General features: G+C 39.6%; 8 protein-coding genes across 13 annotated transcripts; 7 read left to right on the top strand and 1 right to left on the bottom strand.

Moving 5' to 3' along the window:
• Nucleotides 1-781: 781 nt before the first annotated feature.
• On the top strand, nt 782-29,619 carry RB195_003542 (uncharacterized protein; the record flags this gene model as incomplete). 3 transcript variants are annotated; one of them, XM_064201239.1, is made up of 35 exons in its annotated part: nt 782-841; nt 5,497-5,664; nt 10,987-11,126; nt 12,017-12,172; nt 14,515-14,593; nt 15,138-15,209; nt 16,295-16,437; nt 16,576-16,708; nt 16,968-17,048; nt 17,231-17,385; nt 17,634-17,654; nt 18,034-18,069; nt 20,020-20,122; nt 20,185-20,303; nt 20,385-20,496; nt 21,107-21,313; nt 21,452-21,563; nt 21,989-22,092; nt 22,178-22,300; nt 22,357-22,449; nt 22,543-22,730; nt 22,814-22,915; nt 22,994-23,057; nt 23,115-23,238; nt 24,466-24,572; nt 25,365-25,521; nt 25,796-25,937; nt 27,074-27,229; nt 27,284-27,425; nt 27,570-27,722; nt 27,812-27,916; nt 27,974-28,102; nt 28,679-28,783; nt 28,930-29,050; nt 29,501-29,619. In XM_064201239.1, the coding sequence occupies 35 exons, from the start codon at nt 782-784 to the stop codon at nt 29,617-29,619; spliced, it is 4,131 nt and encodes a 1,376-aa protein (XP_064057120.1). The 3 variants fall into 3 exon arrangements, with proteins under 3 accessions (XP_064057120.1, XP_064057121.1, XP_064057122.1); XM_064201240.1 differs by lacking the exons at nt 17,634-17,654; nt 18,034-18,069 and having other exon boundaries at nt 27,564-27,722; XM_064201241.1 differs by lacking the exons at nt 17,634-17,654; nt 18,034-18,069.
• Nucleotides 29,620-32,318: 2,699 nt separating this feature from the next.
• RB195_003543 (uncharacterized protein) lies at nt 32,319-37,227 on the top strand (the record flags this gene model as incomplete). The annotated part of the gene is made up of 16 exons (XM_064201242.1): nt 32,319-32,384; nt 32,447-32,548; nt 32,691-32,819; nt 33,079-33,156; nt 34,297-34,388; nt 34,443-34,609; nt 34,734-34,804; nt 35,297-35,372; nt 35,425-35,526; nt 35,579-35,638; nt 35,710-35,864; nt 36,148-36,273; nt 36,520-36,576; nt 36,628-36,765; nt 36,895-37,038; nt 37,150-37,227. 16 exons carry the CDS (start codon nt 32,319-32,321, stop codon nt 37,225-37,227), a joined length of 1,641 nt encoding a protein of 546 aa, XP_064057123.1.
• Nucleotides 37,228-39,820: 2,593 nt separating this feature from the next.
• Nucleotides 39,821-41,079, top strand: RB195_003544 (uncharacterized protein; the record flags this gene model as incomplete). Its single annotated transcript, XM_064201243.1, has 3 exons — nt 39,821-39,936; nt 39,997-40,230; nt 40,596-41,079. 3 exons carry the CDS (start codon nt 39,821-39,823, stop codon nt 41,077-41,079), a joined length of 834 nt encoding a protein of 277 aa, XP_064057124.1.
• On the top strand, nt 40,654-41,079 carry RB195_003545 (uncharacterized protein; the record flags this gene model as incomplete). The annotated part of the gene is made up of 1 exon (XM_064201244.1): nt 40,654-41,079. The coding sequence occupies one exon, from the start codon at nt 40,654-40,656 to the stop codon at nt 41,077-41,079; it is 426 nt and encodes a 141-aa protein (XP_064057125.1).
• Nucleotides 41,080-41,135: 56 nt separating this feature from the next.
• Nucleotides 41,136-42,124, top strand: RB195_003546 (uncharacterized protein; the record flags this gene model as incomplete). Of its 3 annotated transcripts, XM_064201246.1 has the most annotated exons (3): nt 41,136-41,261; nt 41,304-41,627; nt 41,717-42,124. In XM_064201246.1, the coding sequence occupies 3 exons, from the start codon at nt 41,136-41,138 to the stop codon at nt 42,122-42,124; spliced, it is 858 nt and encodes a 285-aa protein (XP_064057126.1). The 3 variants fall into 3 exon arrangements, with proteins under 3 accessions (XP_064057126.1, XP_064057127.1, XP_064057128.1); XM_064201247.1 differs by having other exon boundaries at nt 41,304-41,798; XM_064201245.1 differs by lacking the exons at nt 41,136-41,261; nt 41,304-41,627 and having other exon boundaries at nt 41,765-42,124.
• Nucleotides 41,911-42,651, top strand: RB195_003547 (uncharacterized protein; the record flags this gene model as incomplete). Its single annotated transcript, XM_064201248.1, has 1 exon — nt 41,911-42,651. The coding sequence occupies one exon, from the start codon at nt 41,911-41,913 to the stop codon at nt 42,649-42,651; it is 741 nt and encodes a 246-aa protein (XP_064057129.1).
• Nucleotides 42,652-43,949: 1,298 nt separating this feature from the next.
• Nucleotides 43,950-46,544, bottom strand: RB195_003548 (uncharacterized protein; the record flags this gene model as incomplete). 2 transcript variants are annotated; one of them, XM_064201249.1, is made up of 4 exons in its annotated part: nt 43,950-43,962; nt 44,173-44,235; nt 44,847-44,921; nt 46,480-46,544. In XM_064201249.1, the coding sequence occupies 4 exons, from the start codon at nt 46,542-46,544 to the stop codon at nt 43,950-43,952; spliced, it is 216 nt and encodes a 71-aa protein (XP_064057130.1). The 2 variants fall into 2 exon arrangements, with proteins under 2 accessions (XP_064057130.1, XP_064057131.1); XM_064201250.1 differs by lacking the exon at nt 43,950-43,962 and having other exon boundaries at nt 44,169-44,235.
• A 15,126-nt stretch (nt 46,545-61,670) lies between these two features.
• RB195_003549 (uncharacterized protein) lies at nt 61,671-61,892 on the top strand (the record flags this gene model as incomplete). The annotated part of the gene is made up of 1 exon (XM_064201251.1): nt 61,671-61,892. One exon carries the CDS (start codon nt 61,671-61,673, stop codon nt 61,890-61,892), a length of 222 nt encoding a protein of 73 aa, XP_064057132.1.
• Between the last annotated feature and the right edge of the window lie 9,388 nt (nt 61,893-71,280).

Here is a 71,280-nt window from a genome sequence, read left to right on the forward strand (position 1 = left end):
AGTAGATCGAAGTTTATTATCATAATCCTATTTATTGCGCATATTTTCCAGATATCTTGAAAATCGTTGCTTTCCGATCACGGCCATTCGTTCCAACATTTTCGTTAATTTTTTCACCAAGGGGGTCGTTTTACTTTTTGTCTTTTCATCCAATTCTTTAGCTTTCAGAGAGCTTTTTTGAAAAATCTGAAAAATCCTATTTCTGGTCGCTTTCTTTTCTTCATAAATGCATCTGAAAACGCGCAACTTCGTTTCTTTTTCCTCTTAAATTTATTTCATTCCTTATTTTTTTCATTTTATTCATTTTCATTCTTCATTTCTCAAAATACTTATCTCGTTATTCCTCAAAGGTTACTTTGCTACGTACCGAATTATCCCTATCTCCTCATAGCTGAATATTTTGCAAACTTTTTTTTCCATCTGCGTTCAGTTTTTATTTTTAATTTACTAATTCTGATTTTTAACTTTTTTTTAAAAACCTCCTCATCGCTTGGAAACGTCAGAAAATTCTATTCAAACATTTTATTTTTATGCATTGCATTGTTTTATTCATAAATTCGCTTCCCATCAAGTCAATGAACACTCATTGTTTTTCGCTGGCATTTCCCGAGTCATTTCTGCAATTGCGTACGAATGCGATATTTCGAATTTAACCTCATTGTTTCAGTTAAATTAAAGTCTTCGAAAAATGTTTGATGTGTGCATTTCAAGAGGAAAAGTCATTTCGTCGCGAAACCTATGTGGAGTCGTTTCGATCACGAATAAAATATGTTCGTTTCAGATGCTAGGCGCCAGTAGTAGTGAGGACGATGACGACGATTTCGTAAATGAGGAACCAGAGGTAATTTTCTCGATCTCGTCCTTGAGTTTCATGCAATTTTTCCATGCAATACAGCTATTCCTATGTAATTGCTGTTGCTACATCGATGTTGGCATATTTTAAGCACTTTTTTCCCAAAGTTTCTTTTTTTCGACAAGAAAAACTCACATTTCTACTTGATTTGAGCGTTAATTCACCGCATTATCCGCCGCCGAGAATTCTCGAACTTTGAGATAATGAGGTATAGAGTGACGTATTTGACTGTCATTTCATTTTTTCTATGCGGACATTATCGGACAAAGGAAAATTTCACTTGTTTTTCACCCCAATTTTCTCATTTTTCCCCGCCCATTGCACAAAGTTATTCGGAGAAAAATAAATGGATTTGAGTAATTCTCCGAAACTCTTCACTCTTCTAGGCCATTTTTCATCCCACTTGGATAATAAGTAGGTCCCAATGCGAACGACTGCATGCGTATGGGGAAAAAAAATTCTCTCTGATTTATATACCTACCGTATACGGAAAATAAGAGACCACGCACAATCCCAGAGAATGAATAACGATAGAAGAAAGGAAAGTTTCGGGAAAAATCCCGCGAAAAAGTAAAATATTCTTGTGAAGTTTATGAATTTCAACTTATTTTCATTTCGTAACTCAATTAAATGAAAACTTACATAGTTTTTGAATCATTTCCGTGGACGACAAAATTTGGAACCGACTTGGTGCTGGATGTTTCGGATTCGTCAAGGAATTTATCAGCAGGGGATTTTTCTGCTTTACTGCAAGTAAAAATGAAATAGTTGAAAAAATGACCATTAGCAACAAAATTAACAATAATAAAAATAATTGATGGAAAATTTAATTTAGAATGTAAACAGGTGGAATATGGGGATTTTTTTACATTGATAAAATCACGGCTAGTGCTGACTACATATTTATTATTACGTATTAGTATTATTCTAGTACTCCTTCAAAAAAAATTATTCCACCTTATTACGGGCACTTTCCTCGTTTATTTTCTTCGATTTTTTTCTTTTTTCAAGATTTTTTTAGAGGGATATTTAGAAGGATTTTTCCTTTTCGCGGGGCGCTCATTGTCCGGAAGACGTCGTTCAGTTGAGTTCTTTGTCAAAAATGTCTCAATATGAGAGTTTTTCGGGGAGAACTTGGGAATTTTCGAGAAATTCTGTGACTGGGAAGTTTTTTCCGACAAAGAAAGGATAAAAATTCATAATTAATGTGGAGGAAATTTCTACACGTGGATCTTGTTTGAGTAGTAGAGGGAATTATGGGATTCATCAGCATTTCTGCCATTCTCACCCGTTCACACTTAATTAACGAATCGTTTTATACGAAGCGTTAGTGCATGGGGATAGGGAGCGTAGGCGGGCGATGACTACCTCGATCCTAATATATTCGGAAATACCTTTAGGATTGCTCGGGAAATTTCCTGAGAATTACTTCAACGATGATATCATAGGGGGGATTTGAGAGAGTGCGATGAGAACGTGCAATTTACTGCTCGAGAATAAATCGAATAGGTTTTTTTTTCTTGAATTTTGTTCTCCCGAATCATAAATATAGAATTTGAATAACGTTTCTCTAGAAACGTGTGAATCCAGTGACGCATTTGGAAAAAAAAGTTGCGCATAGCGATAATATTATCGTCGAAGTATCAGATATTGCTATGTTGTATGTAGGGAAAAAATTCGGTGATCCAGTAAAATTTGGAAAAAAATATATAAATAAAACAAAAAATAAAATTTGAACTCAGAGCTCGCTTTCCTCCGAACTACTCAATTCTTGTTGTGTAAACCTCTATGCGAAATTCTTATGGGCTTTGTTCCATCTCTTTTTTTTTGTTTTATGGAACACCTGTAGGTGTTATCAAATAAACAAACAAATGAATAAAGAAATAAATTTTATTATTGGATTAGAGTGTTGGTAGCTGAGCAAAATAAGGGGTTCTATTGCAGTTATGAAAAATCGTTGTTGCCCAGTATCAAGGAGTTCCCTATTCCTTGATTTTTGGGAAAGAAACTTCTAGATGTTACTCCTCACCCCCCCCACCAGAAAAAAAAGGAAAGAAAAGAAAAAGTCTGGTCTTTTTTCTGAGAGGTAAAAACAACGAGTTCATAGGAAAACAGCAGCGAAAAGGCTCTCTTGTTATAAATGGAAATATAGTCGTAGATATCAACCAAATCGTGCAATTGGTTTTCCGAGAAAGTGACGAAATATCCGGAAAAAAATAAAGGAATTTTGCTGCGTTTTTTCTACACAAATGAATATTCTTCCCTATCGATTCTTTCTTCCCTCTTGTTTGGGACATCTTAAAAAGCTAATGTTTAAGAACGTTCTTGCAAGCGGGGAGAAATAGAGGGATTTTCCAGGAAAATCTAATTTCTTCGAGCGTAAATAGAATTTCAATTAGTCTAATGTTCACTTCTAGATAAGAGAAAGACAATTTCCATCAAAATCATCCTATGTACGCTTTTGAATGTATAGATTTCTCCTTTTTTAAGCTTTACAAACTAATTTTACACTTCTCTCTGAATTTTATCCACATCATTTTCACATCACAGCACATACCTATCGATTCCACATCATTTGCTCTTATTTACTCTATTCATGACGTGGATAAAAGAGAGAGAAATCGTGAAAATTTCCTTTGAATTGAAAATGTTCATTCAAAGCGAATCCCATTCTTTTCGTTCTTTTTTTTTGCGTTGACGTTTTCACCGTTTTTTTCATCTCCACAGCAATTTTCTGCATTATTGAGTAGTGTATTCATGAATATTCGAGATCTCAGAGGTAATCGTGCATGCAAGCGAGGTACATCATCCATGATTGAGGTCGATGCATTCTAAGTAATGTTTCGCAATGCAATCCACCTTTCACTTCCGTTCCGGGAGTGGATTCGTAGCTAATTTTGGAAAATGTTTTTTTTTCTCGTAACTGGCACACAATAATCCAGTTGAATCATGGAAATTTTCTTTTCTGTTGATTCAGGTGGCGTACAGAATTTCAATGCGAAAATGACGAATTTGTGCTAGTTGAACGAATTTTTATCCACAATTGAAACGAATGTAAATAGACAGAATTCTTGTCATTTTTGTCCTCGAAAATTTTGCCAAAAAAAAAATCAAGTAATCCGGAATCAAGTAATCCGGAATGACTGTTTTGTTGGAGTTGTAGATTTGGATAGGAAGAAAAGGTTTTTTTTTCTTTAACAAAAAGTGTTAGTTTCCACGGTTCCAATAAATAAATAATAAATAATGCAAATAAATAACACAAGTGACAAGTATAAATAACAGATGAATCCAATGAATAACGGTTCTTTTTTCCTGGAAATAAAATGGGTTGCGATTTTTTAAGAACGTTCTGACTCAGATTAAATGTGCTTTTTTTCTCTTTTTTTTTCTCTTGCAATATTAGTGTATGTGAATAAATAAATAAAAATAAATAAACAAAAATTTTGATTAGGTTGCCACATATTTAGAAGAAAGGCGAAGCTTGCGCAACATAAGTGTTCTAACGAATTTTGGGCATATGACAAATTTCTTCTTAACAGTAATCAGGGAAATAGTTAAATGAAATTATAAATTATATTAATTAAATGTAATTAGAGAATGATGCGATTTCAAATTTTTTCTTCACAGGCTTGAAATTATGAGTTTCGCACCTCTGAGGCAAAGCACATCGCATTTGTTTAGAAAGCTGTTTAGAGAAAAGAAAACTGTGTTTGGAGCGCCGCACATCGCGAACATCACTTTCCTGGGTCGGACGTGTTCCAAGCTATTTTGCCGAGGTATCGGGGGCTGAAGGAGGGAGGGAGAGGTTGGGGGAAAGTAACATAAACAAACCCTGACCGCTTAGCTTAAGTGTTTCACCTCGTTCACTCTCAATTACCTCCATTTTTCAATGGCGGCGAGAAAACGATATTTTAGAAAAAGAAAACGACAAAATATACCTATTATAGAAGACTTCTGATAGATAATCCGTGGTTTTTATGTTGGATTTCCCAGAAGTTTTATTTACCGGAAAAAAAGAAGAAGAAATCTCCGAGGCAAAGCACATCCCAAGTGTTTAGAAGCAGCATCTTGTGAATTTTTATCGCGCCAAGTTGTAAAAAAAACATCTGAAATCTATATTTTTATAAATAAGAATATTAAAAAATAAACACTTGAAACAACCAATAAAATGAAATTTTAGAAATAATAAAAATAAATATTTAAGATTATATTATTATATAAAAAATTGTAATAAATTATAGGGAAGGTTCTCGCAAGAAAACCTACGTAAAAGGTTTTTTATGCGCTAAAAAAAGTGTACCACTGGTGGTATGCTCATATTTCCTCGGATTCTAACAAAACGAACTCTGCTTTCTCTTAATTCACTCATTCATACTATTTATTTTGCAAAATTTGTGTACGAAGGTGTATTTCTCTTTTTTTCGCCATGAGAACTTATTTAAATTTTATCCACGGCTTTCTGTGCGGAATTTGCAGCAGCAAAATTTCAGAGTTATGCCTATATGTCCTCTTATTCGATTCGTAAATGAAAAAAAAGTATGACGCAAATGGTGGAAGAAAAGAAATGAAAAAGTAAAATCTCATTATGCTCAGTATAAGCATTTTGATTATTGTTTCTATTGTTTCTCTTTTTTTTCTTGCAGCTGACATACTCGGTCAAGAAACGATCGTTACTCGGACAACTCTCACCGCGTTCCGCATCGCCTGCTCCGTCCGATTCCGTCAGTCAAACGAATTCGTTGAAACGTAACAATAGCAGTAGTACGTATCGACGTAAAGATTCATGTCATAGTCAAACCCCGGCCAGATCGGTGAGTTCTTTTTTTCTCGAAAATTTTGATCTATTCACATCCATCCTATTGTGCAATAAGCATAAAAAGTGCTTATTTTTTCCACTTTTTCCCTCTGCACGAAAAAAAAACCGTCGCTGAAAATCAGTAGCTATGTTTTCTGTCACTTCACCAGCGGTTTTCCGGTTTTTTATTTCGTATTTAAGCAAACATTTGTAAGAAAGCATTACGGTAGCTGCTGTTTTGCTCCCGTTGCAGATTCTGAAAAATAAGGAAAGAAACAGTGCCCTCCATACCCTATGGAAGTCCTTTACTAGGTTTTTTTTTTGGAATAGGTACAAAATATCTTGCTCATAGATGTGGTAAGTATAAGTATTGATCGCCGGAGAACTTCAATGACTGAAAAACGTTGGGTCAACTTGGCCTTGAGCAACTTTACATAGGATTCTATAGTAAAATGTTTTTTTTTTCTTTCGAGAAGAAAAATCGAATGGAAATAATAGTAGTGATAAAAATTACAATGATAAAAATATTAATAGCAATAAATTATATGATAAAACGAAAGAAGAGAAAGGAGGAGGAAATTCGTCTCAAGTTCTGCACTGAAAAAAATTAAATATTAGATTTTGTCTGAAGTTTTCCTCGACTCTTCGCCTTGTCGTTTCGTCCAATTTCGCTTATTCCCATCATTAAGCATTTTTAATTTTCCTTTGTCCTCCGGAAGAACAACTGTTATAGCTCCGGTGGGAATTTTTCGTTCTCGATGTGTTCTTGAATGTGAAAAGCCATTTATGTCATTTCATTTTTCTATTCCTACCATATCATCCTATAAAAATGTTTTTTTCCTCTCGAGAACATTTTTGTTTCCGTTCATTTTCGCTAAACGTGTAACAGTCAGTGGTTTGATTTTGTTCATTTTACCATTTTTTGCATCACTTTCTTTTTTCTCTCTTTTTTCTCTTCATCTTCAACAGCTTTCGATGTAGAACTCGATTACTGTCGCTTCTTTTCCTTAGTAATCTTTTTTTCTTACATAAGAACTTTAAAAAAAGGAAAGAAAGACTAAATTTTGGTTTTCTCTGTTTTCCCAGTGAATAACAGACCAATTGCAAGAAAATTTGAGGGAGCACGGAGCAGATGAGCACAAAATTATAGATTAAAGGGAGAGATGGAGGGGGCTGAGCTACTGCCTCACAATCCATCAGTTTTTTTTTTTCTTTGAAAAAAATAATTTCAAATATGCATTGGTAAGAGGAAATTATTGATAACACATAATTCTATCTAAGCTAGTATAATTTAAAAAAAAATGAAGAACTGGAAAAACTTTATATTTACAATGATTAAGGTTACTACTAATGCATAAGTTTATTTTTGGATAGCTCGTTAGCAGCAAGGTATGCTGTAGCAGTGAAATAGATAAAGTATAAACAATAAATAAATTATATACAATGAAGTATAAACTGTTTTTTTTTTGCAAATTTAGAAGGTGAATTCATCGCTAAGGAAATTTTCTGTTTTCTTCTGTCTCTGATGCTGTTTTATATAACTAATTCAAGTGTTTTCAAACATAGATGAAGATTCAAATCACAATGGAACGAAAACAGCACAAATTTGTGTTTTATTCATTCATTTATATTTGTGCTTATTTATATCATATTTATTTATATTACATTTATATAAGCATTGGCGGCGGGTGTGGCGCAGTCGGTTAGTGGTCCGTTGTAGCCACACGGTCGCGGGGTTCGAAACCGCCTTAGTGCAAATCAAGCCTTTCATCCTTTCGGGGTCGATAAATTGGTACCAGACTTGTCTGGGAGGATAAAAACACTGACTTGACACATCGGCTGGCCCCCGCAAGTCATTGTATAGGCCAGTTACGCGCTGGGAAACCTCAAACGATTCTGAATCGAAGTGAACGCGTTGCTGTATCCCAAGCGGATTGATTAACATCAGACACTGTATTTATTTATTCAAAATAATATGATATCAATGATAATATCAATACAATGATCCCCCGCAAGTCATTGTATAGGCGACAACACGCGTTCCAAAACCTCAATGATTACGAATTCTAGTAAAAAGCGTTGGCGCATCCCGAGTGGATTGATACGCCAGTGACTTTATCCTTTATCCTTTACATTTATATAATTTGCATTATATTCTTTACAGCGATTTCTTCTGGAGACTTTTATTTTCTATGGAAGTTGCTTGAGATGGCCAACATTACCCTTTAGAGGATTGTGATTTGGCTGATTAATTCCACGGATATCTTCACTCTTAGCGTCCATACATCCCTGGCACATCTTTTTTTTTTGGTTGTTTTGGTGTTCCTCTATTAAAGTTGATCATCGATGTATGTACATCTCCGAGCGGAAGACAAGCACAGATCCCAGGCTTTTCTAATCCAATAACGCCCATTAGCGGAGCGTACGATAAGGAAGACGACGGCGACGATGGCCACAAATCCCACGAAATTTGATCGAAGCTTATCTATGTATTAATTGATCGCACCCCATCTGGAAACATTTTGTAAGGATACAGGTCCAACAATGTGTACGCATTTCATGGTTCTTCTAAAAAGAACGTAATGACATTTTAAAGGAATATAAATGATAAAAGTAAAAGAATAAAGTTTCTGGCGTTAATCAATTCGCTTGGGATCCGCCACCACGTTCACTTCAATTCAGAATCGTTTGAGGTTTACGAGCGTGTAAATGTGAATTGTGGAGCTACCTGATGTATTAAGTCAGTGTTTTTATCCTCCCAGACAAGTCTAGTACCAATTTATCGACTCCGGATGGATGAAGGGCTTAGCAAGCGCTGGGACGGATTCAAACCTCTCATCGATCGTGCAGACAGCGGAACCTCTAACCGACTGCGCTACACTCGCCCCCATAAAAAGATTTAATATAAGAATGAAGCTGATGTTAACGGATGCCACTAATTTCTATAGCCTTCCTACACTTTCAAAATTCATTTCATAATCAGACGATCCAAAACTAGCAGGTTAGGTTATTGATCCTCCAATTTATGGTTGAATACCTAACTTACTAGTTTTGGATCGTTTGATTATTAAATTTATCCTTGTGCCGGAATTTATCCTCGCACACGGGCTAACCCCTCATTTTTCATTCTATTTTTTTGCTGTATTACTCGTATTTATTTGTATTCGTCCTTGCCACATCCTTTCGGCACCCCATTGGGCGTAAAAACAAACAAATGAATAAATGCATTTTTAATAAAACAAACAAAACCTTTTTTTAAACGAAAAATAACTTTTTTCAAAGTTCTATTCTTTTTTTATACGAAATTCAACAATTCTCACTGTTTGTTCAGTTCTAATCACTTGTATTGTCATACAGTACTGCTATAATCATTCAGCTCCCCCTTTGTGGGCTGCGTGTAATACGTAGACTCTCACCATACGGTCATATTTCCCTCATTTTCTTTAATCTATTTAATTTTGATATTATTTAATTAATTTAATTTTCTTTTTAATTTAAGTGATCAAAATCGGTAGTGGTTCTGCATCTGAATTTCTAAATTTTCCCGTGAAGCTTAATCTGTGTACATCTGAAAAAAAAAACGTTGGAGCTTAAAAAATGGTAGATGTAACTACCTAAAATAGTATGACCAAAGAAAAAAAAAACACGATTTCTACACATTTCCTCTATTTTTCGTTTAGTTCCATCTGCGTTTCCATAACATTTTACAGCAACGTCAAGCAAAATTCTTTGAGTAATAATTTATAGTTAAAGATCAAATACTATTATTCTGATTTCTCTGCACTCTTTTCTTTCTGAGATTTGAGAATATTTCGTCTATTCTCGTTTTTTTTTTAAAAGAAAAAGCCAGTTTTCATAGTGCAATTTTAAAGTTATTGATTAGCTTCTTCTACGTCACTAATATGAAATTCTCTGACAGAAGACAGCTTTTGGAAACGAATCGTGGATTTCCACATTAAATAGTCGTCGTTGATTCCTATTTATTATTATTATTATTGTTTGTTATTGTTATTATACTATTTATTTCTATATTATTGTGTTATTTATTTATTTATTTTCCATTCTTTTTCTAGCAAATTTTGTGAGGAAAATTGAGAAAAATCAACGCATTCATTTCTTGGACCAACAGCATCAAGGAGAACCTTTTTTTTTCTCAAAAAACGAAATTTTTTTCCCAATATAAGGTAGAGGATTTTTGTCTCCGAAATATGTGCATACATGAAAACAACAAAGATTCTGCCCAAAGCTCTGCTTTTTCCAGAATTCTGCAGAAAATCTGATCCTACTTCATTTTGCCTGGTTTTTATTTTCCTTTTGTTTTGTGAACTACGCAAATGTACGCAGAGACGAAAAAAAAACTACTTGGTTTTCAGTTACACATGTTCAGCTGTTTACTGTACAAATCTTTCGCCTGTATAATTTCTCCTTTTCCGTCTGTTAGTGTTTTTAAGATAAACTAAGAGCTTCCGTCTTGATTATCCAATAATATTTCTTTTAAGACTCCTCAAGTTTTACTCTTTTGAATTTTGTGAAAAAAAAATTCCCCCCACTTTGCTCAACTTTGGATTTTCCCTCAGCGCGAGATTTAAAAAAAAAACGAACTTCCCCGAATTAGGGAGTTAGAAGCACTATTTTCTGTCTAGACTAGAAATTTACTATTCATGTCTTCAACCTTTGTCAATTTCTCTTTCATCACGTCAGCAGCTGAGGATGAGGTGCATGTGCAGTACATATTATTATTATTAGGTTTATATTAGGTTGTCCCAGAAGTTTTTTTCCCTAATTTTTATTTTTCATTCCACAAAGATTGTGCATTCAACAATACAGCTAACAAAATAATCAATAGTTTTCGTCTATTGACGTGATTTTTTGTTTTAATTTTGATTTTTTTTTATTTTTTCAAAATGATTTTTTGTTGTCTAAGACTCATTATTATATACTATTGCTGAAAATGGGAAATGCTGAATATGGTGGAAAAAAGTCATGGGACCACGTAATTACGTTCAGCATCTAATCTTTTCTGTTTCCTCGATTCTCCTCCAGAAACTAAATTCTAAGTGGCCCATTTTCCTTCAATAACCATAAATGTTTGCTTTAAATGCTCAAATTCTAAACGGTTATCGAGTTTAAGAGGATTTGAGGCTCCAAAAAATCCCAAAGGTCTTCAGTTTTCTCATCAAGGAATTTTTCTCGTAACCCTAGAGTGGAAATATTTCTTATCGTAAACCATTGATTTATCATTAATTTACATACATTCATGCAACCCACCATCTTTCAACTCAACTTGGGCGTGGCTTATTATGATCACCGAAATGAAACTCGACTCGACTGTTTCTAGGCACGGACAGTATCCACCGTTTCGCGGCCGATGCTGCAATCATCGCAGGATATTTCGGATAATGACTATGAAGATGACGTGCCCACACAATTAGTGAACGATGAACCGAGTCTTAGCAAAGAGGAGCAAGAGCGAATACGGTACGGGATGATCCTTTTGTTTTTCTTTTTATTCTGGATTTTTCTTGACTGTTCGGTTCCTTGTATGTATGTCGAATGCTTTCTAAGCTAATTAGTTACTTACATATTTGTTATTTCAATGTACATACCACATTATTTTGTGGATCTGTGAAAGTCAGAAAAATCTTTTTTTTTTTCCTTTTTTCTAACATGGGATTTACTTGCTCCGAAGACGAATTCTATTCGGTTTTTGATATAGTACTGTCTTTTTTTTTCCAATGACATACACTGCAGTATATTTTTCGAGATAGTAACATTGTACCGTATTATTTTTGTCCTCTATTCTCTTTCTTTTAGCTGAAACTAAGAGGTCTGCCGAGAGTTATATTACATTTTATATTTATACCTATATATATATATATATATATATATATATTTGTTACATTTGTTTATATCACATATTATATTACATTTCTCTTGGAAATGTGAGAAACTATTCTTTTTGTAGATAAAATTTTTCATAGCACTGAATAGTACATTAGAACGGATCTAATCTTGAAAGAATGTTGTTCTTGAGAAAAAGTGGTTTTAAAATAAATATTGGATTTACTTATTTATTTATTTATTTAAATTACTATTTTATTTAAATCTATTCAAGTTATTTATTTAAAATAAATATTTGGAGCTTATAATAAAAATAGAGGAGGACTCAGCAAGATTTGAGGACTCTTAACCTTTACGGGTAATTTCGACACATAAATTATATTTTCGCTTTGTAGTGCAGTAATAGTAATTGCATCTACATTTTTGGATAAAATTACAAGTTGCTATTGTATGAAAAGAGCAAGTTTACTTACCCTTTTTACGTCGAAAGTAATTTCACTGCTACACCGAAGAATTTTTCAATTTAGAGCCGAACGCGAAGAGGAGGAACACAAGAAAAATCTGCAAATGTACGTCTTCGTTGCACGATGTATTGCATACCATTTCAACGCAAAACAACCGACAGACATGGCACGACGACAAGTGAAAGTCACTAAGCAGGATTTGTCAAGGATCAAGGAGAGGTGCGGAGATTCATTGCTCAGAAAATTTCATTTGAAAAAATTAAGCGAAACACGCGACAGAGATGTACACGCTCTCAAATGAGAAATGTAAAGAACCAAAACTGTGCAGTTCCTGAAACAACGAAAGTTCTTGACTGTTAAAAGCATCATCCCACGAATCTGAGGTGGTACGGATTTCAGGTGGAGTATTCGTATACGGGATGGGAGACTATGGAGAGGGAGTGATTTCATTTCTTCCTAATTGCCGTAAAAAAAACGGTCCGGAAGATACGGCTTCAAGCGTTCTGGCGCACTATTTTCTACAGGGAGTTCGACTGGAGCGCGCCAGCCTTGTGCGGCGCCGCATCTTCCGGGTCGTTTTTTACGGCAATTAGGAAGAAATGGACGGAATCACCCCCCTCTACATTGTCTCCCATCCCGTATACGAATACTCCACCTGGAATCCGTACCACCTCAGATTCGTGGGGTGATGCCTTTAATTTAGTTCTTTCAGAGATGAGCTTTTACATAGCTATCGACAAGCAGGAGGTAATCGATAATTGATCGAGCTCGCTTATGTACAGTAGAATCAAAACGACTCGAAGCCCGGTGCAGTTGTGTAAGCGGCTGCACTAGAAATGGGGTGAAATGCGATAGAAATGGAGCTCAGAAGAAGAATAACTTAAAGGAAACACCCCACGAATCTGAGGTGGTGCAGATTTCAGATGGAGTATTCTTATAAGGGTTAGTAGATTATGGAGAGGAGGGTGATTCCGTGCATTTCTTGCTAATTTGCGTAAGAAATGGCCCGGAAAACGAGGCGCTGCACAAGGCTGGCGCGGTCCAGTCGAACTCCTTGTAGAAAACGCCCGAAGCCGTATCTTCCGGACCGTTTTTACGGCAATTACAAAGAAATGGACGGAATCACTCTCCTCCTCATAACCTACTATGCCGTATACGAATACTCCACCTGAAATCCGTACCACCTAAGATTCGATTCGATTTCGAATTCGATTCCATACCAAACCATATTCGTTGAATGATGCGTTTAAAGGCATCACCCCATGAATCTGGTGTGGTATGGATTTTCGTTGAAGTATATCTATATCGAGTCGTAGATTGTGTGTACAGGGGTGGTTCCGTTCATCTGTCGAACGAAATAAATTGCCTATCGGGGGTCCGAACGATTTTGGACGAATCGCAGGCGGGGGCGGGGTGCATGGGTGACGTCGAGGACGTAGGGAACAGCATTTCGAAGCCATCTGTTTACAGTGATGCAGTGAGAGATGAGCGGAACCACCCCTGTATTTATCATCTACGACCCGACATAGCTGTGCTCCAACGAAAATTAATGCAATGCCAGATTCGTGGGATGATGCCGTCGTTGAACGGTTTACCTCTTTTCTTCTTTTTTTTTTTCTCGTTCTCCTCCTCTTTAATACACTGTGCATAGACGAGAACTCACTCGCATTCCTTTCCGATCGCATGCAAGAAAGTGGAGGTTTTTCCTGTTTTCCTTCCCGCTCACCTCGCGAAAGAGTGGTCGCTGGAAAGATTCACAGGAAGCGATCGGAAAGGCCAGAACGTGAGCTAGCCAGAGACGCGGACAACTAAAGAAACGCGAAAAAGTGCGCGTTTACGGAAACCATTAACCTAATTGACGAAAATGAGAGTTATCCAGAATTGAAAGGAATTTACGGAACTTTTTCGAAGTTTTCGTACAACATTTCCATCACATTACATCAATGCTGGTTAGGGGTGAAATAAATAATTAAATTACAATTAAATACAATAGATAGAAAAATAGTGGTAAAGGCTAGCGAAAACCATTCCCTTGGTGTGGCGTTCGCCCCGATCTTAGCATAAAACTGAATAAAAGCGTCAAAAAGTACTAATTAATTGTAAATTTATGGAAAACATGATCCAGACAGCAGAACTTACCTGATCCACTCTTAAACCACCACATTAATGATAAATAAAGTTTAACCAAATCAACAAAGGTCCTTTTCTTCAGTTTTCTTTCATTTCTACAATGTGTCTTGTATTCTACATTTTATTTTTAGTATTTTCAATTAGGTCTAAGTGATAAATAGTAAAAAAATACAAATTTTCGGAGGATTTTAAAAGGATACCTGGAACCTGATCATTTTCTGATATTTCATGGTTTTCCAAGGAACCAGAAAAAAGGAGAAGCATATGGCTATTCCAGAACTTATATAAAGTACAGAATCTAAAAGAATTTAATAATTAAAGGAACATAAAAATTGTCAAAAGTTTTTAGAAAAACTGCAAGATGATACTGACTGGATTGGAAAACATGTATTTATTGGGAAATACGCTTCTTGAAATCCGGTAATTTTCAGGTTTCAAGCGTTCCTGAAAGGAGAGACGAATATTCCAACGGATGAAGCGTTTGCGAAAGCTATGCACAGTTATTGTGAGGTTGGTGCGAATTCTTATGGGTGAAATTTTCCATTTTTTCAAAAACAAAGTTCGAAATTTCATTCAAATTCATTAAATTCCCAGCAATAATGAACCAAATTTAGCAAAGAGCTCCGTATAACGAATAGATTTCTTCTTCTACATATTAGCTACTTGAAGATTTACGTTTATCTTTTTTGTTTTTGTTTTTCTTTTCATTGATTTATCTTTATTCATAGTTTATCTTTTATTTTCAAACCTTCTTGTCTTACTCCAATTCCTTACTATTATTTTTTTCTGAATAATAGCAGTTTTCATCGATCACAAGCTAAAGTCAAAGTTTCTTTTACGATAGGTAGAGGACAAAATTGCCAAAAAAAAAACTTTTCTTCACCGTAGGTGACTTAACGACTTACTGATTAGAAATTGTTAGAGATCTTGGACAGTTTCTTTTAAGGTGGCCGCTTTTGTTCTTTCCTTATCTTACTTTTGTTCCAAACAATGCATTGAGGAAAATTTTCCCGACCTTTCCCCGGTTCCTCTATTTCTCATTTGATATTTTCAGGTTTTTCTCAAATCTGAACGGGTGCAAAAAGTTGTCGCAGCTGGCGGCTTTTCAATGCATGACTTCCGAGAGGTGAGTTGACGAAACAACGCTAATCGGTTCTGGCATTATTTTGGTAGTTTTTTTTCTTCAAAGTGAATGAACTCGGGAAAAACATGAGTTCCATTAGTTGGAGTTTGCTCTTTTACATATTCTACTTCGCTTGATTCCTTTTCTTTCCATTTTTAAGAATAATAATGGAAACTTCAATGTAAAAAACGTTTGTCATATAAAGTACAGTCCAAAATAGGATTACGGTGCAATATTGCGTGAAATGGCACGCACACGAAGCGGCACCGTTTTGATCGCTTGCAGATCCGTTTGAGTGTCATGGAAGGTATGTAGCTATAAATGGCTTGCTTTAGGCTGAGGGCGAGGTTAGGCGATTATTCCACAACTCAAGGGCTTACGGTAAAATAAATACACATGCAGTGGCGTAGTACAGTCGGGTGAAAATGACATGAAGCATGGTGCAGTTGCGTAAGCGGTTGCGCTCGAAGCGGTGCGATGGAGCGCAGCGGTTAGGATCGGCTGAGGACTTTTGCTACCATGGTTCATTGCTGCAGTTCGCGATGGTCCCATCTTCCCGCTGCTCTCTCCACAGCGCCGTATTGAACGCAATCGCTTACGCAACTGCACTGTGCTTCATGTCGTTTTGACTCTACTATAGTTGAGAGGAAGGGGGCAGGGGAAAGGGAGCGGGTAGGGGAACTCAACGGTGCGCTTGTTTCTGGAAATAAATAACTGGGTTAATCGCAGCCCTAAAACCTAAGCATTAATCTGAGAGGATCTATGGCATGTAGGCTAGAACTACCAAGGAAAAAAAGAAGATAGAACCTTCAGAAATAAGAACGCTTTTAAGTGCTCCTCCTCCCTCCAAGCCTAACTCATTTTCCTCGACGGACTCTGTGAGCACAGTATTTGTGTTCACTGCAGCTCAGACCTTTCCCAGTATTCTGTCTCACCCTGCCTGAGAAGTCAACTCGTCCGTGCCGCGAATCGGACGCTCGTCTCGACCTCGCTGTGCGCCCGGAATCTTCCTTCCTAATATTTGATTACTTCCTATTCCTTCACAATAAAATTTGAAACTTGTGTTTCCCCAGTAATGGTTTGTTCAGGTATTCCGATGTAATGTTGAGAAACGGATTCGATCGTTACCGGATATTGAAGGTCTCTCCAAAGACACCGTGCTTAACTCGTGGATGTCAAAATTTGATACGATCACGAAAGGAGACGAAGAAGCACAAAGTAGAACCGCTAGGTGAGAAAAGCTCGCATAAATACAATAAATATATCGGTAATATAATATAATAATAAATAGTAATAATATAATATTATTATAAATTACCAGTCACCACACACCGAAAATCTCCTAGTGTAATTTGACATCTATCTCCAGAGGTCGTTCTCGAAATGCTCCAAGTCAACCGAATGCGGACGTAATTCTTGGAAAGGAACAACTGTACGATATGTTTCAGCAAGTTTTAAGCGTCAAAAAATTTGAGCATCAAATTATCTTCAATGCTTTACAGGTAAATTTGCCAAATTTTCCAATGGGTTGAGCTTTTTTACACTTTGACTGAACGAGAACATTTCATATCTGGAGCTTTGTCCATTTTCAAGCTTCCTTCTGGACCTCTATTCTTATAAGATCGTTGTTTAGTACTATTTAATATATTCGCAAACACAGCTGTTACTATTCTACTTCATCGCCTACTGTTTAATTTTCAGCGAACGTTAATAAAGTCATTTGAACAAAAATCATAAATCTTGTAAATGAAATATTTTCAGCTGGACAACCCTGACGAACAAGCAGCTGCAATCAGGCGAGAGGTGGCTACGAGAGAAGACGCGTGTAAGGACATTCAAAAGGTTAGGTTATGGCTCATATTATACTTTTAAAATATTTTTTTTTGTAATATTCGAATGCTTCCTTTGAGTGATCAACCTTTTGTATCTCTCATTTATACTCGCGTTCCTTTGCGCCTATAAAAATTCTTTGTCGACAAGAAATTGTATTACGAAGCACTTCTATTTTCATAAGGCATTTCCAGATGCGGAAAATTATGCCAAAGTTCGTCGTAAAAGATATGGAAACTCTTTTCATGGATGAGGTTCGGCAGTCAATCAATTTGCTCATTTCCAATTTGGAGTCAGTCCCGGTGACACCAAGAGGCCAAGCAGTAGGAAAACGAAAAGACAAGTCTCGGTTAGTTATTTGACTTGACAATGGTGTCTATTTCTATTTATTTTCTAGAACTTCTACATGATTTCGTTGTTTTAGTTTTTGTTTTACTTTTCTTGAAAGCATTAGAATGTTCCAGATTTTTTTTTCGTTGAAATTGTTTCCATTCTCAGTAGCTTTGTCTCGTATTCCTTATTTCTTGCTTTTATACTATAAAATATGAGATTTTTGTTGCTTCTTTGTTGTTTATGCTCGAGCTCAACTTGTTTCAGCAGTACAGGCAAATCGAAACGGTAGGTGACAGCGCTGTCTCTGTCGCAAACCACTCAACTACTTAAGTTTACTGTGGCTTCCTCAGTTCAACTGTTCTTTCCTTTCGCTGTCATGTCATTACGCATTTTTGGCTTCTGCCCGAAACCGATCTTTTTCTACATCTGATCATGTATATAAAAGGGCTGAGGTTGAATGTGTGGATAACTTCTCGTATAACAACACATACTTTTCATCTTTATCACTCTTTTCTGTCCTGCACGTAATCATTTTTATGCACTTACGCACTTTTACACGCACACACTCATTCACACAACGCATCGCTTTCGACCTTGTACTCGAAAGCGTGCGAAGACGAAAAATCGTCAACTGAGAAATTAAAGAAATTTTTATGCATTTTAGATCGCGAAGCATTGAAGATCTGTCACTGTTCAACAGGTTTGCATAGTTTGCGTTTTGCTTATGTGTGGTTCCAAAAAGTATGGCTTATTCAAAACATTGCCTGGCTTTTCCGTTACAATTTGGCTGATATTTAAGCTTTTATCGTTGACAAAGTTCTACACAGTAGATTTCGATTGCAGCCTATAATACCAAGTCTGGAATTGATACAGCGGTTAGCATAAGTCATTATGATACGTAATTACGTGGTTATTACCCGCTCACTAACCTCTACGATTTTGAATTGAAGAAGAAATCGTTGGAGAAACTAATCAAAGGATCTGACTTCATTATTTTTATTTGTTAAAACAACTCTTTATCGTGAATAATGGAGGGATTTTCGTGGCGTAGGGGATTTCTGAAAACTGCTGAAAGATCTTTTAAGATGTGCCAAACTTTTTTTGTATATTTACAAATTCAGACATGTCTTAAGTGTTTCCGATCCGAAGCCATGTTTTATGTACATACACGGATCAAAGCGAATTAAAGCGTGATGCTGTCGCCTGAGCGGGCGCACTCGAAATGGCATGATGCAGCCAGCGGCTGGGATAGGTGTGAGGCCATTGTTAACCGCACTGGAACTGCAGGACTAGCTATTTTCACAGTTCGATTGCAACCTGTGGCTCCATCGCACCGCTTCGAGCGCTGCAGCGTACGCATTTGCACCAGATTTCAGGTCGTTTTCGCCTGGGTCAAGTACCGTCGGCTAAAGTGTAGTTGGATGCGCACTCAAACACGCTCCTTCTGGAATTGAATAACTAAGCCATTTAGGGGCCTATAACCTAAGCATTACTCTTAGAGAACTTATGAATGTAGAGGAATGTAGACCAGAGCTATGAATGTAGACCAGAGCTACTAAGAGAAAAAAAGGAAGATAGAGCTTCCAGAAATAGAGTGCGGTTGAGTGCCCTCTCTCCTTCTTCTCCCCTTCCTCCTGCTCTTACTGCTATAGTAGAGTCAAAACGACATAAAGCATGACGCAATTACAAAAGCGGTTGCCCTCGAAACGGTGCGGTGGAGCGCAACGGTTGCAATCGAGGTAGTACCCCTACTGCCACCGTTCATTGTTGCAGTTCGCGATGATCCCAACTTGATTTCAACCGCTGCGCTCCACCGCAGCGCTTCGAGCGCAACTGTTTACGCACCTGCACCATGCTTCAAGTCGTTTTGACCCGACTATACACTGTACGCAGTACCGTCTACACCTCTCTGTCAAAGTTGATTGTAGTTTCTTTTTTTTGGAAGATTTTATATATGCGCATAATATACTGGGGCTGTCGGAGACTACTGTGTCGAACGTGCAGGGAGAATGTTTATATGCTTGTGAAAATGTGTAATCTGCAGGATCATCATTCTAGTACAATCGCGTCAAAACGAAATGAAAGTCGGTGCCGTTGCGTGAACGGCTGCGCTCGAAGCGACACGGTGAAGTTAGCGGTTGGGATCAAGTTGGGACCATCGCGAAGTGCAGCGATGAATGGTGCCACCAATTGTCCCCACTCGATCCTACTCGCTACGCTCCACCGCATCGGTTTAAGCACAACCACTTTCTCAAGTGTGCCGACCTTCATGTCGTTTTGAAACGGCTATCTCTTACATTCAGCGCAGATTGGAAAGAAAATACAAAGATTGGAATGTATATGATTTTTGTATTTTTATTCAATCTATGTTATGTTTTTCTGAAAGCCTTGCGCTCGCTTTATTTTCGTACCAACATCTTCCTTATTTCTCGATGAAAAATCTATCCTTTGTGGTTAGATTATTCTGGAGTGCTTTTCTCCAAGAGTGATCCTCTATTATTTGGTCCATTTGCCCTATTGCATCTCTGTTTGGCGTGGCTTCCTATTTGCCGTGGGTTTGATTCCCTGGAATTTCAATCTCTCGTTTCAGTGAAGAAATTGCTTGCGTTATTTTTCTTTTTTTTTGTTGATGAAGGAGAACAAATTTCAGCTTGAAGAGGAGAACGAGCTCTGGTTCTCTGAACAAGAACGACAGCGACGATGGAGAGGTGACGTTAACTAAAAGCGATGTTGTGCTCACGTTCAACATGGAGGTTACCGGGTTTTTTTGTTTGGATCCACATCTTTTTGGTTCCTATCAGATCAATTTTTCAAGGTTGTTGTGATGGAGGTGCAAGGTCTCAAAGCTTTAGCTCCGAATCGAATAGTTTATTGTACCATGGAGGTGGATGGGCACAAATTGCAGACTGACCACGCTGAAGCTCAGCGACCTTCGTGAGTGTTATCCACCTGTAATTGATTTGAACGATTTTATTTTCAGTTTTTGTTAATGTCATCTGATCGGTTCCTGTTTAGATGGGACACGCAAGGTGACTTTTCGACAAAAAATCCTCTACCAGTTGTGAAGGTGAAGTTGTATTCGGAGGTGAAAAGCATCGTATCTTTCGAGGACAAGGAACTTGGAAAGGTGATTACAGGCTTTGTGGGTAGTTCGCAAGTTAGAATAATCGGAAGTGAGTTAACCATCAGAGAAACAGGGTGTGAGTAAAGAGTAATCCTGCTGCTGGAAGCAAAGAATGGATTTTTTGGATGTAATTGTGGCTTTCAAGTATACTTAAAACTGCGCCTTTGTCCCTTCAAACAGAATAAGACCACTAGGATTGTTTAAGAATCAAAACTAATGCATGATACAATGATGATATAATATGAGCTTGAACATATTTGTATAGTCGGGTCAAAACGAACTAAAGCACGGTAAGGCTGCGCAGGCAGTTGCGCTCGAAGCGGTGCAGTGAGGCGTAACGGTTAGTTAGGATTGAGGGGGACCTTCCCTAGCAGCACTCATCGCTGCATTTCGCCCAGCTCGATCCAGGCCGCTAGCTCCACCGCGCCGCTTCGACCGCAGCCGCTTATGCAACTGCACCGATCTTTACGTCGTTCTGACTCTACTATACTAATGGGGTGTAATCTCAAACAACTTAAAGGTATGGTTTGGTTGTGATCATATCAGTGCCCAGAAAATGTTGCAAGACGATTGCTATAACTTTATTCAAGTTTAAATGGCTCTTCTTTTGAAGGTGATTATTCAACCGACTCCTAACTGCTCACGATCACCTGAATGGTACACGATGACAGTTCCGAAGAACAGTGCCGACCAAAATCTGAAAATCAGGATAGCGATACGGGTTGAAAAGCCGCCGAATCTAAAATATTGTGGCTATTGCTACTGCTTGGGTCGGCAAGCTTGGAAGAAATGGAAGCGGCGGTTTTTTTGTCTGGTTCAGGTGAGACAAAAACACAAAAACGTTTTATTGACGCGTATTCCTTCATTTTGGTTATTCATATTTCATGCCACTACTAGGTCTGTCATAATGCAGGTGTTTTGTGAAGTACCTCATATAGATTTCAAAAAACCATCGCAGGTGTCGCAATACGCTTTTGCGGTCTGCAGTTTTCGACAGAAGAAATCAGATCCTACCGAATTTGTACAGCTGGATGGTTTTACGATCGATTACATGCCGGAACCGGACCAAGGTAAACTTTTATTCATTTGTGTGCTTAAGCTTAACGTATTGAAACCAAAACTCACTGGAGAACTCCTACATCATTTTATTTATATTTCATTTCATTTATTTCATCGTTTACTATTAACCAACTACAATTCATAATTTTGGAGGTTTTCTATTTTAGAATGTTTCAAATCATTTGAAGAACTTTCTTCGTCATTTTGGAGACCATTTTAGAGGTTTTCTGCTGCATTGTTCCAAAACTCGTGAAAAATGCTCTTTTTACCCGTTTAAGTTGATATGAGGTTAACGTATGTTGGTACTGGACTAAATTAGTAGCAAAACCCAATAAATACAGTTTGTTTAAGTTTTCCCAAAAGAAGTATTTTATCTTACCCTCTTTACGATTCTATTTAATGCTACACATTTATTCTTTGATGAGATCAAGTTTAGATCTCATTGCACAAGGAGGCAAACATTTTTTCACTGCTATCAAGGAAGGAGACGAGTTGAAGTTTGCTACGGACGACGAGAACGAGCGACACCTATGGGTCCAGGTGAACAACGTATCTTCTTAGTAGTTACTTGCTTACAATTACAAGTCATGTATACATCTCTGTAACCTCTGCATACATTTTACAGGCCTTGTATCGTGCAACTGGTCAAGCTTACAAACCGGTCCCACCAAAACAGTCCACTGTTGCTCCAAAAGCCCAAGGCTTCCAGGATAAAGCTAGTAAACACGGACTGGATGATATTATTCAGGTGGCTTCCGCTTCCTCAAACGCGCCAAAACTCAGAAAAAAAAAAACCATTTGTAGGCTGATCCCATCAGCTTCAACCATGACCACATGTTCGCGGAGATCCAAAGACAAGCGCTTAGTTTCCGAATGAACGAACCGATATGCTCACTGGTGAGAATTTTTGTCAATCAAAATTTCTGAGCTCCCTTAATTTTTGGGTTCTTTTTGGGTTTCCTCTTTATCCGTTTGACCTTGCATTTCTAGGGTTGGTTTTCACCTGGGCAAGTGTTCGTTCTGGATGAGTATTGTGCTCGGTATATGGTCCGTGGGTGTTATCGGCATGTCACCTTGCTCTCAAACTTGCTCGACAAAGCTGATCAGGGACAACTAATTGACCCTACCCTCATCCACTACTCATTTGCTTTTTGTGCCAGTCACGTCCATGGTAATAGGTGGGTGCAGCGCTGCATGACGCAGTCAAATTACCAGTTCATCACTTTATGGGTATTACTCAAATTACGCTATAAATGTTTAGGCCGGACGGCGTCGGTACAGTAACCTTAGAGGAGAAGGAAAAATTTCAGGAAATCAAAGAACGATTACGGGTATTGTTAGAGAAGCAGATCACGAATTTCAGGTGAGTCCGTGTCCTAGTTCGCGATTCCTTTCATTTGAATAAGTATTTTCTGAAAAAGTGAATCGATGGTGTTCTCAGGTACTGCTTCCCATTTGGTCGTCCTGAAGGTGCTTTGAAGGGTACATTATCACTTTTAGAGAGAGTAAGAATTTGTTCTGAGCTCAAATTTTTCGCAGAGACCTCAATTCTTATTTTCTAGGTGCTCATGAAAGATGTCGTTTCACCAGTACCACCAGAAGAAGTTCGTGCAGTCATTAGAAAATGTCTTGAAGATGCTGCTTTAGTCAACTACACGCGAATATGTAATGAAGCAAAAATTGAGCGTAAGTTACGCTTACTATAGTCGGCGACCCAAGGGCTCTTTATTTATTTGTTTTTTTTTTTTACTCCTGTAGGCACTTTTTATCCCTGTAGGCGTCGGAGCTTAGATCATCCTCATGTAGTTTCTTACCTGAGCTTTCTGCGCACTTTGTTGTGAACTATGAAGTTGGGTACGTATTTTTTCTACACGCGTATACTGTTCTGGTGCGAAAGGAAAATTAAATTTTTTTCCCACAAATAATAGTACGATTTTGCTTATGCTATAGAGAAATAGTGGTTCAGTGGTAGTAATACAATATTTATTAAGAGACAAGAGACATCACAGAGTGCTCACAAGGAGCCACCAAAACAGAAATGCCCGGTCGACTTGAATTAAACTTTGTGGGGGTACACCTTCATAAGATACCGCCAAAATATTGTACAAGAGTGAGAAAATGTGCAAATAAAGTACAAACTATGTGAGATTGCTTGCGGCCCAAACACAATTTACAACGTCATTGTTTCTTAATCACAAATTGATGATCATCCGTCGATATATTCACCATGAGTCTTTATCACAGTGTTTCATCTTTCTGAAACGGTTACAATTTTCTGGGTAAGCAGAGACTCAAAGAGCAAACCAATAGTGGATTTGCGGTCTGTGGAGCGACAGGCGGCCGCACAACATCGTGGTGGTGGTGAACGGCTGCACGTTTGGCACCACTGCATTGCTCGTTAGTTCCAGAAGCGGCTGAGGAGAACCTTGTGTTACTGTCGATTGTGGCTGCTGGAAGCAGCGAAATCAGTAGTTGATAGTATCGTGGACAGTTGTGTCCTCGCCCAAGGCCTGCTGTAGTAGGCGACCGCCTGATGTGCCCTGTGGGGTTGCTTCCATTCGTAGAGGAAAATCACTTGGTGATGATGTCGATACATTTCCACTACAGCGGTAGTGCAGCAGAGACGTGGCACTGTCATATATCTTTGGCTAGATAGCGTCTAGAAACATCTAACTTTACCTGGGCTCGCTGGAAAAAAGGCGTTTCCTAGCCTTCACACGTCAGTTTTTTCAAAGTGTAGAAAAAATAAGTGGCCAACCTAATACGTTTAGGAAGGGATAGTGTTGTTGACTGTTTTGTAGTAACGCAGGTGTCTCTTTAAGGTAATAGATTGCTTGCTGCCTTTAATCTACGGTGTTCCTTAAACAGAAAGTCGTCCGTTAGATATTCACGAACTTTCAACTCACTTTCCAGAACGGATGGGAGTTGATGTGAGTCCTCAGCAGCGGATTGAAGACATGATGCGAGTAACGGAGTACTGTATCGACTTGCTCAAAGAAAATGAGGAACATCACGGAGAGGTGAGTTACTTCTCTTATCAGACGACATCCTTTGATATGCTGCTAATGAACGCTATCTTCATCTTTATGTACATATATGGTTAGCTAATCTATCGTAGCGCCTATGATGCTCTTCAATGCTGTACAATCTATCCTTTTGTTCTCGTTAACCTATTTATTGTTTTGTTTTCATATTTCCGAGTCTATTTTAGCAACTACGAGGGGTATGTTTTTCGACTTTTCGAATACGGTAACAGTGGATTGTGAGAATCTATCAACACTTTACCTTTTGAGTTTTGTAAAGCTACAGTGTGAAATCCTCTATTTCCTCACAATTCATAGCGTGTCTAGCGTTAGCTGTTCTAGTATGTATTTCATTTTCCGTGTGTGCTTCTAGTGTGAGCAATCTGGTTGTTACTGAACTCTACAACAAATTTTGTGAAATCTGAAATGTTCATTAAACGCGACCAGCTTTCTCACAATATTGGTGTGTTTATCGTCCTGTCCAACACTAAATTACACATTTTCCCATCTCCTAAAAGTCGCTTAACACTTATTTTGGCTACGTCGGTCACTTCTTTCTTATTTCCGCTGATTCCTAGGGTTGCACTAGGTTCACATTTGCTTCAGGAATGCGCCAGTAGTAATTTTATGTTGGCGCATTTTTGAATTCTAACATCGCTAGTGTGTCTTGTGTTCAAAGCTCCTTTGCTACACCCTTTGGTGAATATTTGCCATGTGTGAATACGAATCTGTGCATTTTGGCGTGATTACTCAAGAATGGATGTTAAGTAACTCCTCGGAATTATTCAGGCGTTCGCTTGGTTTTCGGACTTGTTAGCTGACCATTCGGAAATTTTCTGGTCTCTTTACTCGGTTGACCTCGACTCTGCCATGGAGGTTCAGCCACCAGACTCTTGGGATGCTTTTCCCTTGTTCCAAACTCTCAACGACTTCTTGCTTAGTGAAAGTAAGTTTGTTACTCGGGTTTTTTTTTTCGTTTTTCATCTTCCTCCCATTCACTTTGCGTGATACTACAGGCGACCTTATCCGCCTTTCACATGTCTGGAGAGCTTTGCAAAAGAAAAAAAAACATAAGGAGTGTCTGTACGGGAGGAAATGGAGAAACATTCATTTTATCAATCATTTTCACTTTTTTGTCTTTCTTGTACCCTTCTAATCTGATCCAGCCAATTTTTTTGGCATTTTTTTTTATTCTGGCGGTATATGATTTTTCCTTGCAGAGTCATTAAGCGGCGGTATCTTCCACAAGAAGTTAACCACACAGTTCCAACCATTGGTGGTGAGATACACAGATCTGATGGAACATTCAATATCACAATCGATCGACAAAGGTTTTTCAAAGGAGAAATGGGAGCCAAGGAAGTCAGTTCTCAATAATCTCAGTTTTGAAAGGGCGCTACTTAAAATTAATACAACGAACTACAAGAAAATCATGATAGGAAACCAGAACGCCATTATGCCATGAAGGAGATAGTAAGTCATACCCGATAACGTTTCCGTTTCCCCAAATGGTGCAAATTTTGATGCCAATAGTGAAATATTGAATTCCTTTTTTTACTCAGTTTTCTTCTACCAGCTTATGCACTATTCTGTGTTACATGTGTGGTTCCAAATACTCATTTATTTCACTAATATTTTGTGGGGAGAGTGAAATTCGTGAACAAAAACTTTATGAACGTAAAATTGAAGGGAATTGGAGTGTTAGAAAAGTGTGTAACTTTTTACTGATTCATTTGGCTTTTTTTTACTTTTTCAGCAAGAGGAAAGTTTGTCTTGTAGCCCTATTTTCCATAATTCTCATCATAAGTACTGACGCTGTGTACAGCTAGCGTCGAACATGATGGTTCCGCGCTGCTTCCTCGGTGGAGCTCCGGGTCCGAGTGGTAGGTGGATATGACACTGGCGCCGATGAGATAAACCTTTTTCGGTTCTGGTCCTAGTAAAATCCACTTCCGTTAGGATAATCATTTGTATTGGTGTCATTACGTTGTCTATGTGGTATAGGCGAGAAAAATGGGCAGAAACTGTATTCTGGCAAACCGAACTTTTAGAGAAGCAAAACGAACGGTACAACTAGTAAAAGAGGATCTTGCCAAGATTAGTAACCATGATCCTCCACAATTATTTTTTTTTAATTGAAAAAAAAACAAGGAGGAAACTCTGGGGAGCTTACTGGAGGTATGATCATAGACACAATTCTCGGTGTAGTTGCGTAAACGGGTACGCTCGAAGCGACTCTCTAGAGCTGCCACCTGGGAATGAGTTTGGACTATGCAGTGATTAGTGTTGCGAGGAACGATTCTTCCTCGATCTTAGTCACTACACTCGTTAGAACTTTCCAACATCAATTTTCCGCGTAGCAAACTACTTCGAAATGGATTGCAATTGTTTTGAACACGGAGATTTTGGCGTTTTCTTCACAACTCGAATCATTCATGTGCTTGGGAGCATTTCCTCGGAAATGCTACACCTTTCTCCATTGATCAGATCCATTCCAGGGAGGGATGTGCAACTTCGGAGGATATTTACTGGAAGCTGGATGCACTTCATACTTTTGTTTCCGACTTGAATTGGCCAGAAGAAGAGTTCCGTAAATACTTGAATGTACGCATGAAAAGCTTAACCTCAGACATGATTTCTAAGGTGGCTAGCAGGTAAATGCTCGTAAAGCCCTAATCCATGAACAGCAGGAAAACGAATTATTGCAGTACTTACCAACAGTTCGATTCTTGGATGCAAAGAGCGCGAAAGTCAACAGATTATATCCTACCATCAGAAGTATGTGTGATGATCAATGTGCTGTTCAGCTCTAAGGCACGGGCCACGAGGATAGCTGTGGACGGAGGAGAGGTGAGAGCTTAATTCGACTCTGTGACTGTTTCAGTGTTATTTTGAATACATGACACTCTTATCCGGTTACTTAATTGCTGTAGCACGGCAATACGGTAACAACATCGATTTTTTTTGCTATCAATGACTCGGTTTTAGTTTAAGTATCAATCAAAACTGGACGAAACGTTGGATACGATGCTTTCTGACATGGAAACTTGCATTCAAGATAGACTAATTGGTGTTTTGGAGTTTGTACTCGGAAAGCTCGCGCGGTACGATGAAGGGAATCCAATTGGAGCACTGCTCAGTATGGCAGTGAGTTTTCTTCGTATAATTCAAGAATAAGAAATTATTATTCAAGTATCTTTTTATTATTATGTTCAGCTAGTATCTCTCTAATTTAGCCTAAACCTACTTCTATATTCAACAAAGTGAAAACAATGGTAGGTGAACAAGGCATAAACATCACTGGAACTGCGGCCGCCACACCAACTACTCCACAAAATTCGGTAACGTTTCTCGTACAAAGTTTTCTATTTGAATTGAGCACACAAATACTTTTGTAGAAAACTCCTGTTTCCCAACAACAGTCCACGGGACATTTCGGGAATTCGTATGTGACGTTTATGCGGGGATGCACGGAACAGCTGAGACAAATTGTCACAGACGAGGTTTGGGTCAACACACTGTTTGAGGTCAGTGACCTTTTCTATGTTGTTATGTTGTTGTCTATGCATTGTTCGACAGTCGAACTTTCCAAAGAGGCTTGTATGGTGAGGGCTTGTGTGGTGGTGGACCAGGTATCCAGTTTTGGATTGTTGAACAGCAAACTTTCCGCGCAGCTACATCGTATTTAATGAATGCGCGAAGTTACGTATTCGCACTAGCGAATTTCGCCCACATTTCCATTTTTCACCTCATTCTCCTCTTATAATTAGGAATACCATTTCGCTTTGTACTAACAACAGCAAAAATGGCTTCCTCAATTTGAGCAGGAGCAAAAAGCGGAAGATGAAAATGTAGTGAAATTCACATAATATAGGCGCATAACCTGGGAAATTTCAAAGAAAATACACGGTAACAGTGAAAGCGGTTGTTCAACGGTTCAAAGTTGAATAATCTCAAGAGAAGAGAAGACGAAGACCAATGCCTATTTTCTCCAACATCCAAATCCGTATCATACGAAAACCTTAGAAAAATACGGTTTGTTTGTTCCATCTCGCATAGTTGGCGTAGTGTTGTTTTAGAACATTAAGTGTTGAAAGCTTCAGAATTGGTATTCCAATCAAATGAAGATGATCAATGAATGGTTAACGGAGCGGTTGCAGCAGTCGCTTAGTCCATATCAGTTCACTTGTCTGAGTTTTATTGTTAAGGTTGGTAACACTTATTCTTGCTTCTTGTTAAACATACATGGTTTCATTTTCTTTTGAATTTTTGCGGTTGTCGTTTAACAAAAACACATAATTTGTTTCTTGTTCACATCTCATCCCTAAATTAAAGTCCGACTTTCTGATTACAGAAAGTGTACAGCGATTTCGAATTGCAAGGAATTGATGAGGAGACATTGAATAGCAAGATCTATCAGTCTATCAATAGAAGGTTGCAGCTGGAGGAAACAAACGTTGCTTTACACGACCACAGTATGTTTTTGTTATTTGCAGTCAGTTGGTCCACCAATATTGGTTGTTACCTTTTTCTGATATTCATTACGTTGTGAACATGACTTCGCGCTAAGAAATAGTGAGCCATCTCTTTCTTTTATTTTGTCGACATGTTTTTATTGGTGATCGCTAGCATCGTTTTAGCTTTACTGCTGTTCATTTCAACAATACTATTTTAATATATGTCTATTCGTTATTTTTTCATCATTATGCACTCATCACAATGTTATGCGGAGGCAGTCTGGCATTCTGCGACCAGTAATTTTCCTATTGTACCCTACATCTCGAAATTGCTAAGCATTTATAAGAAAAAAAAACTACTATGAGAGCAATAACGAACAGAATTTCCTTTCTTGGTTTATCGGCATACAGATATTGAAATTCGTCCAGAAAATATCTATACGACCAACATCCGTCAATTTCTTACAGGCAATGGACACGCTCCATCCGTGTTTCCTACCTCTCTGGGAAACGCTACTGCAGCTGTGTCAAACGTTTCAAGTATGGTCGAAGGTGCTGGCGCGAAAGTGTTTTCATTCTTCAAATAATCTACCTTCCTTTATAGCATAACAAAATGATCTCAATATTCAGCTCTAGTTGTTGTTTTAGTTGGATTTCACTTGTTACCATTTAGCATTAGTTTTTCCTTAATAGTCTTCTTCTATTACTACTTTCTTATTTTACTGATCTATCAGTTTGCTCCTCCATTCTATAATAATCAGTCTTTCGATTTGCTTCCCTGATTGTGCATTATTAAATTGAAGATATTTATGTGAAATGCTTTACGGTTATTGTCAGGCAGCTTTTGTGGAAAATACTCTGGGAAACACCTCGAACATGTTCGAGAACCGTTCAGATACATTCAACGCAAGTCATTTGTTTCCACATAAGCAGTCATTTAATTGCTCCGGACCTCTAAGCATCTTTGAATGTAAATGGAGCCTCTGCCTTAGTTCTGCTTCATAGAATGTGATCATTTAGGATGCAAATACGCGAAAGCACGTAATCGAGTAACTCTATGCATTGTTTTGAACACGCAGGTAATCAATGCACAAATAACCAGACAAACTCGATTCCGTTCTTTATTCGCTTATATCCCAGTTTTCATAATAATATTAATAATGTTGGACCTATTAGTAAAGCTTCTCCATTAGTAAAATGCTTGGAACATATTGTTCACTTAACTGTTGATTTCTTTAACCATGTGAGCTTGCCTTCCAATATACAGAATATGGAACCAAATTTTATGATTTCTATGAATAAACATTCTTTTGAATTACTATGGCGAACATATTAAGTAAATACTCATCCGAAGATATCATTTCCAGTATGTGAGGAACGTGAGTTTTCTACCCCGACAGCCATCAAAAATAGGGTGTGAGCTGAGGGCTAAGTGCAGACTCTCGCCAAGGCTACTACAATCACTTATTTACCCTCCGGCGTTGCCCCGCTCACATCGTAACCTACAGAAAATCTCGATCAGAAATCAGACAATCTCCTAGATAGAAAATTTCCGCTCTGATAGGCAATGGAAACGGGAAACGGGCAAACGCGAAAAGTCAGAAAATTCAGTAGAATGTAGCATAATGAAAAGCGTTTTTGACATTGTCATCGTTTATTTTGTTTTTACATTGCCTTAGTTTGAAACTAAGAGAAAAGACTTGAAAAAATCATCTGTACTGTTCAAATCCACACTATGGTACAAGTAGATCTTGATTAGGGCAGCACATTTTCTGCATAGAACCAGCGAAGAAGTAAGTTGTCTGTGAAAGTCAACGGTAGGATTCTTTTTACATTGATATATAATGGAATCAAAACGAAATGAAACGAAACTGCTGCTATCGAAGCGCCGTGATGGAGCATAGAGGGTAGGATCGAGGGGAGACTCTTGCCGGGACCACCCATCGCTTACGCAACTGCACTGTGCTTCATTTCGGCTTTAAGCAGCTATAAGTTATCGCTTCTCTAATTCCTAGAAGTGTTTTGGGTTCATACAGGTTGTCCAAGAGTTCAATAAAAGTGACAAAATACGCTAACAGTTTTAGAAATCCTCTCAACTGCAGCACTGAATGTGATTGTTTGAATTAACAAAGGAAACTTCAATCTGCAGCAGGATCTTAGATTAGCAGCCCCCTCATCTCTAGTGTCATACTGGCGACGAACTACGAATCCCACAGCAAAAGAGGAGTGTTTGGGTAGTAGACTGCGGAAATTCGGTTCGAATAGTCGAGTCAATATGATCAGAAGCTCGGTCCAGTTGTACCAGCGATTTAGCTCGAAGGAGCCCAGTGGACAAAACGGATGGAATCGAGCTGGGACCACCGCGAACTGCCCCGATGAATGGTGTTAGGAAAGATCCCCATCGTTCCTAACCGCTACGCTCCCTCGCACCATTCCGAGAGCAGCCGTTTACGCAACCGCACCGGGTTTGGACCTGGCTATAGGTGTGCCGGATTAGCATTTGTCGCCATCAGAATCAGAGCAAAATCCCTAAATCCACCTTGGAAGGACCAGTGGAAGGATGTCCTTGATTTGTGGCTCTGCAAGAAGTGGGGTAGGAACTCAATTCCCGAAAACTGGTCTCTGAGAAGAAGCCCTGAAATTATGTGGAATTATTCAACGTAACTGAATTAGTGAAGAAGCGTTTTCTTGGTATTGCGACTACAAATAATGAAAATCATGCACAGTTACATGAAAGTTGGATAAGAATTGAATCCCTACTAACTAAATTCTCAGAGGCGTGTTAGGAGCAGAACAAACGATATAAGTAAGAGGAAGAAGACTTTGTAGGGCTATGTTGTCTCTTTCAGACAGTATTACATAAAAAAGATAGTGAAAACTATAAAAAGCAAAAAGAAAAGACATCCAAATAGTCCTCTGCATATTGTAGAGGGATCTGAGTGACCTCTTCTACGTCTTCGTCGAACTGGAAAATAGTTTCAAAGCAATAGAAAAGTTACTGTGACCTATCTACCTTGCTTCCATCCTAGTGAGAAAAGACAGGATGTTATGACTGAATGAGAATTCGCGCTCCACTTGGGAGAGCCACCCGGCGGGAGCCGAAAGAGCAACAGGACACCCGGTGAATTTATCAGAGTATCAAATTGATAGAGATGTTGTACTCATCTTTTGGAAACTTTAGGCTCAGCTTTTTTTCCCCTTTAGACTTCCTCTCAACCTCATTTCTTAACTTTCTGTTGGTAACGTTGTGCTAACCGACCGTCAAAGATATATTGGCTCATCAAGGATGCAAGAAGTCCCGTGTATCCACCGTTCAGTTTCCACGATTGTGAAACGTTCAAGTTTCTCTACGGTGAATATTTATCATCCGCTTATTGTTAGAGCTCATCATCGTAGTAGATTTTCAATATTTAGGTTGAAAATAATCCCAAAGATGAAGTGTCACGATCGCTTCGCCGGTTGTCATCGTTGCCAGCTGATTTCTGTTGTTCGATATGTATGAATATCTTCAGTAAAGTTTGTATTTACACCTCCATTATTCTTTATATTACTATTACTTTAAATTTACACCTCCATTATTCTTTCGAGAATAAAATCGTGTTGTAAACACGAGGAACTCCTCATAATTAATATGCTTTCTATATAGTCAGTGTTCTAGCCGTCCATGTTGAGTTGCGGTCATTCATTTTGCTCAAAATGTATTCAATATTGGCTGAGCGAGAATTTCTCTTGTCCCACTTGTCGTACAGACACTCACACACCAATAAGGAATATTGCTCTTGAACAGGTTGGCGATCATTTATGTGAACTTATTTTCATCAAAACTCGAATTGTTTTCTTTTGCTAGTGTATATTAAGGGTTAGGTAAGTGCGAGAAGACTGCGATTACAGTAGATTCGATCTGGAGGTTTACTTTACTCGCTGAGATTTGTTGACTGATTTTTGGTTTACTTGGGGTTTTGAACAAGACAAAATACCACATCTAATTATTTTCCTACCTTGATGTGTATCTGGTACTTTTTCGCCGTTTCCAGCTGTTCTTTCAGGTGGTCGAGGAATTCAAAATAAGTCAAGGATGTCGGATGATTCGCTGTTCGAGACCTACCAACATTCGCAATGAAAATGTCGGTTTAATATGTATTTGACCACTACCTGCCTCAGTTACTGGATCAATTTTATGTGATATCGAATTGAACGAATGGCAATTTGACAGGCAGCGCATTACAGTCGGGTCAGATCGATCTGAAGTTCGTTGCAGTCGCGTAAGCAGCTGTGCTGAAAGCGGCACGTTGGGGCAGGCGGTTGGAATGGAGGTGCCACTACTGTTAACTTTACTCGGACGGCACCTATGAACGAAGCTGGCGCAGGTCCCACTTTGGTCCCTACCGCTGTGCTTTGAGCGTTTACGCAAAGCACCAGGCTTCAGGCTGTGTTGAAACGACTATGGTAGGGTCAAAACGACATGACGCTCGGTGTCAATGCGCATGCGGCTTCTCTCGAAGTGGTGCGGTGAGCGTAACGGTTGGGAGCGTACCGGAGCCGTTGCTGGTACCACCCATCGCTGCAGGTTGCGATGGTCACACCTCGGTCCCAACTGCTGCCTCCGTGGTGCCGTTTCGAGCGCGTACGCAAATGCACAGCAATTACACTCGTGATTCATGTCGTTCTGAGCCTACTACATATATAGTTGGGTCAAAACGACATGAAACACGGACCGCTGCCCAAGCGGCCGCACTCGGAAGCTTTGCGGTGGAGACAGCGGTTGGAATCGAGGTGAGACTATGGCGAACTGCAGAGGTGTATGGCGGTAGCGTGGGTCCTTACACGATCCCAACCGCTACGCTCCACCGCTCCGCTTTGAGCGCAGCCGCTTGCGCTAATGTCCATGTTTCATGTCGTTTTGACCCGACTATATGTTCTGTCGACTTTCTGTGTATTTCCAGCGTCCAGTCTATTCATGTCCCCTGAATGTATTCTGACGACAGTTATTTCTTCCTTAGAACTTCGTGGTTATTTTATCTATTGCAGTTGTTACATCCTCAAGGCAACCATAAATAATGACAGATTTTCTTTCAATTACTTTATTATTATTATTATTATTACTACTATTATTATTATTATTATTATTATTATTATTATTACTATTATTATTATTATTATTATTATTATTATTATTATTATTATTATTATTATTATTATTATTATTATTATTACTATTAGTTATAAGCGGCTGGCTATAACGTTTCTTGAGTGCCGAATTTAAGGGACACGCATCGCTGTTTCGTCGACAAATGCTGAGGGCAAGTCGTCGACGAGCTCGATTTTCTGTTACCGGTCCTGAAATAATCGTTGATGGGTTTGTGTTGAATGATCAACAAAGATTTTCATAATAGAGCGCTTTACACTTCAGACCTGGTTCCTCGCTAGAAGCGCTACCTACCACTAGTCGAGAAAATAGCTACAGATCTTTGAGCTCATTGCCTCAAGTTGATAATTCCGCATCGCGCGACGATAGAATGGATCCGACTGTTGCAATTCGTCGACGTTCTAGTAGAAACAGCCATGACAGCTGGTCTGGTATGAGCTAACTTTTTTTGCTTTTTTTAAGTAGTTTTTTTCCTGATGATTATTTCTCGATACTTGTAATTTGATGTTTGAAATAGCTATTTGAGATTTATAGTAATTTGTTGATATTTTTCAGGACGTATGGGACAACTATATTCTGTACATGACTCGGAGAACCATGATACGGCGTCAACAACGGGTTTTAAGGTACCCCAATTGATTTGCCTCAAATCATGTTCAGGGTAGAATGTTTGATTCATTATGTCTGTTTATACATATTACATATTATCAGTTTGTTGATTTCGAAACTAACAAGTCATATTTTTTGAGATTTTTGGAAAGCGAGACTGTTCTAGTGCACAAAAATTTGCTGTGGTGACTAGATGGAGATTCATTCATTAGATTCTTTCTAGGATCATTGAATATTTTATTGATATTTTAAATATTTTTATCGGCAAATATTCAATAGAATATTGTCATTATAAGGTTACAAAATTTTGAAGTGGAACTGAACGGTGAAGAAAATGATGTAATATCACGAGTATCATGTATTATCGCCTAGTCCTTCTCTTATTATAATACTATATGATTTACAACGTTGCACACTTCTTTTAATTGTCATTACTACTCCAAAAATAGGATATTTAGGTAAAATATCATTCAAATTTTCAACAAAAAAAAGGGTGAACATGTTTGCAGCGAACATCTTTTCTCAGAAGAAGTATTTGCGCCATACGCAAGTCTGTGCGTCGGCGTCCGCAGAAACGGGATATCGGTAATTTTCCATCTACATCCGTCCCTTTGTGAATGTTTATTCCTTATTATAGCTTCGAGAAGTTTGACGGCGATGGATAATCCCGGCTTCGTTGAAGATGAACCGGAACCATCTATTACTGTCGAACCAACAGTGACCGCTGTACCCATTGAAGGTGAAGGATTCCCCGTGCTTACTATTCTTATTAGCGAATCCTTAGTTTGTAGAGGTTGCGAAGACGAAGAAATCAAAATGGAAGCGTCTGTTTCCTTTTCGGATAAAAAAAGGTAGATGAAGTTGTAGCGCTATTTTGTTTGATGTATTACCAATTCTATATTATTTCTATACTGGGTTGTAGTTCATCCATCTCGCGAACATGGGCGGAATGAAGTTTCATCATACGGACCACTTTGCGTATACTCCGGCTTTGGTCGGACATTTGAACGTATTAATTCAGGCGAAGAAATAGCAATTGCCGTGTTTGGAAGAAGAGGGGTTGGAAAGACCTCTTTTGTGGGTTATTTTTTGTTTTCAGGAGTGCCGGGACAATTAGAAGTATTCATTTCTAGTTCTTCTTTATTTCACTAACATTCATTCGATCTACAACTAGGTAGATGCGGACGCAACCTTTTCCTTGTTATGTTTCGCACTGCATTTACCATTCTGAGGAGTATACGGATATTTTCCTGCTTCTCAGATAAGGAGTTGTTTCGCTGCGAAGTAAAATACCGTACAATGAACAAAAATTTTTAGAAAAATCAAGACGCGTCCATCGTTCCAATATGTTCATTTCTAGCTCGACAATGCCACTCTCTCCTGTGAAGGACGACACGGCATCGCTCCAATGGGGTTGACGGAACGAATGCGATTAGGAGGAAAGCAGAACCACAATGAGTATAGATTTGCGCATATGACAAGTGTAGTTAGTCTTTTTTTTTTGCTATTCGCTTTTTTTGCTATGTTATGCTCTTGTTTTGCTATTGATTCCTATGCCTAAGGTTGCCGACAGAAATCACAGAAGCGGTAGCATCCCGCGCTTGCTTCGCTGAAAACTGATGATTATTGATTGATAATCATCAACTGGTGGAGAAGAAGTCGCATGTTTGAACTTCTGCAAATCTCTGTTGGCAGCCTAACTCTGCTGTCTTGCTAGAGCAGTTTTTTTCAGACAGTTCAAGCTCGCCATCAGCGCTTTGTCATTGATCTCATCGATGCTGAATTTGAAGTAAGAAGAATTGTTGTTTTTTTATTTGGTCGGACGGTCGACTAATTTTAGGATGATCACTCTATTGCTCATACATCTTACATGCGTGCAGCTGACGCTGCTATACTGCTTTATTCTACGACAGATTCTGCCAGTCTACTTATGGCTATGTCCATACATCGACAGTTGGTTGCAGTTAGCGAACAGCGGGTAGATTATTTCTATTTGATTTTATTCGATTTTATTCCACGATATTTCTTTTTTGATTTTATTCCACAATTAAAGAAAACTTTAGAACTTGATATCAGAGGTTTTCTTTTGCATATCTTACCAATTAAGAAACCCTGTGTCCTTTTCGCAAATGTGATTGAGGATGCAGCACAAAGATATGTGACCCGTGAGATGGGAGAAAGGACAGCTCGCAATATTCGTGCCATGTATATCGAGGCCAATCTTTTGGCTCAAGACGGAGGAGTTTTTGCGGTGAGTGATTTACCATATTCCAAAAAACGTCGTGAGCGCTTTGTTCTTATACTTGATCTAGGCATTATTGGACGATTTTTTTTAGTTGCATGAGCTGCTGGTTTATTGCAGGCAGTGGAACATTTGTGTCGCGCTGTTGTTTCTAACCGTAAGAACAGTGATGGCAACCACATTTGTACAGTAATGTAAAGAAGATTTATAGATATTTCTGGTTTCATTGACTAATATCCTTTTTAATGATGCTTCTGTTTTTTTTTCTGCTGATAACCGGTGACCTATATATCGCTGTGCCACCATTGTACAGCCACTCAGAGTTTCAAGTTGCTTCGTTTTAGAACCAGGACAAGTTATTTGTGTTGTGTTTGTATTCTAATATTGAGTATAGCTGTTTTGATTACGGGCTACAGTTTTTTTTTTTTTTTTTGAAACGTGCTAAATAATTTTGTGGGTGATGCTGCTTAGCGTAACAGCTCATCTCTGCAAGAAATTTTTTCTCATGTGATTTTATGTTGTATTATGCGTAAGATATTATGTTGAATATGAGTTTCTGTCGATTATAACTGTTCGGTCTTTCTCGCCTATTTTCAATGAAAATATTGGAAACATTGTCTTGAAACATTGTCTCGGACATATAATGACAGGGGCTTCACCGGTAACTATATTACTGTTGCCGTTTTTTGTGTGACTAAATTTCTTAGTCTTTCTATGTTTTGTTCCTAGAGCATTCTTTGTTTTTTTTTTTTGAAAATGATTATTTCCCAGAAATAATGGATACAGCGAACAGCATTCGGAAGTTCCTAACAATAAACCATCTAATGACTGGTGAGCAACTTTAAGCTGAAGATGTATTCTTTAAAAGAGGAAATTTTGGAGTGCAATTGTGTAAGTTTTTTCTTCTCAAAAATGATAGTTACAGAATAGAAAACACTTTCGTAATTGTCTGCATACCGATGAAATTTTACTTTTTGTTTCGCGACTTTACTGCTCTTTCTTTCCGATTTGAATATGCTGGCTGTTTACAAACTTTTGCACGGCATTCTTTATTTGATAAAAAAAAACAGGTTGAACGAAGAACAAATCCCCATACAAGAGCGAAGGACGGTTTCAAAGATGTAATGAGTTTATGTAGATAACCACAGAAACCATTCATTTCTACGCATGATTACATCAAGGAATTCCATGTGAACTGCCTTGGTTTCAGGTTTTTGTTCGTCCATATTCTTGAGTTTTCGTTGAATCTGCATCCCATAGGCATGAACTTGCAATTAGGATTGTTACTCAGGACGCTGTCCATTATTCTGCAATTGTTCATTACAGTAGTTGAACTGTGAAAGAACACAAGTTTGTGTAGAACTTCAACTTCTGCAAAACAATGGTTTGTAGCTGAGCATTGTTCCTGTTTCACAGGAAGCCGCATTACGTAGCCGCATGCGGTATTTCAAGTATTTACATTCACAGTGCATTCAAGTGCATAAAATTGCGGATCATTCCGTGAATTCTCTCTATTTTCTTGTTCTATGGCTTTGATTTGATGAAAGCGGTTATAGGCATAGAGAAAAAGGCTTCGAATGTGCACACCGAGAGTGGAAAAGATCAATTTTCCATTCATCCATATTTTTCTTCACAAAACGAGCACTAACTCCAAAAGTGAAAAATGTAGAGAAGCATAGCATCTGTCAGTAGTGTGATTCTTCGCTATTTATAGCAAGAATCTGTGTTGAGTGTCTACTTTTGTATCATTTAAGTAACATTTTTTCTTCGGTCTAGGTCAGGACGACTAATTATTTAAAATATCAAGCTTAGGATACTCCTGAATTTCTCAAATGTAGCATTTGATAACAATGTGCTGTTTTCGCGTTGTTTTTAATTGGAAACTGCAGTTGACTTACGAAATTAATAACTTCAGCCCTCGCATTGTATGTTATATTAAGCAGTAGAATTCCAAAACATATATTTTCGTGACGCAGTGCGGTGTAGCGCCGCTTTTATCAAAACGGTCAGGGTTTAATCTTTGACAGAACTGAGTTCTTTGCAGTGTCCAAGTTCTTTGCATTCAACAGCGCAAAGGAGGCTAATGAGCATATCTCTTGTTCAACGGTGACAACTATTCTATATTATCTCTCAAAAAATGAGTTTCGATGTCATTACTATGTGTACAACTAGAATTACTGATAAAATTAGTACAAAATAGGTGGCACGAGTTATTTAGTAACGACGTTCTCAGTGATTTTCATACAGCACAATTTTGCAGGATTGTAGGGACGAATTTTGCCTTTATTTACAAATATAAGTATATAGTATAAATTTGCCACGGATCTCCCTCACTAGAGGGATCACAGCCGGTTAGTCGCGAGGCTACGTGGCGCGTCCCCGGGTGGCGGATAGGGGGCTAATCGCGGACCAAAAGCGACCTTGCGCTTGCCCAGAGACGCAGGTGGATTCAGGGCATGGACCCGTTTCTGCTGAGCCAGGACTGACTCACGACATCCTTGTATCCCGCACGTCGGTCCGGCCAAAAGCCTGCAATCAAGTGACGGGAGGCAAGGAGGCGGTTTGGAGTCGCCCCAACAAATAAGCTCCACATGTCCACACCGGGAGAACGAAAGTCTCCAGAAACTCATGGACTAGAGGCTTGCAACCTGCCCATGGGTTTTAAAATTTTTAAGCAAAACACAGTAATAGAAAAGAGTCTCCTGATTCCGGAGGAAAGCCTGGTACGGTAGCGCCAGGTAGGACGGGGTTGCAGGAGTCATGTAGGCTACCAAAACGGAAAAGGACTAGGATGGCGATCTGTACTTATAACGCACGTACGCTTGCATCGGAAGCGGCCATCGAAGATCTGATGATGCAAGCCAAGAAGATCAAGTACGACGTCATCGGACTGACCGAACGAACGACGTCACCCTCTCAACGCCGTATATGAAACTGGAAAGAACTGTTCTTAGGAACATGCGACAGTAGAGGTGTTGGTGGAGTTGGCGTCCTCGTCAACACGAGTATGGCAAAGAACATCGACTCTTTTGAACAACTTACGACCCGAATCGGACGTCTGCGGATGAGAAGATGTGGCCCAATACCAGCTTTGACTATCTTCGTCGTTTACGCTCCAACATCAAGCTACGAAGAAGAAGAAGTCGAAGCTTTCATATGGACCTGGAGAAGTTCTACCAAGAAGATCATGCCTTCTACAAGGTCATAATTGGCGATTTCAACGCTAAGGTTGGTCCAAGAAGAACGCCGGAGGAACTTCACATCGGGACCCACGGCCTACAATGGAATGACCAGGAGAGAGGCTCTCCGAGTTCATCATGACGACTAAGACCATCCATGGGAACTCGCAATTTCAGAAGCCCTCTTCTTTACGCTGGACGTGGGAGTCACCCGGTGGAGGGTACCGTAATGAAATAGACCACATCATCGTCAATAAAAGGTTCTGCCTGACGGACGTCGGTGTTGAACCAAAGTTCTATACGGGATCGGACCATCGCCTCCTCCGAGGAAGATTTTCCTTCACAAGGAGAGCAGAGAAAGCCGCCAAGTTCAGAGAGAAATCCCAGGACTACCATCAACTGGGATCTCTTCGCTACGCTAGCCGGCTTTTGGGAAGATTCCGCAATGGACAACATCGACGAGGAATATGACCGGCTTGTCGAACACCTTCACGACTGCGCGAAGAAGGCTGAGAGTTTTAAAACCACCAAGAGGCGCCTGTCTCTTGAAACTCTTGAGCTGATACGCCAGCGTGGAGCAGCACGAGCCGCAGGGAACCAAGAACTCACGTCCGAGCTCGCAAGGCTTTGCCGAGAGGCGATAAAGGAAGACCTTAAAGAGAGAAGAGCAGAAGTGCTGGCTGAAGCTGCAGAGGCGGGGAAAAGCATCCGCTATGCCCGTCGAGACTTCGCCAGTCGCAAGACGAGGATGACTGCTCTCCGGAACCCAAAGGGAACAGCCATTGCATCGAGAAGGGGATGGAGAAAATCATCTACGACTTCTACTCTGATCTCTTCGACAGCCATGTCCACTTGCCTCCTCACCATCTGAGGGAAGATGGACAAGTCATTCCAGAGGTTCTCCCGTCCGAAATACGACATGCTATCATGTCGGTAAGAAATCGTACGGCACCCGGTCCCGACAGAATAAGACCAGAACACCTGAAGAGCCTTCCGCCAGTACTCATCAACACCCTGGCGAGGCTCTTTACACGTTATCTGTCGGAATGCAAGGTTCCCAAACAGTGGAAGACCAGCAAGACCGTGTTGTTGTAGAAAAAGGGAGATCCACATGACATCGGCAACTATCGCCCAATCTGCCTACTGTCCGTCATCTACAAGCTCTTTACAAGAGTAATCCTTAATAGGATTGAAAAAGTCTTGGATGAAGGACAGCCATGCGAGCAAGCAGGGTTTCGAAAAGGATTCAGCACGATTGACCACATTCACACTGTTTCGAAACTCATCGAGGTATCACGAGAGTACAAGATGCCGCTCTGTCTCACCTTCATCGACTTAAAGAAGGCTTTCGACTCGGTTGAGACGGAAGCGGTCGTGGAAGCCTTGGACAACCAAGGCGTCCCTACTCAATACATAAAGGTACTTCGAGAGTTGTACAGCAACTTCACGACCGGAATTTCGCCATTCTACAAGAACATCATCATTGACGTGAAGAGGGGGTCCGACAGGGCGATACAATTTCACCCAAAATATTCACAGCCACCCTCGAGAACGCAATGCGAAAGTTGGAATGGGACGACATGGGAGTGAAGGTTGATGGTCGGCAGCTACACCATTTGCGCTTTGCTGATGACATCGTACTGGTAACACCTAGCATCAGCCAAGCGGAACGAATGCTGACCGAATTCGACGAAACATGTGGATGCATCGGTCTTCAGCTGAATCTACAAAAGACGATGTTCATGCGGAACGGATGGGTCTCGGATGCCCCATTCACGCTCAACGGAACGAACATATCCGAATGCACCAGCTACGTTTATCTGGGTCGGGAACTGAACATGATGAACGACCTGACCCCGAGCTGGGCAGGAGGAGACGAGCGGCTTGGGGAGCGTACAAGAGCATCGAGGATGTAGTGAAGAAGACCAGGAACACCCGGCTCCGTGCTCACCTCTTCAACACCACCGTACTTCCTGCTTTGACCTATGCTTCGAAAACCTGGGCATTTCGCAAGCAGGAAGAAAACGCGGTGAGCGTCATTGAACGCGCAATTGAGAGAGTGATGCTAGGAGTATCCCGTTTCACGCAAGTGAGGGACGGGATTCGAAGTTCTCCCCTACGTCAGCGATCGAAGATTAGAGACGCCGCCGCGTTTGCCAAGGAAAGTAAAATAAGGTGGGCCGGACACGTGATGCGCTTTAATGACAACCGTTGGACCAGAGCCGTGAGCGACTGGGTTCCCCGCGATATTAAGCGCACTACAGGAAGACCGCCGACCCGATGGTCAGATTTCTTCACGAAGTCCTTGAAAGAAAAATATGATGCTCTTCGTGTCCCACGCGAAAGGAGGAACCACTGGGCTACTCTGGCACGCGATCGGGACAAATGGAAGAATTACTGGCGCCCGCTCGACCAGTTCGAAGATCAACGGGAGTCAAGGTGATCAAGTATAAATTTGATGTTTCTGTCTTTCTTAGTTTTTTTTTCTGGAATCTTGTTGAGGAAAATAGTAAATTTCCATTCCTACTTCTGTACTTCTCCTCATAAGCTTGAGAGAGAATCAGGACACCTATAGAAACAAGAATTTGCACTTTGCAGTAAGACTTTTCTTCGGTGCTTTATGAATGGATGACGGCGGATTTTTTTTAAAGATCGCCCTACTGTAGTCCCGCAACGGGAAAAATGGGGAGGTTGGGATTATTGGTTGATCGCCTTAATGTATGTGACTTCGAACAAAGTCCAATACCTCAGTTCAAGCTTTCGAAACAACTAATTAATTTTAAAAAATGTTTTTGGGAGGATTTTTCCTGTCAGGATCCCGTTTTATCTTTTTCGTATTTTTTGCGTTCTTCCAAAATTGCCAATAAAATGTGGAGAAATCTGCTAAATTTCCGAACATTTCCTCAACTAACCTTAAAAAGCAAAAAAAAGGCGGTCTCCAAGAAGGGAAAACTAATTATATCGCAGCGCAAACTTTTTCCTCCGGAACGCATCCTCCCTAACTTTCCTGAGCTTTTTTTGCTGCTGTGCTCATCGCTAAAATTAGATTCAAATCGCGCGTAAATGCTGCAAATCTGTTTTCATTTATGTGTTTACTTCACTTGTTTTCCGTTATTTTATTACATGAACGACTGACTGTATTAGGGAGAATGAGAGAAGGCGAGGAATGGTTTTTGGGAGGATCGTGTTTCAACTTACATGCTTGCCCCTGTTTGAAAACAACGAACTTATGGTCCTTAGCGAGTATTTTGCTCTTATGATCGCTTGAATTATGATTACTACGATTGGATCGTGCTGGTTAGTGTAGTTGAGAATGGGAACTGCAATCAACTATAGGTGCGTTGGGATGTATATGCAACCAACAGCAAGTTCGAATTTTTCTGCAGCTTTTACGCAACATTCTTTAGTAGTGGAAATTTTGGTTCATATGGGAAAATTCTGTGGTCATTTTTCCCGATATTGGTCGCAATTCAGGAATTGATGGAAATTTGGTTGTGTGATAAGAGTTGCAGCGATAGTTTTAGATGTTAGTTTGTTTCTATTTGTTTCCTTGAGGTGCCTTCTCTTGTGAACGGTTTCTACCTGTATCACTAAAGGATGTAAGGAAAAATTGGAGCGAAGAGGATTGTCTCGAAGAAAGATGGATTAATATTCCTTTAATATTACTTCTTTATTTGTTAATACGTGTAAATCTACATGAATCGCGCAAAATGTTGAAAAACTACAACACTACACATTCTGCTAGAAGTCTGCTCTGAAAAAAAGGGAAAACACAGAACTGAAGTAAACGGTCCGAGGGCAGAACAATAAACTTGTTAGAGAAAATTCGTCTAGCCTAGTTTAATTAAGCAGGTGTTGCCGATGGAACTGTCAACGTATCAAACAAGATTACCATTCTTCTGATTAGTTCCATTATTTTGGTTTCAGCCCATCCTTTGCATAAAATGGTTTTCTAAGGACTCACCGAGCGCCCTGAACGGCTTTCTTCCAGATGGCCCATAGCTCATCATCAGATGCTCCAAGATACCTTAAAAGTGTTTCGTTTTAAGTTCTAATTTTGCGAGAAGCGAAAATTTCGTGCGCTGCGATTCTCTTGAGATTTGTGCACTTTATGCGTAAGATCAACTCTGTACCAACCCCGCTGCTTATTGCCTATGAAGTTGGTGAGAGCTGGTTCGTTTAAAGGCATCTCCCCACGAATCTGGGGTGGTGCGGGTTTCAGGTGGGTTATGCTTACACGGAGTCGTAGTGTCTTACACGTCTTACACGAAGTGTGATTCCGTCTATTTCTTCCTAATTGCCGTAAAAAACGGCCCGGAAGATACGACTTCGAGCGTTCCGGCGTGCTATTTTCTACAACGAGTTCGGTTGGAGCGCGTCAGCCTTGTGCACGCGCCACATCTTCCGGGCCGTTTTTTACGGCAATTACGAAGAAGTGGACGGAATCACCCTCCTCTCCATAGTCTACGACCCCGTATAGGAACTCCCCACCTGAAATCCGCACCACTCCAGATTCGTGGGGTGATGCCTTTAATTTTTCTCTCCAGCTCATGGTTTGCTTATGTCTTCAAAGATGCTCTACTACTACCCGCAGCATAAGGAGTGCAGTGCAGAAAATTGTGAAGAAAATAGACTGACCCAGGATGTTTCCCCGAAATTTGAGAGGCGAGCGATAGTCGTTTGATGGTGGGGTTAGGTTTCAGCAGTTGTGAACTGAAAAAGGTCATTGATAAGCAATTGCATAGAACTTGCTCTTTGTTTTATTTTGCGAGTATCGGATTAAATTCATGGTCCACCTTTATTCTCTGCAAAGTTCGTTAGAAAAATTAAAGACTGCCGTTCTTTCAAACTTAAAAATCATCTTGCAAGAATGGAAGTATACGTCAGCACTTCCTTTCTTCCTTCCTTGATGATAGACAGCACTAGTATTGATTAGTTTATTTGTCCACAGCCATGTCACAAAGATTAATGCGGGTTGCACTACGAAGGAAAGAGGTACAAACAACAGCTGAATTGAGAGTTTAAAAGCACGAAACTGACGTATTTTGGAAACCAATTTGAAAAAATAGAGTTTGGAGTGTAGGCTACGAATGTGAACGTGGCTCGAAGAACTCCGTGGGAAGGGCGCCGTGGGAAAGTACGCATGAGGTACGTGAAGAAGTGTCAGAATTGTGCAAGCGCTGGATCCGCTAGTGAGCGGTCGAACACCAATGAGGTCCCCTTAGCAGCTTATTCATCTAGAAGTATTGCTTGGATCCAAAACGACATGCTGGCACGCAAGCAGCTGTGTTCGGACATACGCGAAACGAAATACAGTGGATTTGCTAGGAATTTGTAGAGGAGAAGTGGCTCAAAATTTTCTACGAATGGTTGGTGATTCAATTCGTATGATGAAGTCAACCGGTCAGAAGTTCGGTGGAGTTGTGTCAGCGGCTGAGCTTAAAGCAGCACAGTGGAGTTAACGTTTGGGATTGAGATGGGTACATCGCGAACTGAGGAGGTGAGTAGTGCGAAAGTTCGACCTTCCTTGAATCTTGGCATAGAGATTGCAACTTGTCGATAGTCAAATTTAAGCAACAGCCAAGTTTGTTAGCAAACTTTATCACGGCTAATGTTTCGGCGTTGTTGCCTTCGTCAGAGCCTGGAGAGTAAGAACATTTGCAATATACGAGGCATATGTGAGGATATATTGCAAATGTTCTTACTTTCTAGGCTCTGACGAAGGCGACAGCGGCGAAACGTTAGCCGTAATAAAGTTTGTTAACAATCTTGGCTGTTGCTTAAATTTGACTATCGACGAGGTGAGTAGTATTTGGAAGGGTCCCCTTCCGATCCTAACCGCTTCTCTCAACACTACCGCTTTGAGCTCAGCCCCTTACGCAACTCACGGAACTTCTAGCCGTTTTGACCCAAATATAGGCTGCTAAGGGAATCGGAGCGGATGGAAACTGGCGCGTGTTCTAACGTAATTCGTAGGAAGTAAGGCGGTCCCCATGCTGTTTTTAGGACGATTAGGAGATATTAAGCGGAGCTACGCTTATGTTAGTGGTCTACACTCCAAGCACTATATTTTCCCACTTATTTCAAACCACGTCAGTTTTGTGATATACTGCCTTTTACCTTTCTCAGCTCTTGATTGACTCTCACAAAGCGACCAGGTGGTGCTGTGTTCGCGGTTTATTCTGCATGAGAAAATCGTACATTTGTCTAACGTTTTAATGGGGAATCATTATTCTGATTGTAAAAATATTAACTACGTCTTTATTCGTACGTGGGACTCGAAGAGCATGTCCATGATAGGCAAATAATTAGCAGTGGTGTCCATATTGCATACATTTTGTGAATGTCCCTGGAATAGAGTCTTGTAGAAGTAGAGCTTACACGAAATCGGATTTCTGTGCGGTGAGTGATGTCTGTGCGTACAACGAACGTACACAATATGCTAGAAGTTCGTAGTAAACAAGAGGTTTATTAACAGAAGAGGGAGAAAGTTAGCCGAAGGGCTGAATCCAGTAATAGTCATGGGTGGAAGAGCAACGAGAGAATGGTAATAATGTTCGAAAATTGCTGCAATAAACATTGAAAAAAAAATGAATAGGATAACATAAAAATAGGATAACAGTTTGTCGCTAACATCGGAAAAGAATCATCTTGGGAAAAAAAACAGTCTTTTCCCAGGATGCATAACATCTTGGGAAAAGTTTGTTTTTTCTTTCTTGCTTAGCTAACAGCTTTTTCCTAGGTTCACTAGCACTTTGACTTGAGAGCAAATAACATCCCAATTTGGATAAGAATGAAGTCCTTGAAGACGCTCAAATTTGGCTGAACATGCAATACTGACGAATAACCGAAATATATTTCTAAAATGTTCAGTATTTTTTCTTCTTACTGGTAATTCATTTTTTTCAGTTTATTTTTATTTTGCTGGAAATGTAAGAGGAACAATCCGTCTGACGTTTAGTACTGTTAATTATTTTTTGCAGCAAATTAAAATTTTAAGTTCTTTTCTAAAATTTCGTAAATGGAATGATCTCACAAAGAAAAGAATCTTACATAGCTTATACAAACAAATTGTGCCTGAACAAAGGCAATGAGCAGAAAATTGAGCGCAAGATAATAAATATAAAGGATGTGGGCAGTACGGATTGTATACACGTGAGAACGTGCGTATGAACAGATACGATCCTATTATTTCTTTCGAAGAGGCATAAAATAATGCTCTCGAAATCTGCAAACACTTCAATTTATCTTTTCATACACGGTTTTACGGTAATAATTTGAAGTGAGAAGTTAGTTATACTGTGAAAAATTATAGAAATTCACGTACATACTGCTATGTTGCACTGTTTTTTGGATACTAAAGCTCGTGCATCTAGCATTGGCGATGTCGGCGTGTTCCACACATCTATTCCGTTTTATTTTATTGAAGCTTTAAATGTAGGTGAGAAAACAATATTCTGACATAAAGGGTAAAGGATAAAGTCTTTGGCGTATCAATCCACTTCGGATGCCCCAAGGCATGTTGGCCTATGCAGTGACTTATGGGGGTGGGGGGAGGGGCAGCCGATGATTGAATCAATGTTTTTTTTTGTCCTACAGACAATTCTACTACCAATTTTTTGATCCTGGAGAGATGACAAGGTAGGGCGGTTTCGAATGGTCGACCGTGCACCCACAGCGGACCTCTTATCAACTGTGCCACACCCGTCCTACATTCCGACATTATCTCCGGAAGTAAAAAATGTTGTGCTCTGAATCAGTACACCGTAACTGGCTGAAATAAGAAGCTGTTTCATTTCCTTGAAGAGCGCGGTGTGTTAGAAAACTTCAACGGATTTCGAATTATGCAAGGAAACGGCATTGATGGTATGCGCGTATAGTCGACTCTACATAAAGTCGGCTTAAATCGTTTTGTAACGTAACGGCGTAGCACATTGGGTGAATGCGTGCGCAGACTTCTCTTTACAGTATGCGAGAAACTCCTTGCAACTCTCCTCTCTCTCTGCTCTTTTTTTTCTTGAATTTTATGTTTTCCACGATTACGTTTTCCGTATAATAGTGCATGAATACGCGTACGAAGTCGTTATCCTTGGGTACATGGTGATGATCGCTAAACTTTATCCCGTTTGTTTTTACCGTTTGTTGTGGCCCTAAGGTGCCTCTGAAGTCTTAGTTTGTAGAGATTTAGTTTATATAGCGTTTTTTGTGTTATTCTGTGCATTTGACGTTTGTTATAATCGGAATCAGAGTAACGTTCCAAAACTCTAAGAAGAAGACTAACTGTGTACAGTTTCACAAAAAAAGGTCAGGAATTTAAGTCGACGAGACTGAAATCTTTCAAGAGATGCTGGAGTTATTAGAAACTCCTTTAGGTCTGGAAAAGGGTTTTCTCCTCGTAACGACTACGGAAGTTGAAAATCTTGTGCAGAAAAAAAAATGGGGAACAAAGCGGACAAACGAGCGGAAATCAAATCCTAAATGCAAAATAGTATCTTAGAGGGATCCTATAAGCAAAAGAAACGATAGAACTAAAAACTGGAAGAGGACTCCATTGGGACTAAGTAGTTTTGTTGATGTACTACTAACTTTCTCAATTGGTGGACTGGTATGACGGCCTGGTGCGCGCATCTTCACCGAGGCGTATCCCTCTTGCAGATAACTCTGCGCAACCTTCTTGAACTACAGTAAGAATTCGGACATAATCCGTTCATTCGTCACCGTTCCATATCCTGCAGGACTTGACGTCTCTCGTGAACTGCCTATCGACATCGAATGAACTGAGCACCTTAGGTCAGGACAATCTCCGGCAGTTTAGCGTAACGAAACTGTGAGTTGTTGTCAAAGATTCATTCCACGATCCCTCCAGGTATTTGATTTATTTGGGTTGGGTTTTGGCGGTGTGCTGAACAGCAGCACCTTTTTGCAATATCTGAGCAAATTCCGCCATATAACCTTGGAAATTGCATAGCTCGCATGTGCCGGAGCATAGACTCGAATGCCTGAATGCATTTGGTATTACCAGGACCACTGCAAGCATGTAGCAATCAGACTTGCATACGCAGAACTGAAGATTAATTTAAAGCCATGAAAAGGAAAAAGAAAGAGTTCCGGAGAGTCTTCCGTATAGTGTAGAGAGAGACTCAATGTAAGGCTTCAGCGAGGACGTGCTGTGTCATCATGTTACAGTACTCTGACCGTATGCGTATGGTCGGCACTGAAATCAAAAGGTTGGAGCAGCGAGTCTGAGTACCGTTAACGATGAGTGCAGTATAACGGTCGCATTGACTGGAGAGCAAGGGCAGTCGATCAGTTGTTCCCAGTCTGGCGGAGTTGGCGGCGCTCAACAGGAAATTAGTCGTCTCTGCTCTTCCACCTATGCGGAATGGTTGTGATTATAGGACGTCTAAATCGAGGATTTCGTGTCCGCCAGTTAGTCAGACTCGAAATCACATTAGTTCAAATTCAACGAAATAGTTGTATGTAATTGAGACTCGGCTGGTTAGAGTCAAGTTGTAGAGCAATTTCGTATTATTAGAAAAAAAAAACATGCTTTTCTCCTTTTCGGATTCAGAAATTAATCCTATCAAGTGTAGAAGAGTAGGCTACGTTTTCCAAGGCTTTACTTAGCTGATACGGTTTGATGAGTGATAGTCGAAGCACTTCTCACATTATTTTCAACAATTATTTCCAACAATTTCAGATGAAAATGAAGAAAAAGTGTCCTGGGAGCAATGAACAGTCAAGACTAGATTGGTTTTTGTAACTGGAACTTCTTTTCACAGACCTCTTCTGCAGCGCTTTCGAGTGAGGTAAGCTACATTGTTGTCCCCATTAGGTGTCCATTTGACTTATTTGTATTTTGTATTTGTGTATTAAATATAAGAGAAAATTGGAAATTTCTTGAAAATGGAAAAATGGAAATCGAAAAAAATTGGAAAAATTGGAAATTCTGTGATAGTTTCATCAAATATTTGAGGAACACATACGTAAGTACCGCAAACATCGTACAAAACTTATGAAAATATCCAGCTGAAAACTGAACGATTAATTATTTGCGGTTGCTTTGCACCTTTTTTCCTTTCTGATGTATATGAAGTTTGAATCTTGCCTCATTACCATTTCTGATATAGATGAATGATTGAGGTTCTGATTCTGTACCTACTCGTTCAGCTATCCAAACTTTGTCTGCATTTTCTCAGTTTAAATCCGTTATCCTATTTGTGCGCACATATGCTTGCTGTTGATAGATTACCTTCAGCTTGATGACAGAACTCGAATATCGACTTTGCTTCGGCGAAAAGGGGACCTAGTCGTGTTTATTATACATACATCATTGGTTGCTTCTTTATGAGAAAAGAACAAACATTTTCAAGTTAGTGGATAGAGACAGCTAATAACATTTTCTTACATCTGCTTTTCTGTACGGGATTTAGCCAGTCGCGGTTTTTCGCCAGCACTCCTACCAGATGTGGGTTTTAGCTGGCTATGGCTACTTCTCAACAATTATTCTACATATGATTTGAAAAAAAAAACCCCGGAAAGTTTAGAAGATAATATTTGTGGATAATAAGATACTATTTTTTTAAAATGATACCGAAGGTTGTGGATGGAGGGACATTCATACGTTCCAAGGAAATTCATAGTGCATGCATGTTCAAAGATAAGCGAAACTTTTAAATAAGCTATAACTGATTGTGAACTAGAACGTTGTGTCCAGAAAGAAGCGGATTCTTTAACTCGCTTCTTCGTTTCATTATTTTCAGCAACGCTGATGAAAATGCTAATAACGCGTGCAGGGTAATGGCAGGTGTTTTTTCATCGTAACGTTAGGCTACATTTCCAAACTGTGCTACAAAAAATATGTTACACTCAGTTTGAGACAGGTTATAGTAAAACATTTTTCCGACCGGTTTTGTCATTCATTGTTGTGAATACGTAAATTTTGTAGTAACTGTATAAAGTGGGATAAAAATCATGGGTAGAAATACACGTTAAACGTCAGGACATATAAGGGAATCAAATTGTTATTAGTAGCAAAGAGTAAAAGCTAGATATGTATCACAATACATCCCTCACTTCTTTTTTGAATGAAATAATCATGAATAATAAATAATAATGAGATAATAGTTGATATTCCCGAATTTTTTCATAATAACCTATCCATCGTTGCATCCCATACCTTCTCTATTTAATGAAATATTTAGTGACTTAAGATTTGTGTACAAGAATGAAGACAAGGAGGTTAAGGCAAATTGCAATGGATAAATTGTAGGAGGCTGTTATGCACTGGTAGTTCCAAAATTATAATGCAGTTCCTTTTTTTTCGGTAGAAATTACGATTTGATTTATCAAGATGATACAGGAATTATTCACGGGCATCTCTTCGCACTGTATAACTGGAGGTTCTTTTGGACTTTTTCTTTTGATTTGATAGTGCTAACGTTAACGCCTACCCTCAAGCAAATTTGAAGATGAACACGAACAGAAAGAGATAACAGTGTCATGCTCAAAGTGCTAGAGACACATTTTATCTATAATTTGTAACACTTCTATTCTGAAAGCATCAAAATTCGGTCCTGGGAGAGAGAAACAGGGAGTGAAGCAAGATGATTTGGTACAGAAACTCTCAATGAGGTCCCTAATCGGAATGCTAAAGGCGCCGAAGCGGAGGCACCGCAACAGATTGCCAGAAGCACCGAAGCAGAAAACAAAAAAAAAACACTCCCACTCAATATCACAAGCACAAGCTCACTGGTTGGTAAGGCGTTGGCGAAAGGCGCCCGCAAAAAACAATGAAGTGTGATATGTTGTCGACATATTTGGTAAATAAGCAATTATTTGGTTTCATTAGGTTGAGTCGAAACTACTCGGGCAATGTGGTAGTGATGACTTCTAGAGATCATAACTCATCAAAGAGCTAATTAAAATGTACGCGCATGCTACCGTTTGATAGAGTATAAAAGGATCTTCAAAGTAGACTAACAAAGCAGACTAACAAACACACCGAACTATTTCCTTTCCTGCCACCATACCGCGCAATTTCAAGCTGCCGCCACTCCACCTCCGCAACGCCATACTCTTTCTCTATTTATCTATCTACGAACCCCTTACTGACTGACGTCTGAAGGAAGTTTTCAAGGAGCACGCCCCCGTTAGAAGTACAGTCTACAAGTGGCACCCGAAGTTCTTATCGGGCGACTATGTCATCGAAGATGAAACTGTGCATCTGGTAGAGTGTGCACGGCGTCTGACTACTGAAAGCTGCTCGCCGAAGGATGTACGGCGATCGCAGACGTCTACATTGAGAAACTGAGGAATTTAAGGGCAAATCCCAAAATTGCACGTTCGCAGCAGCACGAATCTAATTCCAGCCCGGCAACGCTCAGCTGCACATTGCAAGAACAGTCAACTTCGTCGGAGCCGAACGTATGGAGTTCGGCTGAACCACACCCACCGTGTTCCACAAACCTAGCTTTCTCGGATTACCACCTTTTTTCCTATCTCCAACGTCATCTGGATGGTCAAGACTTTTAAACTCACGACGACATCAAGAAGGGACTCGAGCAGTTTTTCAAGGAGCAGTCTCCAGAGTTCTGGAGCAAGGGCATCTATGATCTGCCTAAACGTTGGCAGAAGACCATCGATGCCAATGGGAGTAGTTCGCATGATTCACGGTTATCGTTTAAAAATTGTACAGTGAACAAAAATATCGTCAATTTGGCTGAGAACTTTTGACTCAACCTAATATGATCTGAAAATATACGATAGGTATCTCAGAAGGTTTTTTCACGGACATTACCACTTAAACTGTGGCAGCAAAATAATAGGAAACCCAATGGCAGAAGCCAACGAGCTGTAGAGAAGGACTACAGCAACACCATTGCACTCTGTTCTTACCAGGGGCACTCATTATTCCATCCGGTTCTCAATTTGTTTCGGTTCACCAGCTAGCTTGCATATTCAGTAAAAGTGAATAAATACACATATTCGTACGTTTTGCATCCAATGCAACTTCTCATCCAGGGAATATTTGGAAAAACTTCGAAAAATTTCAACAGCTAGATCAGTTCGCTGTAGGACCCGTAGTGAAGCGAAAGAATTTGTCTCCAAAAGGAACCTTGGCGAATATGTATTCATTGATTTTCAATGGTCTAGAGGGGAAGTTTTACACGGTTTTAATTTTTTAATTAGCCTCTAATTATTTTCGCATAGCTTTTAGAAAACGAAAAATGATTCTATTCCAACATATTTGTTTATTTATTTATTTATTCTTTACATGGTTATCCATCTTTGTATGAAGAAGAAAGAAATAACACAAATGAACACGAGAAAAAAGTAGTAAAGGGCACACACATAAGAAATACAAGCGAAGAAACCTCTAATTAACTGTTTGATTTAGAAATCCGTTAACAGCTCTCTTAAATATCGAAAATTTGATGAGAGTAGGTACTTTCTGCAACTGAAACAGTAATGCGGAATGTGGCCGTTTCCCCACTGATTCAAATGATCAGAATCAGTTATTTGTTTTTCGTTTTGCTGGGAGAATCCTCTCAGACGACATGATTAATTGGAAAGGCTCATTTATGAGAGTATAATCAAGAAAATGCGTAATAATGTCCCTGTTCTTCGATTTAGATAAGTTAGCTTAGCGATTGATGTTGAGAAGCATGCTGTTCCAAATCCCTTTGAGTTATTTGTTTTTCGTTTCGCTGCAAAAAGATCTCTCAGACGACATTCGAATAAGGTTTATTCGAATGTCGTCTGAAAGGGTATTAGGGCAAAGCTTGTTTACGAGCGGATCATCTGCATAATGTCATTGATAGCCTTGATGTTCGAGTTAGATGAGCAAGATTAACCATTGGTTTCGAAGAACCCGTGATTACTATAAGAAGAAAAACGTAGGCAAAGAAAAATAAGACTTTGATTCTGATTAACCGAGTTTTTTTTCCTCTTGTTCGCCACTTTTTTCAATGTTTCAGAAGCGCATCGTATGTATGCCAGTGAAACGGATCTTTTGGTTTGGGAATTTTGTCCGAATTCCTGAATTAAGGGAGTGTAGAGTATATTCTTTTTCAGAAATGCGTTTTGTCACAATCTAATACTAAGAGAAAATTCTTTAGTCGTTTCTTATTCCAATCTCAAAAGATACGTGTGCTGTCATTGTACTGTTCAAATGATTTCAAACAATGGGAAAAAAATGAACAGCACAATTTGTTCCTTTCCTTATCCGGACTTGTGTAAACGAAATCAGTGACTTTTTTTGCTTGGACGTTACAAATGATTTGAATTTTCCGAACGCCCATAGTATTTTTGTTTGAAGTACATATGTACTAACATATGCATATGTGAGGAAAATTATAGACTCGAACAGATCTCGAACTAAGCTCTGAAGTATAAAATAGAAGATGCATACAGGGCAATGTTCCAACAGTAACCAGACTAGTCCGATAAAAATCGATTTACTGGACATTTTCACAGCTACAATTAATAGACTTCAAAGGAGGCCCCTGAGCATTGATGCTCCGCTTCCAATGCTTCTGCCATTGGTTGAAACACTTTTTAAAATCATCCTCCGGAATTCCTTGATAAGAGTCGTTCCACGGTCGTTTGAATCCTAGGAACAAACTCAAAACGATGACCTTTCAGAACCCTCCTGATCCTGTCCCTGAGTTCACAGCTCAGGGTCGTGCGTAGGCTACGGAGTTTATGGCAATAGTCGGTAACAGGATTGTACCGCGGCTGTGAAATTTTCCTGCGCCAGTGAATCCCTTATTGGCAGGAAAAGAGCATCGTCGCGACGAAGCCACCAGCTGAGAATGTCATGACGGACTCGCTTCACCAACCGCTCGAGCATTGCTTGAAGAAAATAGTGTTGACGGTCGTCACTGCCGATCCAAACTCTTTATGAACAATTCTATTTGAGTGAAAAGGGAAAGAGCACAGTTTTGATTTTTGACTTGAGAACGAGACGAAGCATTATTCCGGCGAGCATCTACTAAGAATGAGTGTTTCCTCACCGTATTTGTGTACCTTTTTAGGGGTCGGGGCGACTGTCAGCTCTTACCTTATCCGGAGGACTTCCCACCACCACTGCCAGAAGGTTACCGTGTGCTTGGATGCGTTGGGGCGTCTACAGATAATCAGTCTCATTCATTTCCAGAAATATCCTCTATAACGCACTTCTTTTCATTGAGAAGTAAAAGGATAAAGTCACTGGCGTATCAATCCTGTTGGGATGCGCCAACTGGTTTTACTGGAATTCGTAATCGTTGAGGTTTTGGAACCCGTGTTGGCCTACAGAATGACTTGCGGAGACCACCTAGTGATCAAGTCGGAGGGGTGAAAGCCTTGGTTTGCACTAAGGCGGTTTCGAACCATCGACCGTGCGGCTACAACGGACCTTTCACCGACTGCGTCACACTCGCTCATTGCTGAGAAATATGATGACGCTATCCCGGATATGAGCCTCTTATAGAGGTGTGAATCAACGGTACGCGTCAGGAATAAAAGCTTCTTCAGAACTCAGTAAGCTAGAAAGAGAATTATGTGGGAGTAATGCTTTTCTTAGAGTTGTGTAGCTTTGAATGCGTTAGCGTTGACGTAAGTCAGGGTTGTACGACGTATTACTGACGTCGAGTATAAAAGCAGCTTATCTTGCAGAAAATTTATTAATTCTTTATTTCAGATGAGTGTTGAGAGCAATGGAGCAATTAAGCAATGTCCGTATTTTCTACTCTGAAATCAAAAGCAGGGGATTCAATCGCATCTCTAATTGAATAACAGAAATTGGTGCATATCCGCTGGTGTTCATGTTTTCTTTTGAATCGTTCTTCCTTTTTTCAGATGAGCTGATGAGAGTTATAGCGCGTACAAATGCTCAATCAGCTATTCACCAGATTCTGTTTTACAAGAATGAAGCACCAATACGATCAGGAATGACTGCTTGCATAAGATTTCAAAAGATTTCATAGTCAAATCTCAGAAGAAATCAACCAATGATCGAAAGTTTTAAAAACTGAAGGGTTTTTTGCATTCTAACATGAATCTTCGTTACATATAATGTTTAATCTTAGCAACTTAGTCTATGCTTTAACTCCTTTACGACTACGTGCGCGCAAGGATCGTAAGGCTGTCTATTTGAAAAAATCTTGGACTCTTTAGATGCCAAGATACGTAGCTTCGTTTCCACATTTAGCTTGCCCTAGTGGAGAAAAAGCGCTACAGTTTAATTAAAAGAAATTAGTATAGTCGGAAGTTCCAAACTTGTTTTAACTGTAGCTCTCGTTGGTGCGCAATGTATGTACATAGGTCGAGGTTCCTTCCCTTTTTTTCTCGAAGCGGCTTGGTGGGGTCAGCGATTGGGATCGAGGTGGGACCAGCACGAACTAAAACGAATTGTGGTGGTAGCGAGCGTCCTCGATCCTAACCTCCGCTCCGAGCGCAACTGCTGCGCCGAGCTTCATATCGTTTTGAACCGACTACGTCATTAGATTCGGTGGTTCTGAGATGCAAGCTCACATAAGACGCAGCTACAACAGCAACAACTACACATGTAAATAAGCATGGGAATTACCGTTGGACGGACAAACGAATTACTGCTGTATATTACAGTACGTGCGAGCGCAGTGGATAAGAAGTCCGCTATGGCCGAACGGTCGATGGTTTGAAACCTACTAGTGCTAACCAAACCTTTCATCCGTTCGAGGTTGAGGAATGCGTACCATACTCGTTTGGGAGGATAAAAACACTGACTCCTGCCTGCAAGGCATTGTAGAGGTGAAGACGCGTTTCAAAACTTAATGATTACGAATTGCAGTGAAACGCGTTGGCGCATCCCGAGATTAACAGCTGAGATCTGGTCATAGTTGAATCTCTGGAAGCTACATACATAGCCCCAGGTGAGTAGGTGGTGATATGACTTAGAAAACATTCAAAAAGGAGTGTGGTGTGGGGATATATGTTTCTATTCTGTTTAAAGACAGCACACCACCAGTCTGACGTAGCAAGAGAATCCATGGGAAATACCTGAGAATGGATTGTAGATTGCGGGATCCGGCACAGCTTGGAATTCGTCGCTTTTTGCGACGATTTCAGTTGTAACGCGCCACCTATGTGCACGCACCGCATTCACATGCGAGCTGTCGAAGGTTAATGAGATCTTCTCATTAACCTATTGAAGTAAAATCAATGAATATTCTGCTAAGAGGAGCGGAAGTGTACCCAGTGGCGCTTTCTAACGAGCTCCGTCGGGTCCCCGCGCCTTTTTTTAACGAAGATTAGCGAGAGATGGGCGGAACCACCCCGATCCAAGTGGGACCATCGCGAACTGTAATGATGAATGGTGCTAGCAAGAGACTCTTCTCGATTCTAAGCGCTACGCTCCGCCGCACCTCTTCGAGCACGTCCACATACGCAACTAGACCGAACTTTATGTCATTTTGGTCCGACTATATCTTCGCGTTAGATAAATTCAGTTGCAATTATTATGTGGGGCGAATTTCACGCTTTCACAAGTCTGTACCTCTAGATATTTGCAAGATACCGTACCTTTGCCTGAGATTGTGCCTTCTGTTAATTTTGGAAAGAAATGAATATATTTAATCGCACATGTAGGTCCCTCTTTAGTATGTCGAGATGTTGTGCTTGTTAGAGTGCTACTGATCACAAATGATGACTCCCTCTACGCCTGCAAACAAAATCCTAAAATCCTATTCGAAAGATGGCAAATCTCACTAAGACTGAGTGGTGATTTTGGAAAGTCTTCTACCAGCAACATCTTATGCATCAAAGCTGTTAGGCTTAAGCCTAATCATAATTCCTCGCCTCTACAAAAAACTACTTCCCACTAATCGAATTTTGCATTGGTCGCGACACTAGTTTCTCCCAATAGAATCAAGAACATATTTTTTATGACAACGAAACAACACGCACGAAAGTTCCTATTAAATTGCCTTGTGCCGAAAGCACAGCTCGGTGAAAGTATCACAAGTCTATCGGTACTAATCTGCCCATTGCGAGTGTTGGAGTTTTACAATGGAAAGAATTATTGTTGAATCAGGATCTTCAGAAAGCTCATGGATTGTTAGGTCTATATCAAAATTCTAGCAAAGTTAAATCATTGCCCTTGTGGACCTGATTTTGTGGTTTATACAGCCGTCGCAGCCGAGAGTCTTGAGAGAAAGTTTCACATTAATTTAGAGTGTGTAGGAAAAGTGTTCGCAAAATAAGAAAATTGAAACAGAAATAGGACGAGAAAGGCTACTATGTGCGTATGTGGAATGTGGTATGCGTGTTTTCTCCTGGATAGAACCGTACACAACGTTGCCAGTGAATTCACACTACACCTACGAGGTGCAAGAGCATCACATCCACAATTATCAGTGCACATATTATATTGAAAAACGTAGCACCTTGTTTCTGCGATGGGAAAATTTGAAGTCCTTGTTCTTCTTCCTCTGATCATCCTTTCGAAAGATTCATAGGATTTTATAAAGGCATGATAGTAAGCTTTTTGGAGAACGACATTTTCCCAAACTTCTCGACTGCTAAAGACTTCCCAAGATTCAAAATGTGAAGCTATAGCACATTTCGGTTCGGACAAACAAGCAGAATGCTACATCATTTCATTGCTTTCAATATTCGTGCACTTATTGCCGCAATAGCCTTTCGAAAGAATCTTTATTAAAGGCTGTATTGCGTTAAATTTGTCTGTAACCGATAGAATTAACCTGAATATAGTGTCATTGCTGTTATAGGTGTCATGCTGTTGAAAATTAAAAATTTCTCGTCATTGTTGACTACTCTGAACGTCCGGCTAACGCCAGACGTCAGCCTTCTTGCGGTTCTCGCTTCGTTCGGTTCTTTGCCGATCAGAAAAATGAAAATTAGTGCCACTTTCTGTAATTTTTTCTGCTTAACGAGCTGAGTTTTTCTTTCCATAACAAGACTTTTTTCGTTAGCTTTCTTGGATATTCAAGCGCTGATGAAAGGTTTAATGGTTTTCTTTCTAGTGGGGTCGTTACTTCATTTGGAGACTATTAAAATATAATTTTACCTTTGCCTTCGAAACTAGTACAGGTTAGAAACGTTATTTGAAATATTAGTTATTCTCTTCCTTTTCTACAATAATAAGTATAGAATAATATGCGAACTTGAAATGACGTCAACATCATCGTCGTATTGAGAAGGTAAAAGTTTTACGTCAGTTCAAGTAAACTGTTAGCTACTACTTGAACAACTGTTTCCAGTTTTTGAAGAAAGTATGTTACCAACCTGAGGGAAAGGTGTAATGGAATAGACATGTGGAAAAATAAATAGGGAAGAAACGCAACACATGTATTCATCTTTTCGGCGAATCCGCTTGGTGATTATTGCCTGGTACTACTGCACCAATAATTGCGTTGACTCCAATCCTTTGCGTCGTTGTACCCGTCTCAACGCATTTTATTACGTTCTAGCGCTGACACACTACTTCGAAGAAATGAAACTTTCTGTTCTCTGATATTTGGTTCACGCATATGTGCATATACACACTTAAAATACTAAGCACGTTATTTTGTGGCATGATATTCCTTCCTTCTACACCGCTATAGCATCTAAACTTTTCTCTTCTTTCCTAACAGTAATATAGAATGCTGCGATAGTGCTATATATCATACTCACCCTATCATTCTAGCGCTGGTGCACCACTTTAACATCATGAAACTCGCCTCATGGCCTTTGACACCAAATCTCTCCCTACCTAAACAGGCAAACTTTACCTGCTTTTTTAATCACTGACCTAGCGACTGCTCATCTTTTATCGAAGAAGTCTTGCAGGGACTGCCGATGGATCGATCACGAAGGCGCGAATGATTCGAATGTTTCGTTCGGATCAGAAGAGTCGTCCGAGATATGATGCAAGTTTCCGCGTTATCGGGGGCATTCGTCCTTGCGGTTCTTTTTATAGTTTTTGGCTTGGATCCAAAATGCCATCCAAGATACAGTTCGGTGTAGTACAGATGCTATCGTATCTATCGTGAGAGATTTCAAACTAGCTGACGTTTTATATTGTTGGGTGGTATTTCAACGACCGAAATCTAAGTCTGCCCTCCTCAGGCACCGCCTAATGGCAGCACGGAAATGTAAGGAAAGCAGAAAGTATCTTATATGTGGTGGGGGGAGGGGGTTCCAATTGTCGCACACTTCAGTATCGTCTCTTTTCAGACGTTTGGATTTATAACCATTAGAAACAGCAATTTCGCGTGCCAAAGTTAACGATTCCTTTCTGTCCTCAGGTCCACTACAAACGGTTTCTGTCGTGCGGAACATGTCACATTCACAGCTTTCTTCATTTGAAATTGATGTGCGGAGAGAAAGTAAACGTAAAGTAAAAGTAAGTGATGTTCTTGTTACTGGGCTTGCGATACTATTTCGTTTGCTACGCTCAGTTCGAGATGTCGGCCTGAACGTTTTCGGATTGTCGGTTCAACATGTCAAAACGGTTGTTCATCTTCGCTTTGGTGGCGCAGATGACAAAGCAGTTGTCGATGTACCGAGAGTAGAACAAAGGACAGAATTCCAACATGGGTGATTCAACTATGGCCATGAAGGAAATAGCTTAGGGGAAAGGCAACCTCTGCCACATATCCAAACCTCTAACTTGCGCAAAGTAATTTCCGGAGTAATATATAAAGATATTGCATTTGAGACACGCCTTGAAATCCGAGTAAATTGATGGACCTTATATTTTCTTTTAGGGCAGGTGTGGCGCAGTCGGTTAGAGGTCCGTTGTAGCCACACGGTGGAGAGTTCGAAACCGCGCCAGTGATGACCAAGCCTTTCATCCTCCAGGGGTTCATGAATTGGTAACAGACTTGTCTGGGGCGATTAAAACACTGAATTGATCATCGGCTGGCCCCCGCAAGTATAGGCCAATACGCGTTCCAAAACTTCAACAATTACGAATTCCAGTAAGACGCTTTGGCGCATCCTAAGTGGATTGTCTTTTGGATTGTCTTTATCCTTTATCCTTCATCCTTTTTTATATTTTCTTTCAGCACTTCGAACACAATCTGTATCACCTGCCCTAAAAGAAAATATAAGGTCCATCAATTTACTCGGATTTCAAGGCGTGTCTCAAATGCAATACCTTTATATGTTACTCCGGAAATTACTTTGCACAAGTTAGAGGTTTGGATATGTGGCAGAGGTTGCCTTTCCCCTAAGCTATTTCCTTCATGGCCATAGTTGAATCACCCATGTTGGAATGATGTTCTTTATTCTACTCTCGGTACATCGACAACTGCTTTGTCATCTGCGCCACCGAAGCGAACATGAATAAACGTTTTGAAATGTTGAACCGACAATCCGAAAACGTTCAGTTCAGGCTGACATCTCGAACTGTACTAACAAACGAAATGGTATCGCAAGTCCACTAACAAGAACATCTTGGTTTACTTTCTCTCCGCACATCAATTTGAAATGAAGAAAGGTGTGATTAACAACATGTTCCACACGACAGAAACCGTTTGTAGTGGACCTGAGAAGAAAAAGGAATCGTTAACTTTGGCTCGCGAAATTGCTGTTTCTAATGGTTATGAATCCGAACGTCTGAAACGAGACGATGCCGGAGTGGCCGACAATTGGAAACCCCCACCGTATATAAGATACTTTTCTGCTTTCCTTACATCTCCGACGAAATAAGTACTGCCATTAGGCGGTGTCTGAAGAGAGCAGATTTAGCTACATTTCGGTCGTTGAAATACCACCAAACTATATGAAACGTCAGCTAGTTTAGAATCGCTCGAACGATACAATTTGTACATCACTGAACTGTACTATTTGTGCCACAGGTAGGCCACAATATAGCTTGAAATCCGGAGTAATTTGCCTTATTTCTTGTCTGAGCTATGGCGTGTTGATGAAACGGCACGACTACTATATACCCGCATCAAAGAGTACTTGAACGGAAAGAATAAATTAAAGGAGTGGACATGTTTAGGCGCCCATAGAACAGAAAAACACGACGGAGCGAATTTTAGGGTCAGGGTTGAGATCTTGTATTAGGAAACTTAAAAGTTGGCTCGAAAATCGCCAGAGGCATTTTGGATCAACCCAAGAACAATAGAATGAATCGCAAAGGCCAATACATCTTGATAACACGTGAACTCACATCATATCTCGAATGCCTCTTTTGATACGTACGGGACATTATAATCACTCGCTTTTGTGGTCGATCAGTCGGTGGTCCCTGCAAGGTGTCTCCGATAAAAGGTGAGGTGAGCAGTCGCTAAGTCAGTGGTTGAAAAAGTAGGGTTACAGTGTGTCTGATTAGTTGTGGGAAATTTGGCTGTTTAGATTGTGAATCGAACTGCTCATTTCAAGCTTTGAATTAGGCGATTTTGCCGAAACGTTGGCCAATAAGGTTATGAAATAATACCTCGTGTACAATTATTGGAAATCAAAACGACAAGATCAATTTCTTACCAGAGGACGTTTGTTGCATCTTTAATCTGCCAAATAACCTTTTCACAACAAAAAGAGAACAGGAGCTTTGATAAGTTTGCAATTCATGATAAAAAAGGAGCACAAAGAAACACGGACCGAAGTAACAAAAATAATCCTTATAGAAAGAATCAATAACGGTGAAAAAGAACTTTTTGTGCAAATGCTGTAAAGATGGAAACATTTGTAAAAAAAAAAGGAGGGCAATGATTTAATCTAATGCGAGAATTTGACATGCAACAAACATTCACATTCAATTCTCTTTTTTTCGTGTTTAACAGAAACTCTTGAACATCATAACATGTTTTCTCTGCAACGAAATTCAAAGGGGAAAAAAGCCATGATTAAAGATATTGGCTAGAGAAGATTCATAAGCCACAATTTCTTAGGTTTTTTTGAGTTCAACATCATTAGTTCAACAATGTATAAGGAAAAGGTATTCTACTTTTGAAAAACCTCAGAAGGAATATTTCGAAAGAGAATTCGATATGTCTGTGATTTGCGAACGCACTAAACAAAAATTTTTAATCAATCTGTATAACCTAAGGGATAACCACTTTTACTGCTTTTTTTAAATTTGGATTTGAGCATACTGATGAGTTCTCATGCTCTTTAACACATGACTAAAAGTAACCTGTCGTATCAATCGTTTCATATACATTCGCCTAGTTTTTGACAATGGCTCAGTGCCAGAGTCTTCGCCCATTAGATGTGTCCCCTTGGTGCGGTCCTCTGCGGTGCAACGTTTTTCTTCTTTGTGGAAAACTTTTGTGACAAACAGACAAACACAAACATACGCCTACTGAGCGCGTTGTTTCATAGCATGGTAACTTCTTGAGATTCATCACAGTTGAGCATCGTTTGCGACACAAAGAAGACGTTTGTGTGCAAGTTTGCATTCCTTGGTTTTCTTTTCATTTATTTTTTTCTTTGCAAAAACATTTATTGACCTAGATTTGCCTTATAATCTTTGCGATTACTTATTCGCAAACATTGTTTTTAGTAAAGGAATTTCCATGATTTCAACTAGTAAAACAAGCTTTTGTAACATAATCTCGTTAATCGTATAATATCTATCATCTTTTTGCGATTACCCTTGCAACCCTGCTGCGTCACAAGGGTTTTTATGATTTCCCAAACATATGGGAGTTCCGGTGAAGATCAGACGGGTATTTGAGACGCTATGATGTCTGAAATCGGATTGCCGCTCTAAATATGTAGTTTATTACAGTAGCGGTAAATCCAGTGATTTTACGGATTACTCTAAGCATGTATATAACTCATCACATACGTAGTGTAGATAGTTCTGCAGATTAGACGGTAACAAATTTGAGAGATGACTAGTGAGCCTATCTATCGAGGCTGTGTAAGCTTACAAGGAAAGGCATAGATTCTATTTCCGGCGATGTTCCATCAAATTTCAGTGAAGAGTAATGTTAATCATAGTGAGACTCATGTAGCTACAAGGTTCTCCTCACAAACATTTCGCTTGGTCTTAGGATTGGTCTTAGATGGCAAAGAAGAGTAGGACACAGCATTTTTTGCCTTATTTGCCTGCAGAATGTCTGATTGTGATATCTCTCTGAGAATACGTCCAGATATCATCCTATATAATAAGGGGTTTATTCTGTCACGTGTATGTTAGTGTTTGTGTATGTGTGTGACGAAATTCAAGAAAGCCGTAAGGCGGATCCAGCGATGCTAGACAGGTGTTCAGGTGCCAGAAAGCGACGAGATGGGGTGGGACGAGTCCTACGGTGAGGAATCGGTGCGCCCCAGTAGAGGAGTGGGGTATAATAATTCTAACTGAACTTGTCTTTAAGTGGTTAGTAGAAAACGAGACGTTGTGAACCGTTTCATACCCGTGAAAAGTGCATGTGTTGTACTTTCCCCATGTCTATGGGCCTCCACGCTTTCTTCTTCAGTTTAGTCAGACCTTTCCTTGAGAAATTTGAAACACGCATGCAAAAAGCTGCTTAATTACTAGTTAACAGTTCAAGTGATCTGAAGTAGACCTTATCCGTGCGATGATGACGTCTAGTTCATCTCATAGTAGCACATCATTCTGTGCTAATTGTTGAGGAAAAAGAAAAAAACCCCATACTTCGAACTATATTTCTACATTGTAGCAGGAAAGGAGTACAGGTACAAAATTAAGTTTGGATATTCTCCAGGTGAAGACGGATTTAGGAAGGAAACTCTTGTATCACTCCATTTTATCGTCATTTCATCAATGCTTAATTTTCTGGAGAAAGGTGTTGTTAGAAAAATACAAATTTAGTTTCACAGAAAATATCGCTTCTTTTAATTCCTGTTGATCAATGAAGGCGATGCGAATACCGTGTAGTAGTGTAGATAATGTAGATGTCCGGAGTTAGCCAGACGTTTAAACTGGTACTTAATATTCCTCAGTCATCATCAGCCCATAATCAATGGATTTTCTATCTTCAGAAGCGTTGAACTTAAACTTGAAGTGTCTCACAGAGCTTTTGTCATGACAGCTTACAGGTTTCGAACAATCCCACAGTAAATTGATTTCTATAATTGAGCCGGACACGAGGCTGCTACAATCCTTTATTTCTGGCTAACGTTTCGGCAATATCGCCTTCTTCTGAGACTGAAAGGGTGAAAGTGAACGTGAATGAATCCGATCAAGCGCCTTATCAGCTCAACAAAGATATCCTACGTTTGCTGCTGGGCCTCATAGTTACCAGTAGAAGAGAAGATAGTAATTCTACAGTAGAGTCCCTTTAAACGAAATATGAGCTGCGAACAAAAACAACACAGCGTTTTACAGTTTGTTTTTGCCAGAAAACGTCAACATTCTTCTCCTTGAGAGTTTAGTTAATCCCATATATAATTTGTTTCTATCAGAAGTTTAAAGCGAAACATTCACCAGTCAAATGAGGCAGCACAACCTCTCCAACATTCACCACGGAAGGAAACGCTATAAAATTAGCATCATTCATCAAATTATCATCAAATTAGCATCAGCACTATTAGCATCTCTATTCCATTTTGATTTTCGAAAAAAAAAGAGAAAAAGAATTATACGCTGACATAGAGTATTTGGTTACAGGCAAGTGAAACCGACCCAAATGTGGGACGAAATCAAGTCGAATCAATCAGTTAAAGTTAAGTTTAAAGCGATCCCGGATGTAAAGCGGAAAGATTTGAAAAAATCATCAACCATTTTCATCTTTACATTTCTCAGGAATTTTGATTAAAAAAGAAACTATTCTTTGCTTAATTTCTTAGCTAATTTTTGTTGTTTATCTATTATACGAACTGTCTTGCTTTATTCCAGTTTTCGTTCTTTTTAAGAGCACCTATCCCTCTAGGTCTAGTAATTATTTCGGTCTCCTGTACTTTTCATCTGTCTCCTTTTAAGGAACATATTATGATAGTCATATTTTCGCCCTTCCCGGTTGAAAAGGTGCTTATCCCACAATTAACGTGAAAAAAGTGCTGTCTAATATCTTAAAAGTGATACTAAGTAGTGCTTTTTGCTTCCTAAGTGCTACTTCAAGTACAAATTTACCACTTCTTCTTCCAAGCCGCCACTGAAATGACGATGGAAAATTGTTCATAGATGAAAACTTACTGGTTATTTTTGGCATCTACATTGATTTCGACGGTGTACTTTGCGAACATGAAAGCGAACATGAACAACTTCTTAAAGTTTACTTCTCGAAACAAAACAAGGTTATATCCAGAGTTTTTTCTTTGTTTTTTTGTTAGGGATACGCTTCACATTTAGTAGTAGAAAATGATTGTTGACGTGAATTGCGTAGATGGTGCAAGTGCGGCATTCAATGATTGAGATCTTATTGAGCGAGTAGTTCAGTTTTTGGTTACTTCAAAATTGCACCTTTGATTGATAGGAGAACTTTTGATGTGATATTTTTCCTTTTTGGCAACGTGTTCATCAATTTTCATCGGGAATTTTGAAAAAGGGAAGGCACATTTGTTTAACTCCTCAACAAACTCGCTCAATGTGAGAGAAGACAAGTTTCGCTTCTTGTTTTGAGCGCAAACCTCAAAACGTAGAAGATGTAAGTCGCTACGTTAGTTAGATAAAGTATGACAATAATAATAAATAAATAAAAATGAAATACAATTTTTTTGACAAATTGGTGTTGATGCGAGAAGTTCTAGGAGGCATATGATCTGTTATAGGCTAGAAACGCATACATACATACATACATATTTCCGAAAGACAATGTAGAGCAATCTGAAGTATTCTTCTTCTGGAAAGTCCAACTAACTTGTACATTATCTTGAGACTTACTGTCTACAGTTTCGAAATAGTAGTAATAACAATAAACAGTAATAGGTGCTCCGTAGAATAATATGTATTGCAGTTGTAATATGATCTTGTTGTCGAAATTTCTCTTCTGCTCTACTACGTCATATTGTTACTGTTTTGTTCAATCCTCTATGGTCGGTTTTTGCATTCGAAGGCCACGAGCTTCGCCTCATCATTAGAACACTGTAGTGCTCTGTTATCACATAGGTGCTCTGCAATTTTTTACGGTCGTCCGTGGTAAATGAAAGAAGACTTGATTCCAGCTCTTGATTTCCGCTATTCATTTAATTCATTTATTCAATTCAATTCATTTATCTTAAGGCGTGACGTCTGTGATTCACTTTTGCAGTGAATAGATGACGTAACGTTATCGTGAAAACCAGTGACGTATACGAAAATATCCATGCAAGTAGCATCTAATGCTGCGGCGTCAATTGACGTGATAAATCTTCTGGGAAATGGAAATGGAAAAGGAAGTGTGTCATAGGCTTGTCATAGTCTTATAAGAGATATAGGGGTTAAAACCGTTTTGTTTATAGTGGCTTTGTTTAGCCATGAGTTATATATTTAAAGGCATCCCACGAATCCAGTGTGCTACGGATTTTAGGTGGGTTATGCCTATGCGGGGTCGTAGATTCCGAGGGGAAGAGAGTGATTCCGTCCAGTTCTTCCTAATTGCCGTGAAAAACGGCCCAGAAAATGCGGCGCGTGCACAAGGTTGGGACGCTCCTGTACAACTCTTCGCAGACAACAGCGCCCCAGAACGTTCGATGCCGCATCTTCGAGGCCGTTTTTATACGGCAATTGGAGAGAAATGGACGGAATCACACTCTTTCCCACAATCTACGACCCCGTATAGGCATAACCCACCTGAAACCCGTGCCATCCCGTCATGAGGTGACGTCTTTAAACTAGCTACTCTGCAATAGGGCACTACTCTTTTACAGTGCACAAATCCAGCGCCGGGGGCCAGCCCCATAATCATTTTACCGCTTCATATTGCGCGTGCACTATGAAACACCTAAACGTGAAACGTGCACCTATCTTACTCCGTTGGACATGTCTTACTGCTTTCTGGAATTTCGTTACACATACACAAAGAGGCTGTTATTATAAAGCATGATAATTCTATTTGAGGCTTGTTGTTCTAAATGTTAGTGGCAGAAGATTTAAAAAAAAAGAATGGAAGCGGTTGAGGGGTTTATCGAAGGTGAACGGTATAATACACGGTCAAAGATATACCTAAAAATATAAGCTGTTGAGATCACTGATTGATACTACAACAAACAGAGAACTGCTCTAAGGAGTTACCAAGATTAAAAGATGTGCCGAGCGCCTATTCCAGAAGAGAGAAACCTATTGATTCGAGTATCCGTTCAATTCACTTCGAAAATTTGAAGAACTCAAGTAATGATTGATTGGTGATGCCGCGTGTTTGGGTGGAATAATATATAACAGTAGTGTGACAACTTCTACTTTTTCTAAGAATGAGTGAACTTTTTTTCTGATTTAGTAAGAGTCAGACTTAGAAAAGTTTTGAATCTTTAACTTTTACATAGATTTTAGTGGTCCGAAGTCGACATCGCGACAAACGACAGTCAGCATCTTTCAAAAATGTGTCATACTCTGAGTGACTTGTCACTTTTCTCTTACTCCCGCGGCGAATCATCCCAAACTGAGCATAGATGATTCCTCTCTTTCCAGGAACTCTTGAAACATCGGCCCGGGAGCAGAGCTTCTCTTTTTCTCTCGGCAATTTGTAAGAATTAGGCCAAAAGAATCCTCGTGATGTGTATTTTCGTCGTGGAAAAGTACTATTTTGACCGCTCTGAATCATTCTTTTTTCACGCTCGTATGTTTCCTTTGATTTCTAACTATCATACTGTGCAGAGCTAATTGGATGTTTAATGCATAAAACCAGGCTAAATGAAAATCGCCTAAGTTTTTTCTTTTGTCGTTTCATTTTGCCCTCATTGGCTTTATCTGATTTTCTAGCTTTGTAAAATAACGCGACGTTGTCCCATGATTTTGCTTTGCTCGCTACTACAGTCAAAGTTTGCCACGAGTGTTCTGTGTTCCTCTTCCAAAAAAAAAAATCCGTTTTTTTCTTGTAAAAAGTGAAATCAACTAAAGAGAATTCAAGTAAGGTTCCCCAGCTTCTTCGGATTTTTCAGGATTTACAACTTCCGCCGATTACAAGATCTGTTAAAATTTGTTCTATGAACCGTTGAAAAATATTATCGTGGTATAGCTAAAAGCTCTTTCAAATTAGACTAATGCTGTTTTCATTGTAGGGGATTGTAAGAGATTACAGTCTAGAACTCGCAAAAATAGTCACGATCATTGGTCTGCTGTGGGACATCGTACTATAGGACTCAGCTATCTATATTTTATTTAACTAAGAACTATGGTGAGGTAGTCTATCCTCCGGAGTACTCCGGAAGAACTACAGGTTCGGTTTAATAGCAGATCTCTAACATTTCTTTTACTTTGCATTGAAAATATATATCCAGATAAAACCAGAAGCTCTTCTTAGACTAGACAAATGCTGTTTTCTTCCAGAAGATGCAACAAAAGTCAGGCGGGAAACCGCAAAAGCAGTCATGATCATTGGTCTGCTATGAAACGTCATTCCACAGGGTTTAGCGTCGATTCACACCTGTTATTTCTCCAATTCGCGCATCCCTCGATAAGCCTAGCACTGAGATAATCTAGTGGACAAGAAATCGCAGAATTTTCAACTCTACATATGTATTATAGATCTGACGTGTGATCACGGAACTGCTGAAGGAAAAATGCGATCCAGCGGCTGAGTGCCAATTTTGTTACAGTCGCTTGCATCATCATAGTGCTTGTAAAGTTGAATCAGAGTAAACAGGGCATAAACGAAAAAAAAAGATATGAAATTAGGTTTGAACCAGCCAGTCCGAGATTTCCTCCTTCCGAGCTCAGAGAAAAAACGTATCTTTGGGAGAAGTGCTCTGCGCTCCAATTGGAGTTTAGGAGCGCGCGTAAAATTTGATAACTATTAGAAAAACTAGATGACAGTAGTGGAAGGTGGTAGGAGTACATATAGTATCCTGTTGATGTTCCGCATTTATCTCGTTGCTTTTTTTTAAAATCTAACATATTTGGAAATTATTAGCAAAGTAAAGTGCCAAGGTAGCAGATGACTCCTTGAGATTTGGACAATTAAAAAACAGTGAGAATAAGCGTAGGCTTGTTGGCTCTTTTGCTAATTGTTCCACCTTTCTCTGCCCTTTTCACTCACAGCGTTCGTAAGTGGGACGTTATACACATATTCTGCTCACTTATAACCGCAAGTTCCCATTCTTATGAGAAACGCCCAAGAGAAGATTGCAAAATAAAAACTTCCAATAAATATCTTGTGTAACTCTGCACTAGGTCTTTCGATAGTTTTTCTGTCCTTATACCCTTATTTATACACTAGAATGTTATTCTAATATGCTTAAAGGCATCACCCCTCGAATCCGACGTGATATGGATCTCCGATGGTCAAAGACTATACGGGATCGTAGTTTGAAGAAACAGGTGCGACAGCGCTCATTTCTTCCTAATTGCCGTATAAAAACGGCCTGGAAGATGCGGCTCCGAACGTTCCAGGGCGCTGTTGTCTGCGAAGGGTTGTACCGGAGCGCCCCGGCCTTGTGAACGCGCTGCATCTTCCGGGGCGTTTTTCACAACAATTAGGAAGGAATGGACGGAATCACTCTCTTCCCCTCAATCTACGACCCTGTAAACGCATAACCCACCCGAAACCCCTACCACCCCAGATTCGTGGGGTAATGCCTTTAGGAAGTTTTTCAACACTATAGTGAGGTGAGAAGCTGTATCCAAGACTAAACTACTGAAACTTCTAAAAGTTCTTCTTCACTTCTACTTTAAATTTCCAAAAAAGTCTTAAGTGAATTGGTCACGCAAACGCCAAGATGATATCTTCTCGCAAAGGTGTACTACACAGTGTTTTCCCCACAGGTAATTTTTTTCAGAAACTGTTTCCTTGATGGGTGTTGAAAGTTCTAATTACATTCAATCGGTAGAGCTCAAGCTTATGATTCTATTGATGTGTAGATCTTATAATAAAGATCAAATTGAGGCTGGTTGTGAAAAAAAGAATCCGCGTCTTTTTCGTCTTCTGTCGAAGAATTATCGACCCTACTGTAAATTGTGTTATTTCATTATTATATTATCACATTATTGTAATATTGTTAAGGAATTTGCTGCATCTGAGGAATCGGTATTTGTTCAATACGAGAG

Source organism: Necator americanus, chromosome IV, assembly GCF_031761385.1.
Source record: "Necator americanus strain Aroian chromosome IV, whole genome shotgun sequence".
In the NCBI taxonomy this organism is placed as follows: Eukaryota; Metazoa; Nematoda; class Chromadorea; order Rhabditida; family Ancylostomatidae; genus Necator; species Necator americanus.